This window comes from Amblyomma americanum, chromosome 1, assembly GCF_052857255.1.
Source record: "Amblyomma americanum isolate KBUSLIRL-KWMA chromosome 1, ASM5285725v1, whole genome shotgun sequence".
NCBI lineage: Eukaryota > Metazoa > Arthropoda > Arachnida > Ixodida > Ixodidae > Amblyomma > Amblyomma americanum.
In genome coordinates, this window is record NC_135497.1 from 555,460,822 (window position 1) to 555,532,034 (window position 71,213).

Here is a 71,213-nt window from a genome sequence, read left to right on the forward strand (position 1 = left end):
TTCTTTAAACCAATTTGTTGGCATTAGTAATTAAAAAAAATAGATAACATTCCCCTATGCACCTAGCTTTCGGTGACTGTTGGCTTCCTTAATATGTTAGTCAAACGAGCTCCTCATTTCATTTGCCTTGTCTGCTAATAGCTTAACGGGGGTCTCGGTTCTGGCAGCCTTGATGCCATAGGTAGCATAAGAGGGCTCTCGCACAGTTTCCGCCCTCGCCATTAGATGACGTTCTACGTCACACTTGCGGTATTACAGGACGTGTTACGTCCACCGCTATGGACGAGGGTGGCGCTGGTGAACACTCTAGAGGTTCGCTTACACGCAAAACATAAATACCCACGAAAGCTGTAGATTGGACACCCGTCGCCGTAGCTCAGTTGGTAAGAGCACCGGACGCAACATTCGGAGGTCGTGGGTTCGGATCCCACCGGCGGCATGGTTGTTTTTTCGGCTCGTTTATAAGTGATTTTCTTTAAACCAATTGATTGGCATTAGAAATGAAAAAAAAATTAGAAAAGATTACCCTATGCACTTTGGTTTCGGTGACTGTTCGCTTCCTTAATATGTTTGTCAACCGAGCCATTCATTTCATTTGCCTTGTCTGCTAATAGTTTAACGGGGGTCTCGGTTCTGGCAGTCTTGATGCCATAGGTAGCATAAGAGGGCTCTCGCACAGTTTCCACCCTCACCGTTAGATGAAGTTCTACGTCACACTTGCGGTATTACAGGACGTACTACGTCCACCGCTGTGGACGAAGGTGGCGCTGGTGAAAACTCTCAAGGTTAGCTTACACGCAAAACATAACTACACACGAAAGCAGCACATCGGACAGCCGTCGCCGAAGAACAGTTGGTGAGAGCACCGGACGCGATATATGGAGGGCGTGGGTTCGGATCCCACCGGCGGCATGGTTGTTTTTTCTGCTCGTTTATAAGTAATTTTCTTTAAACCAATTGATCGGCATTAGAAATTTAAAAAAATAGAAAACGTTCCCCTATGCATCTTGGTTTCGATGACTGTTGGCTTCCTTATTATGTTAGTCAAACGAGCCCCTCATTTCATTTGCCTTGTCTGCTTATAGCGTAACGGGGGTCTCGGTTCTGGCAGTCTTGATGCTATATGTAGCATAAGAGGGCTCTCGCACAGTTTCCGCCCTCGCCGTTAGATGAAGTTCCACGTCACACTTGCGGTATTACAGGACGTGCTACGTCCACCGCTCTGGACGAGGGTGGCGCTGGTGAACACTCTCTAGGTTCGCTTACACGCAAACCATAAAACCCACGAAAGCAGCAGATTGGACAGCTGTTGCCGTAGCTCAGTTGGTAAGAGCAGCGGACGCGATATTCGGAGGTCGAGGGTTCGTACGCCACCGGACGCATGGTTATTTTTTCTGCTGGTTTATAAGAAATTTCTTTAAACCAATTGATTGGCTTTAGAAATGAAAAAAAGAAAGCATTCCCCTATGCACTTTGGTTTCGGTGACTGTTGGCTTCCTTAATATGTTTGTCAAACCAGCCCCTCATTTCATTTGCCTTGTCAGCTAATAGCTTAACGGGGGTCTCATTTCTGCCAGTCTTGATGCTATAGGTAGTATAACAGCGCTCTCGCAGTTTCCGCCCTCGCCGTTAGATGACGTTCTAAATCACACTAGCGGCAATACAGGACGTGCTACGTCCACCGCTATGGACGAGCGTTGCGCTGTTGAACACTCTAGAGGTTCGCTTACACGCAAAACATAAATGCCCATGAAAGCAGCAGATTAGACAGCCGTCGCCGTAGCTCAGTTGGTGAGAGCACCGGACGCGATATTCGGAGGTCGTGGGTTCGGATCCCACCGGCGGCATGGTTGCTTTTCTCTGCTCGTTTATAAGTAATTTTCTTTAAACCAATTGATTGGCATTAGAAAATTAGAAAAAATAGAAAACATTCCTCTATGCATCTTGGTTTCGGTGACGGTTGGCTTCCTTAATATGTTTGTCAAACGAGCCCCTCATTTCATTTGCCTTGTCTGCTAATAGTGTAACGGGGGTCTCGGTTCTGGCAGTCTTGATGCCATAGGTAGCACAAGAGGGCTCTCGCACAGTTTCCGCCCTCGCCATTAGATGACGTTCTACTTCACACTTGCAATATTACAGGACGTGCTACGTCCACCGCTAGGACGAGGGTGGCGCTGGTGAACACTCTCAAGGTTCGCTTACACGCAAATCATAACTACACACGAAAGCAGCAGATTGGACAGCCGTCGCCGTAGCTCAGTTGGTAAGAGCACCGGACGCGATATTTGGAGGTCGTAGGTTCGGATCCCACCGGCGGCATGGTTGTTTTTTCTGCTGGTTGATAAGTAATTTTCTTTAAACGAATTGATTGACATTAGTAATTAAAAAAATAGATAACATTCCCCTATGCACCTAGGTTTCGGTGACTGTTGGCTTCCTTAATATGTTAGTCAAACGAGCCCCTCATTTCATTTGCCTTGTCTGCTAATAGCTTAACGGGGGTCTCGGTCTGGCAGCCTTGATGCCATAGGTAGCATAAGAGGGCTCTCGGACAGTTTCCGCCCTCGCCATTAGATGACGTTCTACGTCACACTTGCGGTATTACAGGACGTGTTACGTCCACCGCTATGGACGAGGGTGGCGCTGGTGAACACTCTAGAGGTTCGCTTACACGCAAAACATAAATACCCACGAAAGCAGCAGATTGGACAGCCTTCGCCGTAGCTCAGTTGGTAAGATCACCGGACGCGATATTCGGAGGTCGTGGGTTCGGATCCCACCGGCGGCATGGTTGTTTTTTCTGCTCGTTTATAAGTAATTTTCTTTAAACCAATTGATTGGCTTTAGAAATGAAAAAAAGAAAGCATTCCCCTATGCACTTTGGTTTCGGTGACTGTTGGCTTCCTTAATATGTTTGTCAAACCAGCCCCTCATTTCATTTGCCTTGTCAGCTAATAGCTTAACGGGGGTCTCATTTCTGCCAGTCTTGATGCTATAGGTAGTATAACAGCGCTCTCGCAGTTTCCGCCCTCGCCGTTAGATGACGTTCTAAATCACACTTGCGGCATTACAGGACGTGCTACGTCCACCGCTATGGACGAGCGTTGCGCTGTTGAACACTCTAGAGGTTCGCTTACACGCAAAACATAAATACCCATGAAAGCAGCAGATTAGACAGCCGTCGCCGTAGCTCAGTTGGTGAGAGCACCGGACGCGATATTCGGAGGTCGTGGGTTCGGATCCCACCGGCGGCATGGTTGCTTTTCTCTGCTCGTTTATAAGTAATTTTCTTTAAACCAATTGATTGGCATCAGAAAATTAAAAAAAATAGAAAACATTCCTCTATGCATCTTGGTTTCGGTGACGGTTGGCTTCCTTAATATGTTTGTCAAACGAGCCCCTCATTTCATTTGCCTTGTCTGCTAATAGTGTATCGGGGGTCTCGGTTCTGGCAGTCTTGATGCCGTAGGTAGCATAAGAGGGCTCTCGCACAGTTTCCGCCCTCGCCATTAGATGACGTTCTACTTCACACTTGCGGTATTACAGGGCATGCTACGTCCACCGCTATGGACGAGGGTGGCGCTGTTGAACACTCTAGAGGTTCGCTTACACGCAAAACATAAGTACCCACGAAAGCAGCAGATTCGACAGCCGTCGCCGTAGCTCAGTTGGTGAGAGCATCGGACGCGATTAATGGAGGTCGTGGGTTCGGATCCCACCGGTGGCATGGTTGTTTTTTCTTCTGGTTTATAAGAATTTTCTTCAAACCAATTGATTGGCATTAAAATTAAAAAAAAAGAAAACCTTCCCCTATGCACCTTGGCTTCGGTGACATGGCTTTCTTAATATGTTTGTCAAACCAGCCCGTCATTTCATTTTCCTTGTCTGCTAATAGCTTAACTGGGGTCTCGGTTCTGGCAGTCTTGATGCCATAGGTAGCATAAGAGGGCTCTCGCACAGTTTCCGCCCTCACCGTTAGATGAAGTTCTACGTCACACTTGCGGTATTACAGGACGTACTACGTCCTCCGCTATGGACGAGGGTGGCGCTGGTGAACACTCTCAAGGTTCGCTTACACGCAAATCATAACTACACACGAAAGCAGCAGATTGGACAGCCGTCGCCGTAGCTCAGTTGGTAAGAGCACCGGACGCGATATTTGGAGGTCGTAGGTTCGGATCCCACCGGCGGCATGGTTGTTTTTTCTGCTGGTTGATAAGTAATTTTCTTTAAACGAATTGATTGACATTAGTAATTAAAAAAAAGAAAACATTCCCCTATGCACCTTGGTTTCGGTGACTTGGCTTCCTTAATATGTTTGTCAAACCAGCCCCTCATTTCATTTCCCTTGTCTGCTAATAGCTTAGCTGGGGTCTCATTTCTGGCAGTCTTGATGCTATAGATATCATAAGAGGGCTCTCGCAGTTTCTGCCCTCGCCGTTAGATGACGTTCTACGTCACACTTGCGGTATTACAGGACGTGCTACTTCCACCGCTATGGACGAGGGTGGCGCTGGTGAACACTCTCATGGTTAGCTTACACGCAAAACATAAATACCCACGAAAGCACCAGATTCGACAGCCGTTACCGTAGCTCAGTTGGTAAGAGCAGCGGACGCGATATTCGGAGGTCGAGGGTTCGGATGCCACCGGCGGCATGGTCGTTTTTTCTGCTGGTTTATATGAATTTTCTTTAAACCAATTGATTGGCATTAGAAATTAAAAACAATAGATAACATTCTCATATGCACTTTGGTTTCGGGGACTGTTGGCTTCCTTAATATGTTTGTCAAACGAGCCACTCATTTCATTTTCCTTGTCTGCTAATAGTGTAACGGGGGTCTCGGTTCTGGCAGTCTTGATGCCATAGGTAGCATAAGAGGGCTCTCGCACAGTTTCCGCCCTCACCGTAAGATGAAGTTCTACGTCACACGTGCGGTATTACAGGACGAGCTACGTCCACCGCTATGGACGAGAGTGGCGCTGGTGAACACTCTCAAGGTTCGCTTACACGCAAAACGTAAATACCCACGAAAGCAGCAGATTGGACAGCCGTCGCCGTAGCTCAGTTGGTGAGAGCACCGGACGCGATATATGGAGGTCGTGGGTTCGGATCCCACCGGTGGCATGGTTGTTTTTTCTTCTGGTTTATAAGAATTTTCTTTAAACCAATTGATTGGCATTAAAATTAAAAAAAGAAAACATTCCCCTATGCACCTTGGTTTCGGTGACTTGGCTTCCTTAATATGTTTGTCAAACCAGCCCCTGATTTCATTTTCCTTGTCTGCTAATAGCTTAACTGGGGTCTCGGTTCTGGCAGTCTTGATGCCATAGGTAGCATAAGAGGGCTCTCGCACAGTTTCCGCCCTCACCGTTAGATGAAGTTCTACGTCACACTTGCGGTATTACAGGACGTACTACGTCCTCCGCTATGGACGAAGGTGGCGCTGGTGAAAACTCTCAAGGTTCGCTTACATGCAAAACATAACTACACACGAAAGCAGCAGATCGGACAGCCGTCACCGAAGCTCAGTTGGTGAGAGCACCGGACGCGATATATGGAGGCCGTGGGTTCGGATCCCACCGGCGGCATGGTTGTTTTTTCTGCTCGTTTATAAGTAATTTCCTTTAAACCAATTGTTCGGCATTAGAAATTAAAAAAAAATAGAAAACATTACCCTATGCACCTTGGTTTCGGTGACTGTTGGCTTCCTTAATATGTTTGTCAAACCAGCCCCTCATTTCATTTCCCTTGTCTGCTAATAGCTTAGCTGGGGTCTCATTTCTGGCAGTCTTGATGCTATAGATATCATAAGAGGGCTCTCGCAGTTTCTGCCCTCGCCGTTAGATGACGTTCTACGTCACACTTGCGGTATTACAGGACGTGCTACTTCCACCGCTATGGACGAGGGTGGCGCTGGTGAACACTCTCATGGTTAGCTTACACGCAAAACATAAATACCCACGAAAGCACCAGATTCGACAGCCGTTACCGTAGCTCAGTTGGTAAGAGCAGCGGACGCGATATTCGGAGGTCGAGGGTTCGGATGCCACCGGCGGCATGGTCGTTTTTTCTGCTGGTTTATATGAATTTTCTTTAAACCAATTGATTGGCATTAGAAATTAAAAACAATAGATAACATTCTCATATGCACTTTGGTTTCGGGGACTGTTGGCTTCCTTAATATGTTTGTCAAACGAGCCACTCATTTCATTTTCCTTGTCTGCTAATAGTGTAACGGGGGTCTCGGTTCTGGCAGTCTTGATGCCATAGGTAGCATAAGAGGGCTCTCGCACAGTTTCCGCCCTCACCGTAAGATGAAGTTCTACGTCACACGTGCGGTATTACAGGACGAGCTACGTCCACCGCTATGGACGAGAGTGGCGCTGGTGAACACTCTCAAGGTTCGCTTACACGCAAAACGTAAATACCCACGAAAGCAGCAGATTGGACAGCCGTCGCCGTAGCTCAGTTGGTGAGAGCACCGGACGCGATATATGGAGGTCGTGGGTTCGGATCCCACCGGTGGCATGGTTGTTTTTTCTTCTGGTTTATAAGAATTTTCTTTAAACCAATTGATTGGCATTAAAATTAAAAAAAGAAAACATTCCCCTATGCACCTTGGTTTCGGTGACTTGGCTTCCTTAATATGTTTGTCAAACCAGCCCCTGATTTCATTTTCCTTGTCTGCTAATAGCTTAACTGGGGTCTCGGTTCTGGCAGTCTTGATGCCATAGGTAGCATAAGAGGGCTCTCGCACAGTTTCCGCCCTCACCGTTAGATGAAGTTCTACGTCACACTTGCGGTATTACAGGACGTACTACGTCCTCCGCTATGGACGAAGGTGGCGCTGGTGAAAACTCTCAAGGTTCGCTTACATGCAAAACATAACTACACACGAAAGCAGCAGATCGGACAGCCGTCACCGAAGCTCAGTTGGTGAGAGCACCGGACGCGATATATGGAGGCCGTGGGTTCGGATCCCACCGGCGGCATGGTTGTTTTTTCTGCTCGTTTATAAGTAATTTCCTTTAAACCAATTGTTCGGCATTAGAAATTAAAAAAAATAGAAAACATTACCCTATGCACCTTGGTTTCGGTGACTGTTGGCTTCCTTAATATGTTTGTCAAACCAGCCCCTCATTTCATTTGCCTTGTCTGCTAATAGCTTAACGGGGGTCTCATTTCTGCCAGTCTTGATGCTATAGGTAGTATAACAGCGCTCTCGCAGTTTCCGCCGTCGCCGTTAGATGACGTTCTAAATCACACTTGTGGCATTACAGGACGTGCTACGTCCACCGCTATGGACGAGCGTGTCGCTGTTGAACACTCTAGAGGTTCGCTTACACGCAAAACATAAATACCCATGAAAGCAGCAGATTAGACAGCCGTCGCCGTAGCTCAGTTGGTGAGAGCACCGGACGCGATATTCGGAGGTCGTGGGTTCGGGTACCACCGGCGGCATGGTTGCTTTTCTCTGCTCGTTTATAAGTAATTTTCTTTTACCAATTTATTGGCATTAGTAATTAAAAAAAATAGATAACATTCCCCTATGCACCTAGGTTTCGGTGACTGTTGGCTTCCTTAATATGTTAGTCAAACGAGCCCCTCATTTCATTTGCCTTGTCTGCTAATAGCTTAACGGGGGTCTCGGTTCTGGCAGCCTTGATGCCATAGGTAGCATAAGAGGGCTCTCGCACAGTTTCCGCCCTCGCCATTAGATGACGTTCTACGTCACTCTTGCGGTATTACAGGACGTGTTACGTCCACCGCTATGGACGAGGGTGGCGCTGGTGAACACTCTAGAGGTTCGCTTACACGCAAAACATAAATACCCACGAAAGCAGCAGATTGGACAGCCTTCGCCGTAGCTCAGTTGGTAAGATCACCGGACGCGATATTCGGAGGTCGTGGGTTCGGATCCCACCGGCGGCATGGTTGTTTTTTCTGCTCGTTTATAAGTAATTTTCTTTAAACCAATTGATTGGCTCTAGAAATGAAAAAAAGAAAGCATTCCCCTATGCACTTTGGTTTCGGTGACTGTTGGCTTCCTTAATATGTTTGTCAAACCAGCCCCTCATTTCATTTGCCTTGTCAGCTAATAGCTTAACGGGGGTCTCATTTCTGCCAGTCTTGATGCTATAGGTAGTATAACAGCGCTCTCGCAGTTTCCGCCCTCGCCGTTAGATGACGTTCTAAATCACACTTGCGGCATTACAGGACGTGCTACGTCCACCGCTATGGACGAGCGTTGCGCTGTTGAACACTCTAGAGGTTCGCTTACACGCAAAACATAAATACCCATGAAAGCAGCAGATTAGACAGCCGTCGCCGTAGCTCAGTTGGTGAGAGCACCGGACGCGATATTCGGAGGTCGTGGGTTCGGATCCCACCGGCGGCATGGTTGCTTTTCTCTGCTCGTTTATAAGTAATTTTCTTTAAACCAATTGATTGGCATCAGAAAATTAGAAAAAATAGAAAACATTCCTCTATGCATCTTGGTTTCGGTGACGGTTGGCTTCCTTAATATGTTTGTCAAACGAGCCCCTCATTTCATTTGCCTTGTCTGCTAATAGTGTATCGGGGGTCTCGGTTCTGGCAGTCTTGATGCCGTAGGTAGCATAAGAGGGCTCTCGCACAGTTTCCGCCCTCGCCATTAGGTGACGTTCTACTTCACACTTGCGGTATTACAGGACGTACTACGTCCTCCGCTATGGACGAAGGTGGCGCTGATGAAAACTCTCAAGGTTCGCTTACATGCAAAACATAACTACACACGAAAGCAGCAGATCGGACAGCCGTCACCGAAGCTCAGTTGGTGAGAGCACCGGACGCGATATATGGAGGCCGTGGGTTCGGATCCCACCGGCGGCATGGTTGTTTTTTCTGCTCGTTTATAAGTAATTTTCTTTAAACCAATTGTTCGGCATTAGAAATTAAAAAAAAAATAGAAAACATTTCCCTATGCATCTTGGTTTCGGTGACTGTTCGCTTCCTTAATATGTTTGTCAACCGAGCCACTCATTTCCTTTGCCTTGTCTGCTAATAGTGTAACGGGGGTCTCGGTTCTGGCAGTCTTGATGCCATAGGTAGCATAAGAGGGCTCTCGCACAGTTTCCGCCCTCACCGTTAGATGAAGTTCTACGTCACACTTGCGGTATTACAGGACGTACTACGTCCACCGCTCTGGACGAGGGTGGCGGTGCTGAACACTCTCAAGGTTCGCTTACACGAAAAACATAAAACCCACGAAAGCAGCAGATTGGACAGCTGTTGCCGTAGCTCAGTTGGTAAGAGCAGCGGACGCGATATTCGGAGGTCGAGGGTTCGTACGCCACCGGACGCATGGTTATTTTTTCTGCTGGTTTATAAGAATTTTCTTTAAACCAATTGATTGGCTTTAGAAATGAAAAAAAGAAAGCATTCCCCTATGCACTTTTGTTTCGGTGACTGTTGGCTTCCTTAATATGTTTGTCAAATCAGCCCCTCATTTCATTTGCCTTGTCAGCTAATAGCTTAACGGGGGTCTCATTTCTGCCAGTCTTGATGCTATAGGTAGTATAACAGCGCTCTCGCAGTTTCCGCCCTCGCCGTTAGATGACGTTCTAAATCACACTTGCGGCATTACAGGACGTGCTACGTCCACCGCTATGGACGAGCGTTGCGCTGTTGAACGCTCTAGAGGTTTGCTTACACGCAAAACATAAATGCCCATGAAAGCAGCAGATTAGACAGCCGTCGCCGTAGCTCAGTTGGTGAGAGCACCGGACGCGATATTCGGAGGTCGTGGGTTCGGATCCCACCGGCGGCATGGTTGCTTTTCTCTGCTCGTTTATAAGTAATTTTCTTTAAACCAATTGATTGGCATTAAAAATTAGAAAAAATAGAAAACATTCCTCTATGCATCTTGGTTTCGGTGACGGTTAGCTTCCTTAATATGTTTGTCAAACGAGCCCCTCATTTCTTTTGCCTTGTCTGCTAATAGTGTAACGGGGATCTCGGTTCTGGCAGTCTTGATGCCATAGGTAGCATAAGAGGGCTCTCGCACAGTTTCTGCCCTCGCCGTTAGATGACGTTCTACATCACACTTGCGGTATTACAGGACGTGCTACGTCCACCGCTATGGACGAGGGTGGCGCTGGTGAACACTCTCGAGGATCGCTTACACGCAAATCATAACTACACACGAAAGCAGCAGATTGGACAGCCGTCGCCGTAGCTCAGTTGGTGAGAGCACCGGACGCGATATTTGGAGGTCGTAGGTTCGGATCCCACCGGCGGCATGGTTGTTTTTTCTGCTGGTTGATAAGTAATTTTCTTTAAACGAATTGATTGACATTAGTAATTAAAAAAAAGAAAACATTCCCCTATGCACCTTGGTTTCGGTGACTTGGCTTCCTTAATATGTTTGTCAAACCAGCCCCTCATTTCATTTCCCTTGTCTGCTAATAGCTTAACGGGGGTCTCATTTCTGGCAGTCTTGATGCTATAGATATCATAAGAGGGCTCTCGCAGTTTCTGCCCTCGCCGTTAGATGACGTTCTACGTCACACTTGCGGTATTACAGGACGTGCTACTTCCACCGCTATAGACGAGGGTGGCGCTGGTGAACACTCTCATGGTTAGCTTACACGCAAAACATAAATACCCACGAAACCACCAGATTCGACAGCCGTTACCGTAGCTCAGTTGGTAAGAGCTGCGGACGCGATATTCGGAGGTCGAGGGTTCGGATGCCACCGGCGGCATGGTCGTTTTTTCTGCTGGTTTATATGAATTTTCTTTAAACCAATTGATTGGCATTAGAAATTAAAAACAATAGATAACATTCTCATATGCACTTTGGTTTCGGGGACTGTTGGCTTCCTTAATATGTTTGTCAAACGAGCCACTCATTTCATTTTCCTTGTCTGCTAATAGTGTAACGGGGGTCTCGGTTCTGGCAGTCTTGATGCCATAGGTAGCATAAGAGGGCTCTCGCACAGTTTCCGCCCTCACCGTTAGATGAAGTTTTACGTCACACGTGCGGTATTACAGGACGAGCTACGTCCACCGCTATGGACGAGAGTGGCGCTGGTGAACACTCTCAAGGTTCGCTTACATGCAAAACATAACTACGCACGAAAGCAGCAGATCGGACAGCCGTCGCCGAAGCTCAGTTGGTGAGAGCACCGGACGCGATATATGGAGGCCGTGGGATCGGATCCCACCAGCGGCATGGTTGTTTTTTCTGCTCGTTTATAAGTAATTTTCTTTAAACCATTTGTTCGGCATTAGAAATTAAAAAAAATAGAAAACATTACCCTATGCACCTTGGTTTCGGTGACTGTTCGCTTCCTTAATATGTTTGTCAACCGAGCCACTCATTTCATTTGCCTTGTCTGCTAATAGTGTAACGGGGGTCTCGGTTCTGGCAGTCTTGATGCAATAGGTAGCATAAGAGGGCTCTCGCACAGTTTCCGCCCTCACCGTTAGATGAAGTTCTACGTCACACTTGCGGTATTACAGGACGTACTACGTCCACCGCTCTGGACGAGGGTGGCGGTGCTGAACACTCTCAAGGGTCGCTTACACAAAAAACATAAAACCCACGAAAGCAGCAGATTGGACAGCTGTTACCGTAGCTCAGTTGGTAAGAGCAGCGGACACGATATTCGGAGGTCGAGGGTACGTACGCCACCGGAGGCATGGTTATTTTTTCTGCTGGTTTATAAGAATTTTCTTTAAACCAATTGATTGGCAATATAACTAAAAAAAGAAAACATTCCCCTATGCACCTTGGTTTCGCTGACTGTTGGCTTCCTTAATATGTTTGTCAAACCAGCCCCTCATTTCATTTGCCTTGTCAGCTAATAGCTTAACGGGGGTCTCATTTCTGCCAGTCTTGACACTATAGGTAGAATAACAGCGCTCTCGCAGTTTCCGCCCTCGCCGTTAGATGACGTTCTAAATCACACTTGTGGCATTACAGGACGTGCTACGTCCACCGCTATGGACGAGCGTTGCGCTGTTGAACACTCTCGAGGTTCGCTTACACGCAAAACATAAATACCCATGAAAGCAGCAGATTAGACCCGTCGCCGTAGCTCAGTTGGTGAGAGCACCGGACGCGATATTCGGAGGTCGTGGGTTCGAATCCCACCGGCGGCATGGTTGCTTTTCTCTGCTCGTTTATAAATAATTTTCTTTAAACCAATTTATTGGCATTAGTAATTAAAAAAAATAGATAACATTCCCCTATGCACCTAGGTTTCGGTGACTGTTGGCTTCCTTAATATGTTTGTCAAACGAGCCCCTCATTTCATTTGCCATGTCTGCTAATAGCTTAACAGGGGTCTCATTTCTGCCAGTCTTGATGCTATAGATAGTATAACAGCGCTCTCGCAGTTTCCGCCCTCGCCGTTAGATGACGTTCTAAATCACACTTGTGGCATTACAGGACGTGCTACGTCCACCGCTATGGACGAGCGTTGCGCTGTTGAACACTCTCGAGGTTCGGTTACAGGCAAAACATAAATACCCATGAAAACAGCAGATTAGACAGCAGCCGCCGTAGCTCAGTTGGTGAGAGCACCGGACGCGATATTCGGAGGTCGTGGATTCGGATCCCACCGGCGGCATGGTTGCTTTTCGCTGCTCGTTTATAAGTAATTTTCTTTAAACCAATTTATTGGCATTAGTAATTAAAAAAAATAGATAACATTCCCCTATGCACCTAGGTTTCGGTGACTGTTGGCTTCCTTAATATGTTTGTCAAACGAGCCCCTCATTTCATTTGCCTTGTCTGCTAATAGTGTAACGGAGGTCTCGGTTCTGGCAGTCTTGATGCCATAGGTAGCATAAGAGGGCTCTCGCACAGTTTCCGCCCTCGCCATTAGATGACGTTCTACGTCACACTTGCGGTATTACAGGACGTGTTACGTCCACCGCTATGGAAGAGGGTGGCGCTGGTGAACACTCTCAAGGTTCGCTTACACAGGAAACATAAATACCCAAGAAAGCAGCAGATTGGACAGCCGTCGCCGTAGATCAGTTGGTAAGAGCACCGAACGCGATATTCGGAGGTCGTGGGTTCGGATCCCACCGGCGGCATGGCTGTTTTTTCTGCTCGTTTATAAGTAATTTTCTTTAAACCAATTGATTATTAGAAATTAAAAAAAAAGAAAATATTACCCTATGCACCTTGGTTTCGGTTACTGTTCGCTTCCTTAATATGTTTGTCAACCGAGCCACTCATTTCATTTGCCTTGTCTGCTAATAGTGTAACGGGGGTCTCGGTTCTGGCAGTCTTGATGCCATAGATAGCATAAGAGGGCTCTCGCACAGTTTCCGCCCTCACCGTTAGATGAAGTTCTACGTCACACTTGCGGTATTACAGGACGTACTACGTCCTCCGCTATGGACGAAGGTGGCGCTGGTGAAAACTCTCAAGGTTCGCTTATATGCAAAACATAACTACACACGAAAGCAGCAGATCGGACAGCTGTTGCCGTAGCTCAGTTGGTACGAGCAGCGGACGCGATATTCGGAGGTAGAGGGTTCGTACGCCACCGGTGGCATGGTTATTTTTTTCTGCTGGTTTATAAGAATTTTCTTTAAACACATTGATTGGCTATAGAAATGAAAAAAAGAAAGCATTCCCCTATGCACTTTGGTTTCGGTGACTGTTGGCTTCCTTAATATGTTTGTCAAACCAGCCCCTCATTTCATTTGCCTTGTCTGCTAATAGCTTAACGGGGGTCTCATTTCTGCCAGTCTTGATGCTATAGGTAGTGTAACAGCGCTCTCGCAGTTTCCGCCCTCGCCGTTAGATGACGTTCTAAATCACACTTGTGGCATTACAGGACGTGCTACGTCCACCGCTATGGACGAGCGTTGCGCTGTTGAACACTCTCGAGGTTCGCTTACACGCAAAACATAAATACCCATGAAAGCAGCAGATTAGACCCGTCGCCGTAGCTCAGTTGGTGAGAGCACCGGACGCGATATTCGGAGGTCGTGGGTTCGAATCCCACCGGCGGCATGGTTGCTTTTCTCTGCTCGTTTATAAATAATTTTCTTTAAACCAATTTATTGGCATTAGTAATTAAAAAAAATAGATAACATTCCCCTATGCACCTAGGTTTCGGTGACTGTTGGCTTCCTTAATATGTTTGTCAAACGAGCCCCTCATTTCATTTGCCATGTCTGCTAATAGCTTAACAGGGGTCTCATTTCTGCCAGTCTTGATGCTATAGATAGTATAACAGCGCTCTCGCAGTTTCCGCCCTCGCCGTTAGATGACGTTCTAAATCACACTTGTGGCATTACAGGACGTGCTACGTCCACCGCTATCGACGAGCGTTGCGCTGTTGAACACTCTAGAGTTCGCTTACACGCAAAACATAAATACCCATGAAAGCAGCAGATTAGACAGCCGTCGCCGTAGCTCAGTTGGTGAGAGCACCGGACGCGATATTCGGAGGTCGTGGGTTCGGATCCCACCGGCGGCATGGTTGTTTTTCTGCTCGTTTATAAGTAATTTTCTTTAAACCAATTGATTATTAGAAATTTAAAAAAAAGAAAATATTACCCTATGCACCTTGGTTTCGGTGACTGTTCGCTTCCTTAATATGTTTGTCAACCGAGCCACTCATTTCATTTGCCTTGTCTGCTAATAGTGTAACGGGGGTCTCGGTTCTGGCAGTCTTGATGCCATAGGTAGCATAAGAGGGCTCTCGCACAGTTTCCGCCCTCACCGTTAGATGAAGTTCTACGTCACACTTGCGGTATTACAGGACGTACTACGTCCACCGCTCTGGACGAGGGTGGCGCTGCTGAACGCTCTCAAGGTTCGCTTACACGAAAAACATAAAACCCACGAAAGCAGCAGATTGGACAGCTGTTGCCGTAGCTCAGTTGGTAAGAGCAGCGGACGCGATATTCGGAGGTCGAGGGTTCGTACGTCACCGGAGGCATGGTTATTTTTTCTGTTGGTTTATAAGAATTTTCTTTAAACCAATTGATTGGCTTTAGAAATGAAAAAAAGAAAGCATTCCCCTATGCACTTTGGTTTCGGTGACTGTTGGCTTCCTTAATATGTTTGTCAAACCAGCCCCTCATTTCATTTGCCTTGTCTGCTAATAGCTTAACGGGGGTCACATTTCTGCCAGTCTTGATGCTATAGGTAGTATAACAGCGCTCTCGCAGTTTCCGCCCTCGCCTTTATATGACGTTCTAAATCACACTTGTGGCATTACAGGACGTGCTACGTCCACCGCTATGGACGAGCGTTGCGCTGTTGAACACTCTAGAGGTTCGCTTACACGCAAAACATAAATACCCATGAAAGCAGCAGATTAGACAGCCGTCACCGTAGCTCAGTTGGTGAGAGCACCGGACGCGATATTCGGAGGTCGTGGGTTCAGATCCCACCGGCGGCATGGTTGCTTTTCTCTGCTCGTTTATAAGTAATTTTCTTTAAACCAATTTATTGGCATTAGTAATTAAAAAATAGATAACATTCCCCTATGCACCTAGGTTTCGGTGACTGTTGGCTTCCTTAATATGTTAGTCAAACGGGCCCCTCATTTCATTTGCCTTGTCTGCTAATAGCTTAACGGGGGTCTCGGTTCTGGCAGCCTTGATGCCATAGGTAGCATAAGAGGGCTCTCGCACAGTTTCCGCCCTCGCCATTAGATGACGTTCTACGTCACACTTGCGGTATTACAGGACGTGTTACGTCCACCGCTATGGACGAGGGTGGCGCTGGTGAACACTCTAGAGGTTCGCTTACACGCAAAACATAAATACCCACGAAAGCAGCAGATTGGACAGCCTTCGCCGTAGCTCAGTTGGTAAGATCACCGGACGCGATATTCGGAGGTCGTGGGTTCGGATCCCACCGGCGGCATGGTTGTTTTTTCTGCTCGTTTATAAGTAATTTTCTTTAAACCAATTGATTGGCATTAGAAATTTAAAAAAAATAGAAAAGATTACCCTATGCACTTTGGTTTCGGTGACTGTTCGCTTCCTTAATATGTTTGTCAACCGAGCCATTCATTTCATTTGCCTTGTCTGCTAATAGTTTAACGGGGGTCTCGGTTCTGGCAGTCTTGATGCCATAGGTAGCATAAGAGGGCTCTCGCACAGTTTCCACCCTCACCGTTAGATGAAGTTCTACGTCACACTTGCGGTATTACAGGACGTACTACGTCCACCGCTGTGGACGAAGGTGGCGCTGGTGAAAACTCTCAAGGTTAGCTTACAGGCAAAACATAACTACACACGAAAGCAGCACGTCGGACAGCCGTCGCCGAAGCTCAGTTGGTGAGAGCACCGGACGCGATATATGGAGGCCGTGGGTTCGGATCCCACCGGCGGCATGGTTGTTTTTTCTGCTCGTTTATAAGTAATTTTCTTTAAACCAATTGATCGGCATTAGAAATTTAAAAAAATAGACATGGTAAAAGAATGCAGCGCGAAAAAAACAAGGACGAACAGAAGTGGACAGGACAGGGCGCTGACTACCAACACGTTTATTCAGAAGGATGAGCAGCTTATATAACGCAGTCCAACACCCACGTGACCAAGAAAATAGCAAACGCGTTCAACTATCTAATACAAAAAAAAACAAAACGAAGTACACAATATCAAAGTGATACATATCTGGGTAACGCAAAGTCAGCCAAGAACCGATAAACCGAGAGGACCACGACGAACCGTAAGGTGCACGCATGGAAAATGAACAGTCAGCGACCTTTGCCGCCAATGCAGCACGAGGCAAAAGGAAGACGACAAAAACAAAATAGTCACCGAACACTAAGTAAAAGTCGAAGCTAAAAGCAGGGTCGGGGCCAAACGCATAACAAAACAATACAAAACGCAACGCAAAAGCTGAGTCAACCGTTCACAGTCAAACTGAGTCAAAAAAGTTGAAAGTTCTCTAGAACAAGAATTAAAAGCAGACGTGAATAAAAAAGACGTGTTTATAGTGGGCCTAGAAAACTGGACTCCTTGTCTGTAAGTAAAAGTGAAGGCGTGCTGACGCACTTCAATCCATGAGCAAGCAAAATGCAGCCATAACCTGCGTGAACCTCATCGCTATTTCTACTTGCAAGGCCAGGATCCTCTCGTTCCATATCAAAAAGAAAATTGTGCCGTTCGAAGTGCGAGTGTTGTTCGGCCCTGTGGAGCCGTCTTGGGGGCATGTTTGGCGTATGTGCAAGATTCTGAAGTCAGAACTCTGGAGACAAGTGCGTCTTTTCCAAGACTGGCTAGGTGTGTTCGCGCCCCAGAGGCCACATTCGACGGGGGTGAGCTGCAGATATTATGAGTACAAAAAGCTCGCTGCACAATCGGCTGAATTCCTATGGCACCAGTACCGTCTGCGCCTTCCAGTAAGGAAGAAGGAAGTGAAGTCGTCTACGACCAACGTCACCGTTTTCGGAGGTGCTTGCATCTCGTCTCAGGACTTGAAGGTCCTACAGAAGGGTCCCAAATTCAGCTTTCAACCACCTTCAAACAAGTACCAGCTCCTGGCTATGGTGCGGCAGTTGGCACAACGAGTACCAGAGCAAGACAAGGCACGAGTCATTGGGGATGGCGTCGATGTTCTACGTCGCTGTGGGGCCTCGCTCACGCATGCTAAGCCTCCCATCGTGTCCATTGCTAAACGCCTCAAGGAGGGTAACCTTATGGCTCTGCAAAGCGACAAAGAAGGCGGATTTGTCATCCTCCCTGACCACTTGTACAAGGAGAAGGCTGAGGTAGCGCTCGAAAAGAATTTCAAGAAGGTTCAATTCCGCCCCAGCAGACAGAAAACTTTGGCTTTGAAGCTACTGACAAGTTTTCAGCTCGACAGATTAAGATCATCGGCAGAAAAGGCCCGAGACTGCTTCTTGGAAGTCTTCTTCACAGGCAAAACCCATAAGCCTGACTGCCCTCTGAGGACCATCATCTCGGAAAAAGGTACGTGGCAGGCTGAAGTTGGTGCCTACCTACAACGCCACTTGAATGGCCTACCTTTAGATGACCCTTTTCTTGTAAGGAACTCGTCAGAGGTGTTACAGCGATTCAAAGGCAGTTCAGACGCTACGACTGGCTTTACAATTGACGTTGAAGACTTGTTTTATTCCGTTCCGCACGGTGGTCTATACGCAGCGGTGCGCGACGTGATCCAACAGTCGGGTGAAGTGCGTTTCCAGAACAGCTCGGGTGTGAGCAGCGACAATTTCCTTCGCCTTCTTCAGTTCTACCTTGAATCTACTGTTGTTCAGTACAGCGGTCAGTACTTCGTGCAAAAGAATGGCGTATGCATCGGGTCATCAATCGCGCCAGTCCTGTGTGATATCTACCTGGCGGCAGTCGATAAGCGCATTAGCCAGGTTCTCCCGGGTGAAGTGGTCCATTCGGTCTTCCGGTATGTGGATGATTTTATGATCGTCCTCAGAAGTTGCCCACCTGGTTCGTTGGAGCGTGTCATTCTTTAAATTGTCGCCCTTTTCAAGTCCCATTTTGGGGGTCTGAACTTTACCTGTGAACCGCCGAGAGGCAAGGATGTTCAGTTTTTGGACGTACTTTTTAGTTTTGAACAAACCCACCTCTGTTGGACGTACAACCCTCGCTCTAAGAAAGGTCTTCTTCCGCATGACAGCGCTCACTCGAAATTGATCAAGCGAGGCATTGTTTCTTCTGCCATCCAGGCTGCGCTCACAAAAAGCTGTCCCCATACGATGCAGAGCAGTGTTAACAACCAAGTCCAACGTCTTTACAGTGCTGGCTACTCACCAACACTAGTGAGTAGCGTTTCAGAGACTCTTCTCCAGAAATTGAAAGTGCAAGGCAAAGACGCAGGCAAACTAGAACAGGCCAAACGACCTCCTTTGGCCGTCATCCCGTATCTTCACAAGTTGTCTCACAATTTAAAGAAGGTTGCAAAAAGAAACAACGTAAACCTTGTCTTCTCAGCCCCGTGCAAATTGTCACGAGTGTGTACACTGCTGACAAAGCAAAAGAAAAAGGTTTGCCCTATTAGACATGTAGAACCACTCACACATTGTGCTACTTGTGTCATTTACGAGATTCCCTTGAAGTGTGGACGCGTGTATATTGGGCAAACCGGCAGGTGTCTCAACGAGAGATTGTTTGAACACCGCCGTAGGGTCCGTAACAAAAGCGGCGGGCACCTGGACGACCATTGCAAGTCTTGCAAAGGCTGCGAACCATGTTACACGCGCACGGTTGTCAGAGCACGGGCGCGGACAGAAAATGAAAGGGTCATCATTGAGGCAAGGATGATAGCCAAAGCTGGAGACAAGTGCGTCAGCACGCCTTCAATTTTACTTACAGACAAGGAGTCCAGTTTTCTAGGCCCACTATAAACACGTCTTTTTTATTCACGTCTGCTTTTAATTCTTGTTCTAGAGAACTTTCAACTTTTTTGACTCAGTTTGACTGTGAACGGTTGACTCAGCTTTTGCGTTGCGTTTTGTATTGTTTTGTTATGCGTTTGGCCCCGACCCTGCTTTTAGCTTCGACTTTTACTTAGTGTTCGGTGACTATTTTGTTTTTGTCGTCTTCGTTTTGCCTCGTGCAGCATTGGCGGCAAAGGTCGCTGACTGTTCATTTTCCATGCGTGCACCTTACGGTTCGTCGTGGTCCTCTCGGTTTATCGGTTCTTGGCTGACTTTGCGTTACCCAGATATGTATCACTTTGATTTTGTGTACTTCGTTTTGTTTTTTTTTTGTATTAGATAGTTGAACGCGTTTGCTATTTTCTTGGTCACGTGGGTGTTGGACTGCGTTATATAAGCTGCTCATCCTTCTGAATAAATGTGTTGGTAGTCAGCGCCCTGTCCTGTCCACTTCTGTTCGTCCTTGTTTTTTTCGCGCTGCATTCTTTTACCATGTTCACTGACCAACAAAACCCAAACAGCCGCTTTAGTTAAAAAAATAGAAAAAGTTCCCCTATGCATCTTGGTTTCGGTGACTGTTGGCTTCCTTATTATGTTAGTCAAACGAGCCCCTCATTTCATTTGCCTTGTCTGCTTATAGCGTAACGGTGGTCTCGGTTCTGGCAGTCTTGATGCTATATGTTGCATAAGAGGGCTCTCGCACAGTTTCCGCCCTCGCCGTTAGATAAAGTTCCACGTCACACTTGCGGTATTACGGGACGTGCTACGTCCACCGCTCTGGACGAGGGTGGCGCTGGTGAACACTCTCTAGGTTCGCTTACACGCAAAACATAAAACCCATGAAAGCAGCAGATTAGACAGCCGTCGCCGTAGCTCAGTTGGTGAGAGCACCGGACGCGATATTCGGAGGTCGTGGGTTCGGATCCCACCGGCGGCATGGTTGCTTTTCTCTGCTCGTTTATAAGTAATTTTCTTTAAACCAATTTGTTGGCATTAGTAATTAAAAAAAATAGATAACATTCCCCTATGCACCTAGCTTTCGGTGACTGTTGGCTTCCTTAATATGTTAGTCAAACGAGCTCCTCATTTCATTTGCCTTGTCTGCTAATAGCTTAACGGGGGTCTCGGTTCTGGCAGCCTTGATGCCATAGGTAGCATAAGAGGGCTCTCGCACAGTTTCCGCCCTCGCCGTTAGATGACGTTCTACGTCACACTTGCGGTATTACAGGACGTGCTACGTCCACCGCTCTGGACGAGGGTGGCGCTGGTGAACACTCTCTAGGTTCGCTTACACGCAAACCATAAAACCCACGAAAGCAGCAGATTGGACAGCTGTTGCCGTAGCTCAGTTGGTAAGAGCAGCGGACGCGATATTCGGAGGTCGAGGGTTCGGATCCCACCGGCGGCATGGTTGTTTTTTCGGCTCGTTTATAAGAAATTTCTTTAAACCAATTGATTGGCTTTAGAAATGAAAAAAAGAAAGCATTCCCCTATGCACTTTGGTTTCGGTGACTGTTGGCTTCCTTAATATGTTTGTCAAATCAGCCCCTCATTTCATTTGACTTGTCAGCTAATAGCTTAACGGGGGTCTCATTTCTGCCAGTCTTGATGCTATAGGTAGTATAACAGCGCTCTCGCAGTTTCCGCCCTCGCCGTTAGATGACGTTCTAAATCACACTAGCGGCATGACAGGACGTGCTACGTCCACCGCTATGGACGAGCGTTGCGCTGTTGAACACTCTAGAGGTTCGCTTACACGCAAAACATAAATGCCCATGAAAGCAGCAGATTAGACAGCCGTCGCCGTAGCTCAGTTGGTGAGAGCACCGGACGCGATATTCGGAGGTCGTGGGTTCGGATCCCACCGGCGGCATGGTTGCTTTTCTCTGCTCGTTTATAAGTAATTTTCTTTAAACCAATTGATTGGCATTAGAAAATTAGAAAAAATAGAAAACATTCCTCTATGCATCTTGGTTTCGGTGACGGTTGGCTTCCTTAATATGTTTGTCAAACGAGCCCCTCATTTCATTTGCCTTGTCTGCTAATAGTGTAACGGGGGTCTCGGTTCTGGCAGTCTTGATGCCATAGGTAGCACAAGAGGGCTCTCGCACAGTTTCCGCCCTCGCCATTAGATGACGTTCTACTTCACACTTGCAATATTACAGGACGTGCTACGTCCACCGCTAGGACGAGGGTGGCGCTGGTGAACACTCTCAAGGTTCGCTTACACGCAAATCATAACTACACACGAAAGCAGCAGATTGGACAGCCGTCGCCGTAGCTCAGTTGGTAAGAGCACCGGACGCGATATTTGGAGGTCGTAGGTTCGGATCCCACCGGCGGCATGGTTGTTTTTTCTGCTGGTTGATAAGTAATTTTCTTTAAACGAATTGATTGACATTAGTAATTAAAAAAAATAGATTACATTCCCCTATGCACCTAGGTTTCGGTGACTGTTGGCTTCCTTAATATGTTAGTCAAACGAGCCCCTCATTTCATTTGCCTTGTCTGCTAATAGCTTAACGGGGGTCTCGGTTCTGGCAGCCTTGATGCCATAGGTAGCATAAGAGGGCTCTCGGACAGTTTCCGCCCTCGCCGTTAGATGACGTTCTAAATCACACTTGCGGCATTACAGGACGTGCTACGTCCACCGCTATGGACGAGCGTTGCGCTGTTGAACACTCTAGAGGTTCGCTTACACGCAAAACATAAATACCCATGAAAGCAGCAGATTAGACAGCCGTCGCCGTAGCTCAGTTGGTGAGAGCACCGGACGCGATATTCGGAGGTCGTGGGTTCGGATCCCACCGGCGGCATGGTTGCTTTTCTCTGCTCGTTTATAAGTAATTTTCTTTAAACCAATTGATTGGCATCAGAAAATTAGAAAAAATAGAAAACATTCCTCTATGCATCTTGGTTTCGGTGACGGTTGGCTTCCTTAATATGTTTGTCAAACGAGCCCCTCATTTCATTTGCCTTGTCTGCTAATAGTGTATCGGGGGTCTCGGTTCTGGCAGTCTTGATGCCGTAGGTAGCATAAGAGGGCTCTCGCACAGTTTCCGCCCTCGCCATTAGATGACGTTCTACTTCACACTTGCGGTATTACAGGACATGCTACGTCCACCGCTATGGACGAGGGTGGCGCTGTTGAACACTCTAGAGGTTCGCTTACACGCAAAACATAAGTACCCACGAAAGCAGCAGATTCGACAGCCGTCGCCGTAGCTCAGTTGGTAAGAGCAGCGGACGCGATATTCGGAGGTCGAGGGTTCGGATGCCACCGGCGGCATGGTCGTTTTTTCTGCTGGTTTATATGAATTTTCTTTAAACCAATTGATTGGCATTAGAAATTAAAAACAATAGATAACATTCTCATATGCACTTTGGTTTCGGGGACTGTTGGCTTCCTTAATATGTTTGTCAAACGAGCCACTCATTTCATTTTCCTTGTCTGCTAATAGTGTAACGGGGGTCTCGGTTCTGGCAGTCTTGATGCCATAGGTAGCATAAGAGGGCTCTCGCACAGTTTCCGCCCTCACCGTTAGATGAAGTTCTACGTCACACGTGCGGTATTACAGGACGAGCTACGTCCACCGCTATGGACGAGAGTGGCGCTGGTGAACACTCTCAAGGTTCGCTTACACGCAAAACGTAAATACCCACGAAAGCAGCAGATTGGACAGCCGTCGCCGTAGCTCAGTTGGTGAGAGCACCGGACGCGATATATGGAGGCCGTGGGTTCGGATCCCACCGGCGGCATGGTTGTTTTTTCTGCTCGTTTATAAGTAATTTCCTTTAAACCAATTGTTCGGCATTAGAAATTAAAAAAAATAGAAAACATTACCCTATGCACCTTGGTTTCGGTGACTGTTGGCTTCCTTAATATGTTTGTCAAACCAGCCCCTCATTTCATTTGCCTTGTCTGCTAATAGCTTAACGGGGGTCTCATTTCTGCCAGTCTTGATGCTATAGGTAGTATAACAGCGCTCTCGCAGTTTCCGCCGTCGCCGTTAGATGACGTTCTAAATCACACTTGTGGCATTACAGGACGTGCTACGTCCACCGCTATGGACGAGCGTGTCGCTGTTGAACACTCTAGAGGTTCGCTTACACGCAAAACATAAATACCCATGAAAGCAGCAGATTAGACAGCCGTCGCCGTAGCTCAGTTGGTGAGAGCACCGGACGCGATATTCGGAGGTCGTGGGTTCGGGTCCCACCGGCGGCATGGTTGCTTTTCTCTGCTCGTTTATAAGTAATTTTCTTTAAACCAATTTATTGGCATTAGTAATTAAAAAAATACATAACATTCCCCTATGCACCTAGGTTTCGGTGACTGTTGGCTTCCTTAATATGTTAGTCAAACGAGCCCCTCATTTCATTTGCCTTGTCTGCTAATAGCTTAACGGGGGTCTCGGTTCTGGCAGCCTTGATGCCATAGGTAGCATAAGAGGGCTCTCGCACAGTTTCCGCCCTCGCCATTAGATGACGTTCTACGTCACACTTGCGGTAATACAGGACGTGTTACGTGCACCGCTATGGACGAGGGTGGCGCTGGTGAACACTCTAGAGGTTCGCTTACACGCAAAACATAAATACCCACGAAAGCAGCAGATTGGACAGCCTTCGCCGTAGCTCAGTTGGTAAGATCACCGGACGCGATATTCGGAGGTCGTGGGTTCGGATCCCACCGGCGGCATGGTTGTTTTTTCTGCTCGTTTATAAGTAATTTTCTTTAAACCAATTGATTGGCTCTAGAAATGAAAAAAAGAAAGCATTCCCCTATGCACTTTGGTTTCGGTGACTGTTGGCTTCCTTAATATGTTTGTCAAACCAGCCCCTCATTTCATTTGCCTTGTCAGCTAATAGCTTAACGGGGGTCTCATTTCTGCCAGTCTTGATGCTATAGGTAGTATAACAGCGCTCTCGCAGTTTCCGCCCTCGCCGTTAGATGACGTTCTAAATCACACTTGCGGCATTACAGGACGTGCTACGTCCACCGCTATGGACGAGCGTTGCGCTGTTGAACACTCTAGAGGTTCGCTTACACGCAAAACATAAATACCCATGAAAGCAGCAGATTAGACAGCCGTCGCCGTAGCTCAGTTGGTGAGAGCATCGGACGCGATTAATGGAGGTCGTGGGTTCGGATCCCACCGGTGGCATGGTTGTTTTTTCTTCTGGTTTATAAGAATTTTCTTCAAACTAATTGATTGGCATTAAAATTAAAAAAAAGAAAACCTTCCCCTATGCACCTTGGTTTCGGTGACATGGCTTTCTTAATATGTTTGTCAAACCAGCCCGTCATTTCATTTTCCTTGTCTGCTAATAGCTTAACTGGGGTCTCGGTTCTGGCAGTCTTGATGCCATAGGTAGCATAAGAGGGCTCTCGCACAGTTTCCGCCCTCACCGTTAGATGAAGTTCTACGTCACACTTGCGGTATTACAGGACGTACTACGTCCTCCGCTATGGACGAGGGTGGCGCTGGTGAACACTCTCAAGGTTCGCTTACACGCAAATCATAACTACACACGAAAGCAGCAGATTGGACAGCCGTCGCCGTAGCTCAGTTGGTAAGAGCACCGGACGCGATATTTGGAGGTCGTAGGTTCGGATCCCACCGGCGGCATGGTTGTTTTTTCTGCTGGTTGATAAGTAATTTTCTTTAAACGAATTGATTGACATTAGTAATTAAAAAAAAGAAAACATTCCCCTATGCACCTTGGTTTCGGTGACTTGGCTTCCTTAATATGTTTGTCAAACCAGCCCCTCATTTCATTTCCCTTGTCTGCTAATAGCTTAGCTGGGGTCTCATTTCTGGCAGTCTTGATGCTATAGATATCATAAGAGGGCTCTCGCAGTTTCTGCCCTCGCCGTTAGATGACGTTCTACGTCACACTTGCGGTATTACAGGACGTGCTACTTCCACCGCTATGGACGAGGGTGGCGCTGGTGAACACTCTCATGGTTAGCTTACACGCAAAACATAAATACCCACGAAAGCACCAGATTCGACAGCCGTTACCGTAGCTCAGTTGGTAAGAGCAGCGGACGCGATATTCGGAGGTCGAGGGTTCGGATGCCACCGGCGGCATGGTCGTTTTTTCTGCTGGTTTATATGAATTTTCTTTAAACCAATTGATTGGCATTAGAAATTAAAAACAATAGATAACATTCTCATATGCACTTTGGTTTCGGGGACTGTTGGCTTCCTTAATATGTTTGTCAAACGAGCCACTCATTTCATTTTCCTTGTCTGCTAATAGTGTAACGGGGGTCTCGGTTCTGGCAGTCTTGATGCCATAGGTAGCATAAGAGGGCTCTCGCACAGTTTCCGCCCTCACCGTTAGATGAAGTTCTACGTCACACGTGCGGTATTACAGGACGAGCTACGTCCACCGCTATGGACGAGAGTGGCGCTGGTGAACACTCTCAAGGTTCGCTTACACGCAAAACGTAAATACCCACGAAAGCAGCAGATTGGACAGCCGTCGCCGTAGCTCAGTTGGTGAGAGCACCGGACGCGATATATGGAGGTCGTGGGTTCGGATCCCACCGGTGGCATGGTTGTTTTTTCTTCTGGTTTATAAGAATTTTCTTTAAACCAATTGATTGGCATTAAAATTAAAAAAAGAAAACATTCCCCTATGCACCTTGGTTTCGGTGACTTGGCTTCCTTAATATGTTTGTCAAACCAGCCCCTGATTTCATTTTCCTTGTCTGCTAATAGCTTAACTGGGGTCTCGGTTCTGGCAGTCTTGATGCCATAGGTAGCATAAGAGGGCTCTCGCACAGTTTCCGCCCTCACCGTTAGATGAAGTTCTACGTCACACTTGCGGTATTACAGGACGTACTACGTCCTCCGCTATGGACGAAGGTGGCGCTGGTGAAAACTCTCAAGGTTCGCTTACATGCAAAACATAACTACACACGAAAGCAGCAGATCGGACAGCCGTCACCGAAGCTCAGTTGGTGAGAGCACCGGACGCGATATATGGAGGCCGTGGGTTCGGATCCCACCGGCGGCATGGTTGTTTTTTCTGCTCGTTTATAAGTAATTTCCTTTAAACCAATTGTTCGGCATTAGAAATTAAAAAAAATAGAAAACATTACCCTATGCACCTTGGTTTCGGTGACTGTTGGCTTCCTTAATATGTTTGTCAAACCAGCCCCTCATTTCATTTGCCTTGTCTGCTAATAGCTTAACGGGGGTCTCATTTCTGCCAGTCTTGATGCTATAGGTAGTATAACAGCGCTCTCGCAGTTTCCGCCGTCGCCGTTAGATGACGTTCTAAATCACACTTGTGGCATTACAGGACGTGCTACGCCCACCGCTATGGACGAGCGTGTCGCTGTTGAACACTCTAGAGGTTCGCTTACACGCAAAACATAAATACCCATGAAAGCAGCAGATTAGACAGCCGTCGCCGTAGCTCAGTTGGTGAGAGCACCGGACGCGATATTCGGAGGTCGTGGGTTCGGGTCCCACCGGCGGCATGGTTGCTTTTCTCTGCTCGTTTATAAGTAATTTTCTTTAAACCAATTTATTGGCATTAGTAATTAAAAAAATAGATAACATTCCCCTATGCACCTAGGTTTCGGTGACTGTTGGCTTCCTTAATATGTTAGTCAAACGAGCCCCTCATTTCATTTGCCTTGTCTGCTAATAGCTTAACGGGGGTCTCGGTTCTGGCAGCCTTGATGCCATAGGTAGCATAAGAGGGCTCTCGCACAGTTTCCGCCCTCGCCATTAGATGACGTTCTACGTCACACTTGCGGTATTACAGGACGTGTTACGTCCACCGCTATGGACGAGGGTGGCGCTGGTGAACACTCTAGAGGTTCGCTTACACGCAAAACATAAATACCCACGAAAGCAGCAGATTGGACAGCCTTCGCCGTAGCTCAGTTGGTAAGATCACCGGACGCGATATTCGGAGGTCGTGGGTTCGGATCCCACCGGCGGCATGGTTGTTTTTTCTGCTCGTTTATAAGTAATTTTCTTTAAACCAATTGATTGGCTCTAGAAATGAAAAAAAGAAAGCATTCCCCTATGCACTTTGGTTTCGGTGACTGTTGGCTTCCTTAATATGTTTGTCAAACCAGCCCCTCATTTCATTTGCCTTGTCAGCTAATAGCTTAACGGGGGTCTCATTTCTGCCAGTCTTGATGCTATAGGTAGTATAACAGCGCTCTCGCAGTTTCCGCCCTCGCCGTTAGATGACGTTCTAAATCACACTTGCGGCATTACATGACGTGCTACGTCCACCGCTATGGACGAGCGTTGCGCTGTTGAACACTCTAGAGGTTCGCTTACACGCAAAACATAAATACCCATGAAAGCAGCAGATTAGACAGCCGTCGCCGTAGCTCAGTTGGTGAGAGCACCGGACGCGATATTCGGAGGTCGTGGGTTCGGATCCCACCAGCGGCATGGTTGCTTTTCTCTGCTCGTTTATAAGTAATTTTCTTTAAACCAATTGATTGGCATCAGAAAATTAGAAAAAATAGAAAACATTCCTCTATGCATCTTGGTTTCGGTGACGGTTGGCTTCCTTAATATGTTTGTCAAACGAGCCCCTCATTTCATTTGCCTTGTCTGCTAATAGTGTATCGGGGGTCTCGGTTCTGGCAGTCTTGATGCCGTAGGTAGCATAAGAGGGCTCTCGCACAGTTTCCGCCCTCGCCATTAGATGACGTTCTACTTCACACTTGCGGTATTACAGGACATGGTACGTCCACCGCTATGGACGAGGGTGGCGCTGTTGAACACTCTAGAGGTTCGCTTACACGCAAAACATAAGTACCCACGAAAGCAGCAGATTCGACAGCCGTCGCCGTAGCTCAGTTGGTGAGAGCATCGGACGCGATATATGGAGGTCGTGGGTTCGGATCCCACCGGTGGCATGGTTGTTTTTTCTTCTGGTTTATAGGAATTTTCTTTAAACCAATTGATTGGCATTAAAATTAAAAAAAAAGAAAACCTTCCCCTATGCACCTTGGTTTCGGTGACATGGCTTTCTTAATATGTTTGTCAAACCAGCCCGTCATTTCATTTTCCTTGTCTGCTAATAGCTTAACTGGGGTCTCGGTTCTGGCAGTCTTGATGCCATAGGTAGCATAAGAGGGCTCTCGCACAGTTTCCGCCCTCACCGTTAGATGAAGTTCTACGTCACACTTGCGGTATTACAGGGCGTACTACGTCCTCCGCTATGGACGAAGGTGGCGCTGGTGAAAACTCTCAAGGTTCGCTTACATGCAAAACATAACTACACACGAAAGCAGCAGATCGGACAGCCGTCACCGAAGCTCAGTTGGTGAGAGCACCGGACGCGATATATGGAGGCCGTGGGTTCGGATCCCACCGGCGGCATGGTTGTTTTTTCTGCTCGTTTATAAGTAATTTTCTTTAAACCAATTGTTCGGCATTAGAAATTTAAAAAAAAATAGAAAACATTTCCCTATGCATCTTGGTTTCGGTGACTGTTCGCTTCCTTAATATGTTTGTCAACCGAGCCACTCATTTCCTTTGCCTTGTCTGCTAATAGTGTAACGGGGGTCTCGGTTCTGGCAGTCTTGATGCCATAGGTAGCATAAGAGGGCTCTCGCACAGTTTCCGCCCTCACCGTTAGATGAAGTTCTACGTCACACTTGCGGTATTACAGGACGTACTACGTCCACCGCTCTGGACGAGGGTGGCGGTGCTGAACACTCTCAAGGTTCGCTTACACGAAAAACATAAAACCCACGAAAGCAGCAGATTGGACAGCTGTTGCCGTAGCTCAGTTGGTAAGAGCAGCGGACGCGATATTCGGAGGTCGAGGGTTCGTACGCCACCGGACGCATGGTTATTTTTTCTGCTGGTTTATAAGAATTTTCTTTAAACTAATTGATTGGCTTTAGAAATGAAAAAAAGAAAGCATTCCCCTATGCACTTTTGTTTCGGTGACTGTTGGCTTCCTTAATATGTTTGTCAAATCAGCCCCTCATTTCATTTGCCTTGTCAGCTAATAGCTTAACGGGGGTCTCATTTCTGCCAGTCTTGATGCTATAGGTAGTATAACAGCGCTCTCGCAGTTTCCGCCCTCGCCGTTAGATGACGTTCTAAATCACACTTGCGGCATTACAGGACGTGCTACGTCCACCGCTATGGACGAGCGTTGCGCTGTTGAACGCTCTAGAGGTTTGCTTACACGCAAAACATAAATGCCCATGAAAGCAGCAGATTAGACAGCCGTCGCCGTAGCTCAGTTGGTGAGAGCACCGGACGCGATATTCGGAGGTCGTGGGTTCGGATCCCACCGGCGGCATGGTTGCTTTTCTCTGCTCGTTTATAAGTAATTTTCTTTAAACCAATTGATTGGCATTAAAAATTAGAAAAAATAGAAAACATTCCTCTATGCATCTTGGTTTCGGTGACGGTTAGCTTCCTTAATATGTTTGTCAAACGAGCCCCTCATTTCTTTTGCCTTGTCTGCTAATAGTGTAACGGGGATCTCGGTTCTGGCAGTCTTGATGCCATAGGTAGCATAAGAGGGCTCTCGCACAGTTTCTGCCCTCGCCGTTAGATGACGTTCTACATCACACTTGCGGTATTACAGGACGTGCTACGTCCACCGCTATGGACGAGGGTGGCGCTGGTGAACACTCTCGAGGATCGCTTACACGCAAATCATAACTACACACGAAAGCAGCAGATTGGACAGCCGTCGCCGTAGCTCAGTTGGTGAGAGCACCGGACGCGATAAATGGAGGTCGTAGGTTCGGATCCCACCGGCGGCATGGTTGTTTTTTCTGCTGGTTGATAAGTAATTTTCTTTAAACGAATTGATTGACATTAGTAATTAAAAAAAAGAAAACATTCCCCTATGCACCTTGGTTTCGGTGACTTGGCTTCCTTAATATGTTTGTCAAACCAGCCCCTCATTTCATTTCCCTTGTCTGCTAATAGCTTAACGGGGGTCTCATTTCTGGCAGTCTTGATGCTATAGATATCATAAGAGGGCTCTCGCAGTTTCTGCCCTCGCCGTTAGATGACGTTCTACGTCACACTTGCGGTATTACAGGACGTGCTTCTTCCACCGCTATGGACGAGGGTGGCGCTGGTGAACACTCTCATGGTTAGCTTACACGCAAAACATAAATACCCACGAAAGCACCAGATTCGACAGCCGTTACCGTAGCTCAGTTGGTAAGAGCAGCGGACGCGATATTCGGAGGTCGAGGGTTCGGATGCCACCGGCGGCATGGTCGTTTTTTCTGCTGGTTTATATGAATTTTCTTTAAACCAATTGATTGGCATTAGAAATTAAAAACAATAGATAACATTCTCATATGCACTTTGGTTTCGGGGACTGTTGGCTTCCTTAATATGTTTGTCAAACGAGCCACTCATTTCATTTTCCTTGTCTGCTAATAGTGTAACGGGGGTCTAGGTTCTGGCAGTCTTGATGCCATAGGTAGCATAAGAGGGCTCTCGCACAGTTTCCGCCCTCACCGTTAGATGAAGTTCTACGTCACACGTGCGGTATTACAGGACGAGCTACGTCCACCGCTATGGACGAGAGTGGCGCTGGTGAACACTCTCAAGGTTCGCTTACACGCAAAACGTAAATACCCACGAAAGCAGCAGATTAGACAGCCGTCGCCGTAGCTCAGTTGCTGAGAGCACCGGACGCGATATTCGGAGGTCGTGGATTCGGATCCCACCGGCGGCATGGTTGCTTTTCGCTGCTCGTTTATAAGTAATGTTCTTTAAACCAATTTATTGGCATTAGTAATTAAAAAAACTAGATAACATTCCCCTACGCACCTAGGTTTCGGTGACTGTTGGCTTCCTTAATATGTTTGTCAAACGAGCCCCTCATTTCATTTGCCTTGTCTGCTAATAGTGTAACGGAGGTCTCGGTTCTGGCAGTCTTGATGCCATAGGTAGCATAAGAGGGCTCTCGCTCAGTTTCCGCCCTCGCCATTAGATGACGTTCTACGTCACACTTGCGGTATTACAGGACGTGTTACGTCCACCGCTATGGACGAGGGTGGCGCTGGTGAACACTCTCAAGGTTCGCTTACACGCGAAACATAAATACCCACGAAAGCAGCAGATTGGACAGCCGTCGCCGTAGCTCAGTTGGTAAGAGCACCGGACGCGATATTCGGAGGTCGTGGGTTCGGATCCCACCGGCGGCATGGTTGTTTTTTCTGCTCGTTTATAAGTAATTTTCTTTAAACCAATTGAGTGGCATTAGAAATTAAAAAAAAATAGAAAATATTACCCTATGCACCTTGGTTTCGGTGACTGTTCGCTTTCTTAATATGTTTGTCAACCGAGCCCCTCATTTCATTTGCCTTGTCTGCTAATAGTGTAACGGGGGTCTCGGTTCTGGCAGTCTTGATGCCATAGGTAGCATAAGAGGGCTCTCGCACAGTTTCCGCCCTCACCGTTAGATGAAGTTCTACGTCACACTTGCGGTATTACAGGACGTACTACGTCCACCGCTATGGACGAAGGTGGCGCTGGTGAAAACTCTCAAGGTTCGCTTACATGCAAAACATAATTACCCATGAAAGCAGCAGATCGGACAGCCGTCACCGAAACTCAGTTGGTGAGAGCACCGGACGCGATATATGGAGGCCGTGGGTTCGGATCCCACCGGCGGCATTGTTGTTTTTTCTGCTCGTTTATAAGTAATTTTCTTTAAACCAATTGATCGGCATTAGAAATTTAAAAAAATAGAAAACGTTCCCCTATGCATCTTGGTTTCGGTGTCTGTTGGCTTCCTTATTATGTTAGTCAAACGAGCCCCTCATTTCATTTGCCTTGTCTGCTTATAGCGTAACGGGGGTCTCGGTTCTGGCAGTCTTGATGCTATATGTAGCATAAGAGGGCTCTCGCACAGTTTCCGCCCTCGCCGTTAGATGAAGTTCCACGTCACACTTGCGTTATTACAGGACGTGCTACGTCCACCGCTCTGGACGAGGGTGGCGCTGCTGAACACTCTCAAGGTTCGCTTACAAGAAAAACATAAAACCCACGAAAGCAGCAGGTTGGACAGCTGTTGCCGTAGCTCAGTTGGTAAGAGCAGCGGACGCGATATTCGGAGGTCGAGGGTTCGTACGCCACCTGAGGCATGGTTATTTTTTCTGCTGGTTTATAAGAATTTTCTTTAAACCAATTGATTGGCTTTAGAAATGAAAAAAAGAAAGCATTCCCGTATGCACTTTGGTTTCGGTGACTGTTGGCTTCCTTAATATGTTTGTCAAACCAGCCCCTCATTTCATTTGCCTTGTCTGCTAATAGCTTAACGGGGGTCTCATTTCTGCCAGTCTTGATGCTATAGGTAGTATAACAGCGCTCTCGCAGTTCCCGCCGTCGCCGTTAGATGACGTTCTAAATCACACTTGTGGCATTACAGCACGTGCTACGTCCACCGCTATGGACGAGCGTTGCGCTGTTGAACACTCTAGAGGTTCGCTTACACGCCAAAACATAAATACCCACGAAAGCTGTAGATTGGACACCCGTCGCCGTTGCTCAGTTGGTAAGAGCACCGGACGCAACATTCGGAGGTCGTGGGTTCGGATCCCACCGGCGGCATTGTTGTTTTTTCTGCTCGTTTATAAGTAATTTTCTTTAAACCAATTGATCGGCATTAGAAATTTAAAAAAATAGAAAACGTTCCCCTATGCATCTTGGTTTCGGTGTGTGTTGGCTTCCTTATTATGTTAGTCAAACGAGCCCCTCATTTCATTTGCCTTGTCTGCTTATAGCGTAACGGGGGTCTCGGTTCTGGCAGTCTTGATGCTATATGTAGCATAAGAGGGCTCTCGCACAGTTTCCGCCCTCGCCGTTAGATGAAGTTCCACGTCACACTTGCGGTATTACAGGACGTGCTACGTCCACCGCTCTGGACGAGGGTGGCGCTGCTGAACACTCTCAAGGTTCGCTTACACGCAAAACATAAATACCCACGAAAGCAGCAGATTGGACAGCCTTCGCCGTAGCTCAGTTGGTAAGATCACCGGACGCGATATTCGGAGGTCGTGGGTTCGGATCCCACCGGCGGCATGGTTGTTTTTTCTGCTCGTTTATAAGTAATTTTCTTTAAACCAATTGATTGGCTTTAGAAATGAAAAAAAGAAAGCATTCCCCTATGCACTTTGGTTTCGGTGACTGTTGGCTTCCTTAATATGTTTGTCAAACCAGCCCCTCATTTCATTTGCCTTGTCAGCTAATAGCTTAACGGGGGTCTCATTTCTGCCAGTCTTGATGCTATAGGTAGTATAACAGCGCTCTCGCAGTTTCCGCCCTCGCCGTTAGATGACGTTCTAAATCACACTTGCGGCATTACAGGACGTGCTACGTCCACCGCTATGGACGAGCGTTGCGCTGTTGAACACTCTAGAGGTTCGCTTACACGCAAAACATAAATACCCATGAAAGCAGCAGATTAGACAGCCGTCGCCGTAGCTCAGTTGGTGAGAGCACCGGACGCGATATTCGGAGGTCGTGGGTTCGGATCCCACCGGCGGCATGGTTGCTTTTCTCTGCTCGTTTATAAGTAATTTTCTTTAAACCAATTGATTGGCATTAGAAAATTAGAAAAAATAGAAAACATTCCTCTATGCATCTTGGTTTCGTTGACGGTTGGCTTCCTTAATATGTTTGTCAAACGAGCCCCTCATTTCATTTGCCTTGTCTGCTAATAGTGTAACGGGGGTCTCGGTTCTGGCAGTCTTGATGCCATAGGTAGCATAAGAGGGCTCTCGCACAGTTTCCGCCCTCACCGTTAGATGAAGTTCTACGTCAGACTTGCGGTATTACAGGACGTGCTACGTCCACCGCTATGGACGAGAGTGGCGCTGGTGAACACTCTCAAGGTTCGCTTACACGCAAATCATAACTACACACGAAAGCAGCAGAATGGACAGCCGTCGCCGTAGCTCAGTTGGTAAGAGCACCGGACGCGATATTTGGAGGTCGTAGGTTCGGATCCCACCGGCGGCATGGTTGTTTTTTCTGCTGGTTGATAAGTAATTTTCTTTAAACCAATTGATTGGCATTAGAAATTTTAAAAAAATAGAAAATATTACCCCATGCACCTTGGTTTCGGTGACTGTTCGCTTCCTTAATATGTTTGTCAACCGAGCCACTCATTTCATTTGCCTTGTCTGCTAATAGTGTAACGGGGGTCTCGGTTCTGGCAGTCTTGATGCCATAGGTAGCATAAGAGGGCTCTCGCACAGTTTCCGCCCTCACCGTTAGATGAAGTTCTACGTCAGACTTGCGGTATTACAGGACGTACTACGTCCACCGCTATGGACGAAGGTGGCGCTGGTGAAAACTATCAAGGTTCGCTTACATGCAAAACATAACTACACACGAAAGCAGCAGATCGGACAGCCGTCACCGAAGCTCAGTTGGTGAGAGCACCGGACGCGATATATGGAGGCCGTGGGTTCGGATCCCACCGGCGGCATGGTTGTTTTTTCTGCTCGTTTATAAGTAATTTTCTTTAAACCAATTGATTGGCTTTAGAAATGAAAAAAAGAAAGCATTCCCCTATGCACTTTGGTTTCGGTGACTGTTGGCTTACTTAATATGTTTGTCAAACCAGCCCCTCATTTCATTTGCCTTGTCTGCTAATAGCTTAACGGGGGTCTCATTTCTGCCAGTTTTGGTGCTATAGGTAGTATAACAGCGCTCTCGCAGTTTCCGCCCTCGCCGTTAGATGACGTTCTAAATCACACTTGCGGCATTACAGGACGTGCTACGTCCACCACTATGGACGAGCGTTGCGCTGTTGAACACTCTAGAGGTTCGCTTACACGCAAAACATAAATACCCATGAAAGCAGCAGATTAGACAGCCGTCGCCATAGCTCAGTTGGTGAGAGCACCGGACGCGATATTCGGAGGTCGTGGGTTCGGATCCCACCGGCGGCTTGGTTGCTTTTCTCTGCTCGTTTATAAGTAATTTTCTTTAAACCAATTGATTGGCATTAGTAATTAAAAAAAATAGATAAGATTCCCCTATGCACCTTGGTTTCGGTGACTGTTGGCTTGCTTAAAATGTTTGTCAAACGAGCCCCTCATTTCATTTGCCTTGTATGCTAATAACATAACGAGGGTCTCGGTTCTGGCAGTCTTGATGCCATAGGTAGCATAAGAGGGCTCTCGCACAGTTTCCGCCCTCGCCATTAGATGACGTTCTACGTCACACTTGCGGTATTACAGGACGTGCTACGTCCACCGCTGAGGACGAGGGTGGCGCTGGTGAACACTCTCAAGGTTCGCTTACACGCCAAAACATAAATACCCACGAAAGCTGTAGATTGGACACCCGTCGCCGTTGCTCAGTTGGTAAGAGCACCGGACGCAACATTCGGAGGTCGTGGGTTCGGATCCCACCGGCGGCATTGTTGTTTTTTCTGCTCGTTTATAAGTAATTTTCTTTAAACCAATTGATCGGCATTAGAAATTTAAAAAAATAGAAAACGTTCCCCTATGCATCTTGGTTTCGGTGTGTGTTGGCTTCCTTATTATGTTAGTCAAACGAGCCCCTCATTTCATTTGCCTTGTCTGCTTATAGCGTAACGGGGGTCTCGGTTCTGGCAGTCTTGATGCTATATGTAGCATAAGAGGGCTCTCGCACAGTTTCCGCCCTCGCCGTTAGATGAAGTTCCACGTCACACTTGCGGTATTACAGGACGTGCTACGTCCACCGCTCTGGACGAGGGTGGCGCTGCTGAACACTCTCAAGGTTCGCTTACAAGAAAAACATAAAACCCACGAAAGCAGCAGATTGGACAGCTGTTGCCGTAGCTCAGTTGGTAAGAGCAGCGGACGCGATATTCGGAGGTCGAGGGTTCGTACGCCACCGGAGGCATGGTTATTTTTTCTGCTGGTTTATAAGAATTTTCTTTAAACCAATTGATTGGCTTTAGAAATGAAAAAAAGAAAGCATTCCCGTATGCACTTTGGTTTCGGTGACTGTTGGCTTCCTTAATATGTTTGTCAAACCAGCCCCTCATTTCATTTGCCTTGTCTGCTAATAGCTTAACGGGGGTCTCATTTCTGCCAGTCTTGATGCTATAGGTAGTATAACAGCGCTCTCGCAGTTTCCGCCGTCGCCGTTAGATGACGTTCTAAATCACACTTGCGGCATTACAGCACGTGCTACGTCCACCGCTATGGACGAGCGTTGCGCTGTTGAACACTCTAGAGGTTCGCTTACACGCAAAACATAAATACCCACGAAAGCTGTAGATTGGACACCCGTCGCCGTTGCTCAGTTGGTAAGAGCACCGGACGCAACATTCGGAGGTCGTGGGTTCGGATCCCACCGGCGGCATGGTTGCTTTTCTCTGCTCGTTTATAAGTAATTTTCTTTAAACCAATTTATTGGCATTAGTAATTAAAAAAAATAGATAACATTCCCCTATGCACCTAGGTTTCGGTGACTGTTGGCTTCCTTAATATGTTAGTCAAACGAGCCCCTCATTTCATTTGCCTTGTCTGCTAATAGTGTATCGGGGGTCTCGGTTCTGGCAGTCTTGATGCCGTAGGTAGCATAAGAGGGCTCTCGCACAGTTTCCGCCCTCGCCATTAGATGACGTTCTACTTCACACTTGCGGTATTACAGGACGTGCTACGTCCACCGCTATGGACGAGGGTGGCGCTGTTGAACACTCTAGAGGTTCGCTTACACGCAAAACATAAGTACCCACGAAAGCAGCAGATTCGACATCCGTCGCCGTAGCTCAGTTGGTGAGAGCACCGGACGCGATATATGGAGGTCGTGGGTTCGGATCCCACCGGTGGCATGGTTGTTTTTTCTTCTGGTTTATAAGAATTTTCTTTAAACCAATTGATTGGCATTAAAATTAAAAAAAAAGAAAACCTTCCCCTATGCACCTTGGTTTCGGTGACTTGGCTTCCTTAATATGTTTCTCAAACCAGCCCCTCATTTCATTTCCCTTGTCTGCTAATAGCTTAACTGGGGACTCATTTCTGGCAGTCTTGATGCTTTAGCTAGTATAAGAGGGCTCTCGCAGTTTCTGCCCTCGCCGTTAGATGACGTTCTACATCACACTTGCGGTATTACAGGACGTGCTACGTCCACCGCTATGGACGAGGGTGGCGCTGGTGAAAACTCTCAAGGTTCGCTTACACGCAAATCATAACTACACACGAAAGCAGCAGAATGGACAGCCGTCGCCGTAGCTCAGTTGGTAAGAGCACCGGACGCGATATTTGGAGGTCGTAGGTTCGGATCCCACCGGCGGCACGGTTGTTTTTTCTGCTGGTTGATAAGTAATTTTCTTTAAACGCATTGATTGACATTAGTAATTAAAAAAAAGAAAACATTCCCCTATGCACCTTGGTTTCGGTGACTTGGCTTCCTTAATATGTTTGTCAAACCAGCCCCTGATTTCATTTTCCTTGTCTGCTAATAGCTTAACTGGGGTCTCGGTTCTGGCAGTCTTGATGCCATAGATATCATAAGAGGGCTCTCGCAGTTTCTGCCCTCGCCGTTAGATGACGTTCTACGTCACACTTGCGGTATTACAGGACGTACTACGTCCACCGCTATGGACGAAGGTGGCGCTGGTGAAAACTCTCAAGGTTCGCTTACATGCAAAACATAACTACACACGAAAGTAGCAGATCGGACAGCCGTCACCGAAGCTCAGTTGGTGAGAGCACCGGACGCGATATATGGAGGCCGTGGGTTCGGATCCCACCGGCGGCATGGTTGTTTTTTCTGCTCGTTTATAAGTAATTTTCTTCAAACCAATTGATTGGCTTTAGAAATGAAAAAAAGAAAGCATTCCCCTATGCACTTTGGTTTCGGTGACTGTTGGCTTCCTTAATATGTTTGTCAAACCAGCCCCTCATTTCATTTGCCTTGTCTGCTAATAGCTTAACGGGGGTCTCATTTCTGCCAGTTTTGATGCTATAGGTAGTATAACAGCGCTCTCGCAGTTTCCGCCCTCGCCGTTAGATGACGTTCTAAATCACACTTGCGGCATTACAGGGCGTGCTACGTCCACCGCTATGGACGAGCGTTGCGCTGTTGAACACTCTAGAGGTTCGCTTACACGCAAAACATAAATACCCATGAAAGCAGCAGATTAGACAGCAGCCGCCGTAGCTCAGTTGGTGAGAGCACCGGACGCGATATTCGGAGGTCGTGGATTCGGATCCCACCGGCGGCATGGTTGCTTTTCGCTGCTCGTTTATAAGTAATGTTCTTTAAACCAATTTATTGGCATTAGTAATTAAAAAAACTAGATAACATTCCCCTACGCACCTAGGTTTCGGTGACTGTTGGCTTCCTTAATATGTTTGTCAAACGAGCCCCTCATTTCATTTGCCTTGTCTGCTAATAGTGTAACGGAGGTCTCGGTTCTGGCAGTCTTGATGCCATAGGTAGCATAAGAGGGCTCTCGCTCAGTTTCCGCCCTCGCCATTAGATGACGTTCTACGTCACACTTGCGGTATTACAGGACGTGTTACGTCCACCGCTATGGACGAGGGTGGCGCTGGTGAACACTCTCAAGGTTCGCTTACACGCGAAACATAAATACCCACGAAAGCAGCAGATTGGACAGCCGTCGCCGTAGCTCAGTTGGTAAGAGCACCGGACGCGATATTCGGAGGTCGTGGGTTCGGATCCCACCGGCGGCATGGTTGTTTTTTCTGCTCGTTTATAAGTAATTTTCTTTAAACCAATTGAGTGGCATAAGAAATTTAAAAAAAATAGAAAATATTACCCTATGCACCTTGGTTTCGGTGACTGTTCGCTTTCTTAATATGTTTGTCAACCGAGCCCCTCATTTCATTTGCCTTGTCTGCTAATAGTGTAACGGGGGTCTCGGTTCTGGCAGTCTTGATGCCATAGGTAGCATAAGAGGGCTCTCGCACAGTTTCTGCCCTCGCCGTTAGATGACGTTCTACATCACACTTGCGGTATTACAGGACGTGCTACGTCCACCGCTATGGACGAGGGTGGCGCTGGTGAACACTCTCGAGGATCGCTTACACGCAAATCATAACTACACACGAAAGCAGCAGATTGGACAGCCGTCGCCGTAGCTCAGTTGGTGAGAGCACCGGACGCGATAAATGGAGGTCGTAGGTTCGGATCCCACCGGCGGCATGGTTGTTTTTTCTGCTGGTTGATAAGTAATTTTCTTTAAACGAATTGATTGACATTAGTAATTAAAAAAAAGAAAACATTCCCCTATGCACCTTGGTTTCGGTGACTTGGCTTCCTTAATATGTTTGTCAAACCAGCCCCTCATTTCATTTCCCTTGTCTGCTAATAGCTTAACGGGGGTCTCATTTCTGGCAGTCTTGATGCTATAGATATCATAAGAGGGCTCTCGCAGTTTCTGCCCTCGCCGTTAGATGACGTTCTACGTCACACTTGCGGTATTACAGGACGTGCTACTTCCACCGCTATGGACGAGGGTGGCGCTGGTGAACACTCTCATGGTTAGCTTACACGCAAAACATAAATACCCACGAAAGCACCAGATTCGACAGCCGTTACCGTAGCTCAGTTGGTAAGAGCAGCGGACGCGATATTCGGAGGTCGAGGGTTCGGATGCCACCGGCGGCATGGTCGTTTTTTCTGCTGGTTTATATGAATTTTCTTTAAACCAATTGATTGGCATTAGAAATTAAAAACAATAGATAACATTCTCATATGCACTTTGGTTTCGGGGACTGTTGGCTTCCTTAATATGTTTGTCAAACGAGCCACTCATTTCATTTTCCTTGTCTGCTAATAGTGTAACGGGGGTCTAGGTTCTGGGAGTCTTGATGCCATAGGTAGCATAAGAGGGCTCTCGCACAGTTTCCGCCCTCACCGTTAGATGAAGTTCTACGTCACACGTGCGGTATTACAGGACGAGCTACGTCCACCGCTATGGACGAGAGTGGCGCTGGTGAACACTCTCAAGGTTCGCTTACACGCAAAACGTAAATACCCACGAAAGCAGCAGATTAGACAGCCGTCGCCGTAGCTCAGTTGCTGAGAGCACCGGACGCGATATATAGAGGTCGTGGGTTCGGATCCCACAGGTGGCATGGTTGTTTTTTCTTCTGGTTTATAAGAATTTTCTTTAAACCAATTGATTGGCATTAAAATTAAAAAAAGAAAACATTCCCCTATGCACCTTGGTTTCGGTGACTTGGCTTCCTTAATATGTTTGTGAAACCAGCCCCTGATATCATTTTCCTTGTCTGCTAATAGCTTAACTGGGGTCTCGGTTCTGGCAGTCTTGATGCCCTAGGTAGCATAAGAGGGCTCTCGCACAGTTTCCGCCCTCACCGTTAGATGAAGTTCTACGTCACACTTGCGGTATTACAGGACGTACTACGTCCTCCGCTATGAACGAAGGTGGCGCTGGTGAAAACTCTCAAGGTTCGCTTACATGCAAAACATAACTACACACGAAAGCAGCAGATCGGACAGCCGTCTACGAAGCTCAGTTGGTGAGAGCACCGGACGCGATATATGGAGGCCGTGGGTTCGGATCCCACCAGCGGCATGGTTGTTTTTTCTGCTCGTTTATAAGTAATTTTCTTTAAACCATTTGTTCGGCATTAGAAATTAAAAAAAATAGAAAACATTACCCTATGCACCTTGGTTTCGGTGACTGTTCGCTTCCTTAATATGTTTGTCAACCGAGCCACTCATTTCATTTGCCTTGTCTGCTAATAGTGTAACGGGGGTCTCGGTTCTGGCAGTCTTGATGCCATAGGTAGCATAAGAGGGCTCTCGCACAGTTTCCGCCCTCACCGTTAGATGAAGTTCTACGTCACACTTGCGGTATTACAGGACGTACTACGTCCACCGCTCTGGACGAGGGTGGCGGTGCTGAACACTCTCAAGGGTCGCTTACACAAAAAACATAAAACCCACGAAAGCAGCAGATTGGACAGCTGTTACCGTAGCTCAGTTGGTAAGAGCAGCGGACACGATATTCGGAGGTCGAGGGTACGTACGCCACCGGAGGCATGGTTATTTTTTCTGCTGGTTTATAAGAATTTTCTTTAGACCAATTGATTGGCAATATAACTAAAAAAAAGAAAACATTCCCCTATGCACCTTGGTTTCGCTGACTGTTGGCTTCCTTAATATGTTTGTCAAACCAGCCCCTCATTTCATTTGCCTTGTCAGCTAATAGCTTAACGGGGGTCTCATTTCTGCCAGTCTTGACACTATAGGTAGAATAACAGCGCTCTCGCAGTTTCCGCCCTCGCCGTTAGATGACGTTCTAAATCACACTTGTGGCATTACAGGACGTGCTACGTCCACCGCTATGGACGAGCGTTGCGCTGTTGAACACTCTCGAGGTTCGGTTACACGCAAAACATAAATACCCATGAAAACAGCAGATTAGACAGCAGCCGCCGTAGCTCAGTTGGTGAGAGCACCGGACGCGATATTCGGAGGTCGTGGATTCGGATCCCACCGGCGGCATGGTTGCTTTTCGCTGCTCGTTTATAAGTAATGTTCTTTAAACCAATTTATTGGCATTAGTAATTAAAAAAACTAGATAACATTCCCCTACGCACCTAGGTTTCGGTGACTGTTGGCTTCCTTAATATGTTTGTCAAACGAGCCCCTCATTTCATTTGCCTTGTCTGCTAATAGTGTAACGGAGGTCTCGGTTCTGGCAGTCTTGATGCCATAGGTAGCATAAGAGGGCTCTCGCTCAGTTTCCGCCCTCGCCATTAGATGACGTTCTACGTCACACTTGCGGTATTACAGGACGTGTTACGTCCACCGCTATGGACGAGGGTGGCGCTGGTGAACACTCTCAAGGTTCGCTTACACGCGAAACATAAATACCCACGAAAGCAGCAGATTGGACAGCCGTCGCCGTAGCTCAGTTGGTAAGAGCACCGGACGCGATATTCGGAGGTCGTGGGTTCGGATCCCACCGGCGGCATGGTTGTTTTTTCTGCTCGTTTATAAGTAATTTTCTTTAAACCAATTGAGTGGCATTAGAAATTAAAAAAAAATAGAAAATATTACCCTATGCACCTTGGTTTCGGTGACTGTTCGCTTTCTTAATATGTTTGTCAACCGAGCCCCTCATTTCATTTGCCTTGTCTGCTAATAGTGTAACGGGGGTCTCGGTTCTGGCAGTCTTGATGCCATAGGTAGCATAAGAGGGCTCTCGCACAGTTTCCGCCCTCACCGTTAGATGAAGTTCTACGTCACACTTGCGGTATTACAGGACGTACTACGTCCACCGCTATGGACGAAGGTGGCGCTGGTGAAAACTCTCAAGGTTCGCTTACATGCAAAACATAATTACCCATGAAAGCAGCAGATCGGACAGCCGTCACCGAAACTCAGTTGGTGAGAGCACCGGACGCGATATATGGAGGCCGTGGGTTCGGATCCCACCGGCGGCATTGTTGTTTTTTCTGCTCGTTTATAAGTAATTTTCTTTAAACCAATTGATCGGCATTAGAAATTTAAAAAAATAGAAAACGTTCCCCTATGCATCTTGGTTTCGGTGTCTGTTGGCTTCCTTATTATGTTAGTCAAACGAGCCCCTCATTTCATTTGCCTTGTCTGCTTATAGCGTAACGGGGGTCTCGGTTCTGGCAGTCTTGATGCTATATGTAGCATAAGAGGGCTCTCGCACAGTTTCCGCCCTCGCCGTTAGATGAAGTTCCACGTCACACTTGCGTTATTACAGGACGTGCTACGTCCACCGCTCTGGACGAGGGTGGCGCTGCTGAACACTCTCAAGGTTCGCTTACAAGAAAAACATAAAACCCACGAAAGCAGCAGGTTGGACAGCTGTTGCCGTAGCTCAGTTGGTAAGAGCAGCGGACGCGATATTCGGAGGTCGAGGGTTCGTACGCCACCTGAGGCATGGTTATTTTTTCTGCTGGTTTATAAGAATTTTCTTTAAACCAATTGATTGGCTTTAGAAATGAAAAAAAGAAAGCATTCCCGTATGCACTTTGGTTTCGGTGACTGTTGGCTTCCTTAATATGTTTGTCAAACCAGCCCCTCATTTCATTTGCCTTGTCTGCTAATAGCTTAACGGGGGTCTCATTTCTGCCAGTCTTGATGCTATAGGTAGTATAACAGCGCTCTCGCAGTTCCCGCCGTCGCCGTTAGATGACGTTCTAAATCACACTTGTGGCATTACAGCACGTGCTACGTCCACCGCTATGGACGAGCGTTGCGCTGTTGAACACTCTAGAGGTTCGCTTACACGCAAAACATAAATACCCATGAAAGCAGCAGATTAGACAGCCGTCGCCGTAGCTCAGTTGGTGAGAGCACCGGACGCGATATTCGGAGGTCGTGGGTTCGGATCCCACCGGCGGCATGGTTGCTTTTCTCTGCTCGTTTATAAGTAATTTTCTTTAAACCAATTTATTGGCATTAGTAATTAAAAAAAATAGATAACATTCCCCTATGCACCTAGGTTTCGGTGACTGTTGGCTTCCTTAATATGTTAGTCAAACGAGCCCCTCATTTCATTTGCCTTGTCTGCTAATAGCTTAACGGGGGTCTCGGTTCTGGCAGCCTTGATGCCATAGGTAGCATAAGAGGGCTCTCGCACAGTTTCCGCCCTCGCCATTAGATGACGTTCTACGTCACACTTGCGGTATTACAGGACGTGTTACGTCCACCGCTATGGACGAGGGTGGCGCTGGTGAGCACTCTAGAGGTTCGCTTACACGCAAAACATAAATACCCACGAAAGCAGCAGATTGGACAGCCTTCGCCGTAGCTCAGTTGGTAAGATCACCGGACGCGATATTCGGAGGTCGTGGGTTCGGATCCCACCGGCGGCATGGTTGTTTTTTCTGCTCGTTTATAAGTAATTTTCTTTAAACCAATTGATTGGCTTTAGAAATGAAAAAAAGAAAGCATTCCCCTATGCACTTTGGTTTCGGTGACTGTTGGCTTCCTTAATATGTTTGTCAAACCAGCCCCTCATTTCATTTGCCTTGTCAGCTAATAGCTTAACGGGGGTCTCATTTCTGCCAGTCTTGATGCTATAGGTAGTATAACAGCGCTCTCGCAGTTTCCGCCCTCGCCGTTAGATGACGTTCTAAATCACACTTGCGGCATTACAGGACGTGCTACGTCCACCGCTATGGACGAGCGTTGCGCTGTTGAACACTCTAGAGGTTCGCTTACACGCAAAACATAAATACCCATGAAAGCAGCAGATTAGACAGCCGTCGCCGTAGCTCAGTTGGTGAGAGCACCGGACGCGATATTCGGAGGTCGTGGGTTCGGATCCCACCGGCGGCATGGTTGCTTTTCTCTGCTCGTTTATAAGTAATTTTCTTTAAACCAATTGATTGGCATTAGAAAATTAGAAAAAATAGAAAACATTCCTCTATGCATCTTGGTTTCGTTGACGGTTGGCTTCCTTAATATGTTTGTCAAACGAGCCCCTCATTTCATTTGCCTTGTCTGCTAATAGTGTAACGGGGGTCTCGGTTCTGGCAGTCTTGATGCCATAGGTAGCATAAGAGGGCTCTCGCACAGTTTCCGCCCTCACCGTTAGATGAAGTTCTACGTCAGACTTGCGGTATTACAGGACGTGCTACGTCCACCGCTATGGACGAGAGTGGCGCTGGTGAACACTCTCAAGGTTCGCTTACACGCAAATCATAACTACACACGAAAGCAGCAGAATGGACAGCCGTCGCCGTAGCTCAGTTGGTAAGAGCACCGGACGCGATATTTGGAGGTCGTAGGTTCGGATCCCACCGGCGGCATGGTTGTTTTTTCTGCTGGTTGATAAGTAATTTTCTTTAAACCAATTGATTGGCATTAGAAATTTTAAAAAAATAGAAAATATTACCCCATGCACCTTGGTTTCGGTGACTGTTCGCTTCCTTAATATGTTTGTCAACCGAGCCACTCATTTCATTTGCCTTGTCTGCTAATAGTGTAACGGGGGTCTCGGTTCTGGCAGTCTTGATGCCATAGGTAGCATAAGAGGGCTCTCGCACAGTTTCCGCCCTCACCGTTAGATGAAGTTCTACGTCAGACTTGCGGTATTACAGGACGTACTACGTCCACCGCTATGGACGAAGGTGGCGCTGGTGAAAACTATCAAGGTTCGCTTACATGCAAAACATAACTACACACGAAAGCAGCAGATCGGACAGCCGTCACCGAAGCTCAGTTGGTGAGAGCACCGGACGCGATATATGGAGGCCGTGGGTTCGGATCCCACCGGCGGCATGGTTGTTTTTTCTGCTCGTTTATAAGTAATTTTCTTTAAACCAATTGATTGGCTTTAGAAATGAAAAAAAGAAAGCATTCCCCTATGCACTTTGGTTTCGGTGACTGTTGGCTTCCTTAATATGTTTGTCAAACCAGCCCCTCATTTCATTTGCCTTGTCTGCTAATAGCTTAACGGGGGTCTCATTTCTGCCAGTTTTGGTGCTATAGGTAGTATAACAGCGCTCTCGCAGTTTCCGCCCTCGCCGTTAGATGACGTTCTAAATCACACTTGCGGCATTACAGGACGTGCTACGTCCACCGCTATGAACGAGCGTTGCGCTGTTGAACACTCTAGAGGTTCGCTTACACGCAAAACATAAATACCCATGAAAGCAGCAGATTAGACAGCCGTCGCCATAGCTCAGTTGGTGAGAGCACCGGACGCGATATTCGGAGGTCGTGGGTTCGGATCCCACCGGCGGCTTGGTTGCTTTTCTCTGCTCGTTTATAAGTAATTTTCTTTAAACCAATTGATTGGCATTAGTAATTAAAAAAAATAGATAAGATTCCCCTATGCACCTTGGTTTCGGTGACTGTTGGCTTGCTTAAAATGTTTGTCAAACGAGCCCTTCATTTCATTTGCCTTGTATGCTAATAACATAACGAGGGTCTCGGTTCTGGCAGTCTTGATGCCATAGGTAGCATAAGAGGGCTCTCGCACAGTTTCCGCCCTCGCCATTAGATGACGTTCTACGTCACACTTGCGGTATTACAGGACGTGCTACGTCCACCGCTGAGGACGAGGGTGGCGCTGGTGAACACTCTCAAGGTTCGCTTACACGCCAAAACATAAATACCCACGAAAGCTGTAGATTGGACACCCGTCGCCGTTGCTCAGTTGGTAAGAGCACCGGACGCAACATTCGGAGGTCGTGGGTTCGGATCCCACCGGCGGCATTGTTGTTTTTTCTGCTCGTTTATAAGTAATTTTCTTTAAACCAATTGATCGGCATTAGAAATTTAAAAAAATAGAAAACGTTCCCCTATGCATCTTGGTTTCGGTGTGTGTTGGCTTCCTTATTATGTTAGTCAAACGAGCCCCTCATTTCATTTGCCTTGTCTGCTTATAGCGTAACGGGGGTCTCGGTTCTGGCAGTCTTGATGCTATATGTAGCATAAGAGGGCTCTCGCACAGTTTCCGCCCTCGCCGTTAGATGAAGTTCCACGTCACACTTGCGGTATTACAGGACGTGCTACGTCCACCGCTCTGGACGAGGGTGGCGCTGCTGAACACTCTCAAGGTTCGCTTACACGCAAAACATAAATACCCACGAAAGCAGCAGATTGGACAGCCTTCGCCGTAGCTCAGTTGGTAAGATCACCGGACGCGATATTCGGAGGTCGTGGGTTCGGATCCCACCGGCGGCATGGTTGTTTTTTCTGCTCGTTTATAAGTAATTTTCTTTAAACCAATTGATTGGCTTTAGAAATGAAAAAAAGAAAGCATTCCCCTATGCACTTTGGTTTCGGTGACTGTTGGCTTCCTTAATATGTTTGTCAAACCAGCCCCTCATTTCATTTGCCTTGTCAGCTAATAGCTTAACGGGGGTCTCATTTCTGCCAGTCTTGATGCTATAGGTAGTATAACAGCGCTCTCGCAGTTTCCGCCCTCGCCGTTAGATGACGTTCTAAATCACACTTGCGGCATTACAGGACGTGCTACGTCCACCGCTATGGACGAGCGTTGCGCTGTTGAACACTCTAGAGGTTCGCTTACACGCAAAACATAAATACCCATGAAAGCAGCAGATTAGACAGCCGTCGCAGTAGCTCAGTTGGTGAGAGCACCGGACGCGATATTCGGAGGTCGTGGGTTCGGATCCCACCGGCGGCATGGTTGCTTTTCTCTGCTCGTTTATAAGTAATTTTCTTTAAACCAATTGATTGGCATTAGAAAATTAGAAAAAATAGAAAACATTCCTCTATGCATCTTGGTTTCGTTGACGGTTGGCTTCCTTAATATGTTTGTCAAACGAGCCCCTCATTTCATTTGCCTTGTCTGCTAATAGTGTAACGGGGGTCTCGGTTCTGGCAGTCTTGATGCCATAGGTAGCATAAGAGGGCTCTCGCACAGTTTCCGCCCTCACCGTTAGATGAAGTTCTACGTCAGACTTGCGGTATTACAGGACGTGCTACGTCCACCGCTATGGACGAGAGTGGCGCTGGTGAACACTCTCAAGGTTCGCTTACACGCAAATCATAACTACACACGAAAGCAGCAGAATGGACAGCCGTCGCCGTAGCTCAGTTGGTAAGAGCACCGGACGCGATATTTGGAGGTCGTAGGTTCGGATCCCACCGGCGGCATGGTTGTTTTTTCTGCTGGTTGATAAGTAATTTTCTTTAAACCAATTGATTGGCATTAGAAATTTTAAAAAAATAGAAAATATTACCCCATGCACCTTGGTTTCGGTGACTGTTCGCTTCCTTAATATGTTTGTCAACCGAGCCACTCATTTCATTTGCCTTGTCTGCTAATAGTGTAACGGGGGTCTCGGTTCTGGCAGTCTTGATGCCATAGGTAGCATAAGAGGGCTCTCGCACAGTTTCCGCCCTCACCGTTAGATGAAGTTCTACGTCAGACTTGCGGTATTACAGGACGTACTACGTCCACCGCTATGGACGAAGGTGGCGCTGGTGAAAACTATCAAGGTTCGCTTACATGCAAAACATAACTACACACGAAAGCAGCAGATCGGACAGCCGTCACCGAAGCTCAGTTGGTGAGAGCACCGGACGCGATATATGGAGGCCGTGGGTTCGGATCCCACCGGCGGCATGGTTGTTTTTTCTGCTCGTTTATAAGTAATTTTCTTTAAACCAATTGATTGGCTTTAGAAATGAAAAAAAGAAAGCATTCCCCTATGCACTTTGGTTTCGGTGACTGTTGGCTTCCTTAATATGTTTGTCAAACCAGCCCCTCATTTCATTTGCCTTGTCTGCTAATAGCTTAACGGGGGTCTCATTTCTGCCAGTTTTGGTGCTATAGGTAGTATAACAGCGCTCTCGCAGTTTCCGCCCTCGCCGTTAGATGACGTTCTAAATCACACTTGCGGCATTACAGGACGTGCTACGTCCACCGCTATGGACGAGCGTTGCGCTGTTGAACACTCTAGAGGTTCGCTTACACGCAAAACATAAATACCCATGAAAGCAGCAGATTAGACAGCCGTCGCCATAGCTCAGTTGGTGAGAGCACCGGACGCGATATTCGGAGGTCGTGGGTTCGGATCCCACCGGCGGCTTGGTTGCTTTTCTCTGCTCGTTTATAAGTAATTTTCTTTAAACCAATTGATTGGCATTAGTAATTAAAAAAAATAGATAAGATTCCCCTATGCACCTTGGTTTCGGTGACTGTTGGCTTGCTTAAAATGTTTGTCAAACGAGCCCCTCATTACATTTGCCTTGTATGCTAATAACATAACGAGGGTCTCGGTTCTGGCAGTCTTGATGCCATAGGTAGCATAAGAGGGCTCTCGCACAGTTTCCGCCCTCGCCATTAGATGACGTTCTACGTCACACTTGCGGTATTACAGGACGTGCTACGTCCACCGCTGAGGACGAGGGTGGCGCTGGTGAACACTCTCAAGGTTCGCTTACACGCCAAAACATAAATACCCACGAAAGCTGTAGATTGGACACCCGTCGCCGTTGCTCAGTTGGTAAGAGCACCGGACGCAACATTCGGAGGTCGTGGGTTCGGATCCCACCGGCGGCATTGTTGTTTTTTCTGCTCGTTTATAAGTAATTTTCTTTAAACCAATTGATCGGCATTAGAAATTTAAAAAAATAGAAAACGTTCCCCTATGCATCTTGGTTTCGGTGTGTGTTGGCTTCCTTATTATGTTAGTCAAACGAGCCCCTCATTTCATTTGCCTTGTCTGCTTATAGCGTAACGGAGGTCTCGGTTCTGGCAGTCTTGATGCTATATGTAGCATAAGAGGGCTCTCGCACAGTTTCCGCCCTCGCCGTTAGATGAAGTTCCACGTCACACTTGCGGTATTACAGGACGTGCTACGTCCACCGCTCTGGACGAGGGTGGCGCTGCTGAACACTCTCAAGGTTCGCTTACAAGAAAAACATAAAACCCACGAAAGCAGCAGATTGGACAGCTGTTGCCGTAGCTCAGTTGGTAAGAGCAGCGGACGCGATATTCGGAGGTCGAGGGTTCGTACGCCACCGGAGGCATGGTTATTTTTTCTGCTGGTTTATAAGAATTTTCTTTAAACCAATTGATTGGCTTTAGAAATGAAAAAAAGAAAGCATTCCCGTATGCACTTTGGTTTCGGTGACTGTTGGCTTCCTTAATATGTTTGTCAAACCAGCCCCTCATTTCATTTGCCTTGTCTGCTAATAGCTTAACGGGGGTCTCATTTCTGCCAGTCTTGATGCTATAGGTAGTATAACAGCGCTCTCGCAGTTTCCGCCGTCGCCGTTAGATGACGTTCTAAATCACACTTGCGGCATTACAGCACGTGCTACGTCCACCGCTATGGACGAGCGTTGCGCTGTTGAACACTCTAGAGGTTCGCTTACACGCAAAACATAAATACCCATGAAAGCAGCAGATTAGACAGCCGTCGCCGTAGCTCAGTTGGTGAGAGCACCGGACGCGATATTCGGAGGTCGTGGGTTCGGATCCCACCGGCGGCATGGTTGCTTTTCTCTGCTCGTTTATAAGTAATTTTCTTTAAACCAATTTATTGGCATTAGTAATTAAAAAAAATAGATAACATTCCCCTATGCACCTAGGTTTCGGTGACTGTTGGCTTCCTTAATATGTTAGTCAAACGAGCCCCTCATTTCATTTGCCTTGTCTGCTAATAGTGTATCGGGGGTCTCGGTTCTGGCAGTCTTGATGCCGTAGGTAGCATAAGAGGGCTCTCGCACAGTTTCCGCCCTCGCCATTAGATGACGTTCTACTTCACACTTGCGGTATTACAGGACGTGCTACGTCCACCGCTATGGACGAGGGTGGCGCTGTTGAACACTCTAGAGGTTCGCTTACACGCAAAACATAAGTACCCACGAAAGCAGCAGATTCGACATCCGTCGCCGTAGCTCAGTTGGTGAGAGCACCGGACGCGATATATGGAGGTCGTGGGTTCGGATCCCACCGGTGGCATGGTTGTTTTTTCTTCTGGTTTATAAGAATTTTCTTTAAACCAATTGATTGGCATTAAAATTAAAAAAAAAGAAAACCTTCCCCTATGCACCTTGGTTTCGGTGACTTGGCTTCCTTAATATGTTTCTCAAACCAGCCCCTCATTTCATTTCCCTTGTCTGCTAATAGCTTAACTGGGGACTCATTTCTGGCAGTCTTGATGCTTTAGCTAGTATAAGAGGGCTCTCGCAGTTTCTGCCCTCGCCGTTAGATGACGTTCTACATCACACTTGCGGTATTACAGGACGTGCTACGTCCGCCGCTATGGACGAGGGTGGCGCTGGTGAAAACTCTCAAGGTTCGCTTACACGCAAATCATAACTACACACGAAAGCAGCAGAATGGACAGCCGTCGCCGTAGCTCAGTTGGTAAGAGCACCGGACGCGATATTTGGAGGTCGTAGGTTCGGATCCCACCGGCGGCATGGTTGTTTTTTCTGCTGGTTGATAAGTAATTTTCTTTAAACGCATTGATTGACATTAGTAATTAAAAAAAAAGAAAACATTCCCCTATGCACCTTGGTTTCGGTGACTTGGCTTCCTTAATATGTTTGTCAAACCAGCCCCTGATTTCATTTTCCTTGTCTGCTAATAGCTTAACTGGGGTCTCGGTTCTGGCAGTCTTGATGCCATAGATATCATAAGAGGGCTCTCGCAGTTTCTGCCCTCGCCGTTAGATGACGTTCTACGTCACACTTGCGGTATTACAGGACGTACTACGTCCACCGCTATGGACGAAGGTGGCGCTGGTGAAAACTCTCAAGGTTCGCTTACATGCAAAACATAACTACACACGAAAGTAGCAGATCGGACAGCCGTCACCGAAGCTCAGTTGGTGAGAGCACCGGACGCGATATATGGAGGCCGTGGGTTCGGATCCCACCGGCGGCATGGTTGTTTTTTCTGCTCGTTTATAAGTAATTTTCTTCAAACCAATTGATTGGCTTTAGAAATGAAAAAAAGAAAGCATTCCCCTACGCACTTTGGTTTCGGTGACTGCTGGCTTCCTTAATATGTTTGTCAAACCAGCCCCTCATTTCATTTGCCTTGTCTGCTAATAGCTTAACGGGGGTCTCATTTCTGCCAGTTTTGATGCTATAGGTAGTATAACAGCGCTCTCGCAGTTTCCGCCCTCGCCGTTAGATGACGTTCTAAATCACACTTGCGGCATTACAGGGCGTGCTACGTCCACCGCTATGGACGAGCGTTGCGCTGTTGAACACTCTAGAGGTTCGCTTACACGCAAAACATAAATACCCATGAAAGCAGCAGATTAGACAGCAGCCGCCGTAGCTCAGTTGGTGAGAGCACCGGACGCGATATTCGGAGGTCGTGGATTCGGATCCCACCGGCGGCATGGTTGCTTTTCGCTGCTCGTTTATAAGTAATGTTCTTTAAACCAATTTATTGGCATTAGTAATTAAAAAAACTAGATAACATTCCCCTACGCACCTAGGTTTCGGTGACTGTTGGCTTCCTTAATATGTTTGTCAAACGAGCCCCTCATTTCATTTGCCTTGTCTGCTAATAGTGTAACGGAGGTCTCGGTTCTGGCAGTCTTGATGCCATAGGTAGCATAAGAGGGCTCTCGCTCAGTTTCCGCCCTCACCATTAGATGACGTTCTACGTCACACTTGCGGTATTACAGGACGTGTTACGTCCACCGCTATGGACGAGGGTGGCGCTGGTGAACACTCTCAAGGTTCGCTTACACGCGAAACATAAATACCCACGAAAGCAGCAGATTGGACAGCCGTCGCCGTAGCTCAGTTGGTAAGAGCACCGGACGCGATATTCGGAGGTCGTGGGTTCGGATCCCACCGGCGGCATGGTTGTTTTTTCTGCTCGTTTATAAGTAATTTTCTTTAAACCAATTGAGTGGCATAAGAAATTTAAAAAAAATAGAAAATATTACCCTATGCACCTTGGTTTCGGTGACTGTTCGCTTTCTTAATATGTTTGTCAACCGAGCCCCTCATTTCATTTGCCTTGTCTGCTAATAGTGTAACGGGGGTCTCGGTTCTGGCAGTCTTGATGCCATAGGTAGCATAAGAGGGCTCTCGCACAGTTTCCGCCCTCACCGTTAGATGAAGTTCTATGTCACACTTGCGGTATTACAGGACGTACTACGTCCACCGCTATGGACGAAGGTGGCGCTGGTGAAAACTCTCAAGGTTCGCTTACATGCAAAACATAACTACACACGAAAGCAGCAGATCGGACAGCCGTCACCGAAACTCAGTTGGTGAGAGCACCGGACGCGATATATGGAGGCCGTGGGTTCGGATCCCACCGGCGGCATTGTTGTTTTTTCTGCTCGTTTATAAGTAATTTTCTTTAAACCAATTGATCGGCATTAGAAATTTAAAAAAATAGAAAACGTTCCCCTATGCATCTTGGTTTCGGTGTCTGTTGGCTTCCTTATTATGTTAGTCAAACGAGCCCCTCATTTCATTTGCCTTGCCTGCTTATAGCGTAACGGGGGTCTCGGTTCTGGCAGTCTTGATGCTATATGTAGCATAAGAGGGCTCTCGCACAGTTTCCGCCCTCGCCGTTAGATGAAGTTCCACGTCACACTTGCGTTATTACAGGACGTGCTACGTCCACCGCTCTGGACGAGGGTGGCGCTGCTGAACACTCTCAAGGTTCGCTTACAAGAAAAACATAAAACCCACGAAAGCAGCAGGTTGGACAGCTGTTGCCGTAGCTCAGTTTGTAAGAGCAGCGGACGCGATATTCGGAGGTCGAGGGTTCGTACGCCACCTGAGGCATGGTTATTTTTTCTGCTGGTTTATAAGAATTTTCTTTAAACCAATTGATTGGCTTTAGAAATGAAAAAAAGAAAGCATTCCCGTATGCACTTTGGTTTCGGTGACTGTTGGCTTCCTTAATATGTTTGTCAAACCAGCCCCTCATTTCATTTGCCTTGCCTGCTTATAGCGTAACGGGGGTCTCGGTTCTGGCAGCCTTGATGCCATAGGTAGCATAAGAGGGCTCTCGCACAGTTTCCGCCCTCGCCATTAGATGACGTTCTACGTCACACTTGCGGTATTACAGGACGTGTTACGTCCACCGCTATGGACGAGGGTGGCGCTGGTGAACACTCTAGAGGTTCGCTTACACGCAAAACATAAATACCCACGAAAGCAGCAGATTGGACAGCCTTCGCCGTAGCTCAGTTGGTAAGATCACCGGACGCGATATTCGGAGGTCGTGGGTTCGGATCCCACCGGCGGCATGGTTGTTTTTTCTGCTCGTTTATAAGTAATTTTCTTTAAACCAATTGATTGGCTTTAGAAATGAAAAAAAGAAAGCATTCCCCTATGCACTTTGGTTTCGGTGACTGTTGGCTTCCTTAATATGTTTGTCAAACCAGCCCCTCATTTCATTTGCCTTGTCAGCTAATAGCTTAACGGGGGTCTCATTTCTGCCAGTCTTGATGCTATAGGTAGTATAACAGCGCTCTCGCAGTTTCCGCCCTCGCCGTTAGATGACGTTCTAAATCACACTTGCGGCATTACAGGACGTGCTACGTCCACCGCTATGGACGAGCGTTGCGCTGTTGAACACTCTAGAGGTTCGCTTACACGCAAAACATAAATACCCATGAAAGCAGCAGATTAGACAGCCGTCGCCGTAGCTCAGTTGGTGAGAGCACCGGACGCGATATTCGGAGGTCGTGGGTTCGGATCCCACCGGCGGCATGGTTGTTTTTTCTGCTGGTTGATAAGTAATTTTCTTTAAACCAATTGATTGGCATTAGAAATTAAAAAAAAATAGAAAATATTACCCCATGCACCTTGGTTTCGGTGACTGTTCGCTTCCTTAATATGTTTGTCAACCGAGCCACTCATTTCATTTGCCTTGTCTGCTAATAGTGTAACGGGGGTCTCGGTTCTGGCAGTCTTGATGCCATAGGTAGCATAAGAGGGCTCTCGCACAGTTTCCGCCCTCACCGTTAGATGAAGTTCTACGTCACACTTGCGGTATTACAGGACGTACTACGTCCACCGCTATGGACGAAGGTGGCGCTGGTGAAAACTATCAAGGTTCGCTTACATGCAAAACATAACTACACACGAAAGCAGCAGATCGGACAGCCGTCACCGAAGCTCAGTTGGTGAGAGCACCGGACGCGATATATGGAGGCCGTGGGTTCGGATCCCACCGGCGGCATGGTTGTTTTTTCTGCTCGTTTATAAGTAATTTTCTTTAAACCAATTGATTGGCTTTAGAAATGAAAAAAAGAAAGCATTCCCCTATGCACTTTGGTTTCGGTGACTGTTGGCTTCCTTAATATGTTTGTCAAACCAGCCCCACATTTCATTTGCCTTGTCTGCTAATAGCTTAACGGGGGTCTCATTTCTGCCAGTTTTGGTGCTATAGGTAGTATAACAGCGCTCTCGCAGTTTCCGCCCTCGCCGTTAGATGACGTTCTAAATCACACTTGCGGCATTACAGGACGTGCTACGTCCACCGCTATGGTCGAGCGTTGCGCTGTTGAACACTCTAGAGGTTCGCTTACACGCAAAACATAAATACCCATGAAAGCAGCAGATTAGACAGCCGTCGCCATAGCTCAGTTGGTGAGAGCACCGGACGCGATATTCGGAGGTCGTGGGTTCGGATCCCACCGGCGGCTTGGTTGCTTTTCTCTGCTCGTTTATAAGTAATTTTCTTTAAACCAATTGATTGGCATTAGTAATTAAAAAAAAATAGATAAGATTCCCCTATGCACCTTGGTTTCGGTGACTGTTGGCTTGCTTAAAATGTTTGTCAAACGAGCCCCTCATTTCATTTGCCTTGTATGCTAATAACATAACGAGGGTCTCGGTTCTGGCAGTCTTGATGCCATAGGTAGCATAAGAGGGCTCTCGCACAGTTTCCGCCCTCGCCATTAGATGACGTTCTACGTCACACTTGCGGTATTACAGGACGTGCTACGTCCACCGCTGAGGACGAGGGTGGCGCTGGTGAACACTCTCAAGGTTCGCTTACACGCCAAAACATAAATACCCACGAAAGCTGTAGATTGGACACCCGTCGCCGTTGCTCAGTTGGTAAGAGCACCGGACGCAACATTCGGAGGTCGTGGGTTCGGATCCCACCGGCGGCATTGTTGTTTTTTCTGCTCGTTTATAAGTAATTTTCTTTAAACCAATTGATCGGCATTAGAAATTTAAAAAAATAGAAAACGTTCCCCTATGCATCTTGGTTTCGGTGTGTGTTGGCTTCCTTATTATGTTAGTCAAACGAGCCCCTCATTTCATTTGCCTTGTCTGCTTATAGCGTAACGGGGGTCTCGGTTCTGGCAGTCTTGATGCTATATGTAGCATAAGAGGGCTCTCGCACAGTTTCCACCCTCGCCGTTAGATGAAGTTCCACGTCACACTTGCGGTATTACAGGACGTGCTACGTCCACCGCTCTGGACGAGGGTGGCGCTGCTGAACACTCTCAAGGTTCGCTTACAAGAAAAACATAAAACCCACGAAAGCAGCAGATTGGACAGCTGTTGCCGTAGCTCAGTTGGTAAGAGCAGCGGACGCGATATTCGGAGGTCGAGGGTTCGTACGCCACCGGAGGCATGGTTATTTTTTCTGCTGGTTTATAAGAATTTTCTTTAAACCAATTGATTGGCTTTAGAAATGAAAAAAAGAAAGCATTCCCGTATGCACTTTGGTTTCGGTGACTGTTGGCTTCCTTAATATGTTTGTCAAACCAGCCCCTCATTTCATTTGCCTTGTCTGCTAATAGCTTAACGGGGGTCTCATTTCTGCCAGTCTTGATGCTATAGGTAGTATAACAGCGCTCTCGCAGTTTCCGCCGTCGCCGTTAGATGACGTTCTAAATCACACTTGCGGCATTACAGCACGTGCTACGTCCACCGCTATGGACGAGCGTTGCGCTGTTGAACACTCTAGAGGTTCGCTTACACGCAAAACATAAATACCCATGAAAGCAGCAGATTAGACAGCCGTCGCCGTAGCTCAGTTGGTGAGAGCACCGGACGCGATATTCGGAGGTCGTGGGTTCGGATCCCACCGGCGGCATGGTTGCTTTTCTCTGCTCGTTTATAAGTAATTTTCTTTAAACCAATTTATTGGCATTAGTAATTAAAAAAATAGATAACATTCCCCTATGCACCTAGGTTTCGGTGACTGTTGGCTTCCTTAATATGTTAGTCAAACGAGCCCCTCATTTCATTTGCCTTGTCTGCTAATAGTGTATCGGGGGTCTCGGTTCTGGCAGTCTTGATGCCGTAGGTAGCATAAGAGGGCTCTCGCACAGTTTCCGCCCTCGCCATTAGATGACGTTCTACTTCACACTTGCGGTATTACAGGACGTGCTACGTCCACCGCTATGGACGATGGTGGCGCTGTTGAACACTCTAGAGGTTCGCTTACACGCAAAACATAAGTACCCACGAAAGCAGCAGATTCGACATCCGTCGCCGTAGCTCAGTTGGTGAGAGCACCGGACGCGATATATGGAGGTCGTGGGTTCGGATCCCACCGGTGGCATGGTTGTTTTTTCTTCTGGTTTATAAGAATTTTCTTTAAACCAATTGATTGGCATTAAAATTAAAAAAAAAGAAAACCTTCCCCTATGCACCTTGGTTTCGGTGACTTGGCTTCCTTAATATGTTTCTCAAACCAGCCCCTCATTTCATTTCCCTTGTCTGCTAATAGCTTAACTGGGGACTCATTTCTGGCAGTCTTGATGCTTTAGCTAGTATAAGAGGGCTCTCGCAGTTTCTGCCCTCGCCGTTAGATGACGTTCTACATCACACTTGCGGTATTACAGGACGTGCTACGTCCACCGCTATGGACGAGGGTGGCGCTGGTGAACACTCTCAAGGTTCGCTTACACGCAAATCATAACTACACACGAAAGCAGCAGAATGGACAGCCGTCGCCGTAGCTCAGTTGGTAAGAGCACCGGACGCGATATTTGGAGGTCGTAGGTTCGGATCCCACCGGCGGCATGGTTGTTTTTTCTGCTGGTTGATAAGTAATTTTCTTTAAACGCATTGATTGACATTAGTAATTAAAAAAAAAGAAAACATTCCCCTATGCACCTTGGTTTCGGTGACTTGGCTTCCTTAATATGTTTCTCAAACCAGCCCCTCATTTCATTTCCCTTGTCTGCTAATAGCTTAACTGGGGACTCATTTCTGGCAGTCTTGATGCTTTAGCTAGTATAAGAGGGCTCTCGCAGTTTCTGCCCTCGCCGTTAGATGACGTTCTACGTCACACTTGCGGTATTACAGGACGTACTACGTCCACCGCTATGGACGAAGGTGGCGCTGGTGAAAACTCTCAAGGTTCGCTTACATGCAAAACATAACTACACACGAAAGTAGCAGATCGGACAGCCGTCACCGAAGCTCAGTTGGTGAGAGCACCGGACGCGATATATGGAGGCCGTGGGTTCGGATCCCACCGGCGGCATGGTTGTTTTTTCTGCTCGTTTATAAGTAATTTTCTTCAAACCAATTGATTGGCTTTAGAAATGAAAAAAAGAAAGCATTCCCCTATGCACTTTGGTTTCGGTGACTGTTGGCTTCCTTAATATGTTTGTCAAACCAGCCCCTCATTTCATTTGCCTTGTCTGCTAATAGCTTAACGGGGGTCTCATTTCTGCCAGTTTTGATGCTATAGGTAGTATAACAGCGCTCTCGCAGTTTCCGCCCTCGCCGTTAGATGACGTTCTAAATCACACTTGCGGCATTACAGGGCGTGCTACGTCCACCGCTATGGACGAGCGTTGCGCTGTTGAACACTCTAGAGGTTCGCTTACACGCAAAACATAAATACCCATGAAAGCAGCAGATTAGACAGCCGTCGCCATAGCTCAGTTGGTGAGAGCACCGGACGCGATATTCGGAGGTCGTGGGTTCGGATCCCACCGGCGGCTTGGTTGCTTTTCTCTGCTCGTTTATAAGTAATTTTCTTTAAACCAATTGATTGGCATTAGTAATTAAAAAAAATAGATAAGATTCCCCTATGCACCTTGGTTTCGGTGACTGTTGGCTTGCTTAAAATGTTTGTCAAACGAGCCCCTCATTTCATTTGCCTTGTATGCTAATAACATAACGAGGGTCTCGGTTCTGGCAGTCTTGATGCCATAGGTAGCATAAGAGGGCTCTCGCACAGTTTCCGCCCTCGCCATTAGATGACGTTCTACGTCACACTTGCGGTATTACAGGACGTGCTACGTCCACCGCTGAGGACGAGGGTGGCGCTGGTGAACACTCTCAAGGTTCGCTTACACGCAAAACATAAATACCCACGAAAGCTGTAGATTGGACACCCGTCGCCGTAGCTCAGTTGGTAAGAGCACCGGATGCAACATTCGGAGGTCGTGGGTTCGGATCCCACCGGCGGCATGGTTGTTTTTTCTGCTCGTTTATAAGCAATTTTCTTTAAACCAATTGATTTGGCATTAGAAATTAAAAAAAATAGATAACATTCCCCTATGCACTTTGGTTTCGGTGACTGTTGGCTTCCTTAATATGTTTGTCAAACCAGCCCCTCATTTCATTTGCCTTGTCTGCTAATAGCTTAACGGGGGTCTCATTTCTGCCAGTCTTGATGCTATAGGTAGTATAACAGCGCTCTCGCAGTTTCCGACGTCGCCGTTAGATGACGTTCTAAATCACACTTGTGGCATTACAGCACGTGCTACGTCCACCGCTATGGACGAGCGTTGCGCTGTTGAACACTCTAGAGGTTCGCTTACGCGCAAAACATAAATACCCGTGAAAGCAGCAGATTAGACAGCCGTCGCCGTAGCTCAGTTGGTGAGAGCACCGGACGCGATATTCGGAGGTCGTGGGTTCGGATCCCACCGGCGGCATGGTTGCTTTTGTCTGCTCGTTTATAAGTAATTTTCTTTAAACCAATTTATTGGCATTAGTAATAAAAAAAAATAGATAACATTCCCCTATGCACCTAGGTTTCGGTGACTGTTGGCTTCCTTAATATGTTAGTCAAACGAGCCCCTCATGTCATTTGCCTTGTCTGCTAATAGCTTAACGGGGGTCTCGGTTCTGGCAGCCTTGATGCCATAGGTAGCATAAGAGGGCTCTCACACAGTTTCCGCCCTCGCCATTAGATGACGTTCTACGTCACACTTGCGGTATTACAGGACGTGTTACGTCCACCGCTATGGACGAGGGTGGCGCTGGTGAACATTCTAGAGGTTCGCTTACACGCAAAACATAAATACCCACGAAAGCAGCAGATTGGACAGCCTTCGCCGTAGCTCAGTTGGTAAGATCACCGGACGCGATATATGGAGGCCGTGGGTTCGGATCCCACCGGCGGCATGGTTGTTTTTTTCTGCTCGTTTATAAGTAATTTTCTTTAAACCAATTGATCGGCATTAGAAATTTAATAAAATAGAAAACGTTCCCCTATGCATCTTGGTTTCGGTGACTGTTGGCTTCCTTAATATGTTTATCAAACGAGCACCTCACTTCATTTGCCTTGTCTGCTAATAGCCTAACGGGGGTCTCGGTTCTGGCAGTCTTGTTGCTATATGTAGCATAAGAGGGCTCTCGCACAGTTTCCGCCCTCGCCTTTAGATGAAGTTCCACTTCACACTTGCGGTATTACAGGACGTGCTACGTCCACCGCTCTGGACGAGCGTGGCGCTGGAGAACACTCTCAAGGTTCGCTTACAAGAAAAACATAAAACCCACGAAAGCAGCAGGTTGGACAGCTGTTGCCGTAGCTCAGTTGGTAAGAGCAGCGGACGCGATATTCAGAGGTCGAGGGTTCGTACGCCACCGGACGCATGGTTATTTTTTCTGCTGGTTTATAAGAATTTTCTTTAAACCAATTGATTGGCTTTAGAAATGAAAAAAAGAAAGCATTCCCCTATGCACTTTGGTTTCGGTGACTGTTGGCTTCCTTAATATGTTTGTCAAACCAGCCCCTCATTTCATTTGCCTTGTCTGCTAATAGCTTAACGGGGGTCTCATTTCTGCCAGTTTTGATGCTATAGGTAGTATAACAGCGCTCTCGCAGTTTCCGCCCTCGCCGTTAGATGACGTTCTAAATCACACTTGCGGCATTACAGGACGTGCTACGTCCACCGCTATGGACGAGCGTTGCGCTGTTGAACACTCTAGAGGTTCGCTTACACGCAAAACATAAATACCCATGAAAGCAGCAGATTAGACAGCCGTCGCCATAGCTCAGTTGGTGAGAGCACCGGACGCGATATTCGGAGGTCGTGGGTTCGGATCCCACCGGCGGCATGGTTGCTTTTCTCTGCTCGTTTATAAGTAATTTTCTTTAAACCAATTGATTGGCATTAGTAATTAAAAAAAATAGATAAGATTCCCCTATGCACCTTGGTTTCGGTGACTGTTGGCTTGCTTAAAATGTTTGTCAAACGAGCCCCTCATTTCATTTGCCTTGTATGCTAATAACATAACGAGGGTCTCGGTTCTGGCAGTCTTGATGCCATAGGTAGCATAAGAGGGCTCTCGCACAGTTTCCGCCCTCGCCATTAGATGACGTTCTACTTCACACTTGCGGTATTACAGGACATGCTACGTCCACCGCTGAGGACGAGGGTGGCGCTGGTGAACACTCTCAAGGTTCGCTTACACGCAAAACATAAATACCCACGAAAGCTGTAGATTGGACACCCGTCGCCGTAGCTCAGTTGGTAAGAGCACCGGACGCAACATTCGGAGGTCGTGGGTTCGGATCCCACCGGCGGCATGGTTGTTTTTTCTGCTCGTTTATAAGTAATTTTCTTTAAACCAATTGTTCGGCATTAGAAATTTAAAAAAATAGAAAACATTCCCCTATGCATATTGGTTTCGGTGACTGTTGGCTTCCTTAATATGTTAGTCAAACGAGCCCCTCATTTCATTTGCCTTGTCTGCTAATAGCTTAACGGGGGTCTCGGTTCTGGCAGCCTTGATGCCATAGGTAGCATAAGAGGGCTCTCGCACAGTTTCCGCCCTCGCCATTAGATGACGTTCTACGTCACACTTGCGGTATTACAGGACGTGTTACGTCCATCGCTATGGACGAGGGTGGCGCTGGTGAACACTCTCAAGGTTCGCTTACACGCGAAACATAAATACCCACGAAAGCAGCAGATTGGAAAGCCGTCGCCGTAGCTCAGTTGGTAAGAGCACCGGACGCGATATTCGGAGGTCGTGGGTTCGGATCCCACCGGCGGCATAGCTGTTTTTTCTGCTCGTTTATAAGCAATTTTCTTTAAACCAATTGATTTGGCATTAGAAATTAAAAAAAAAATAGAAAAGATTACGCTATGCACCTTGGTTTCGGTGACTGCTCGCCTCCTTATATGTTTGTCAACCGAGCCACTCATTTCATTTGCCTTGTCTGCTAATAGTTTAACGGGGGTCTCGGTTCTGGCAGCCTTGATGCCATAGGTAGCATGAGAGGGCTCTCGCACAGTTTCCACCCTCACCGTTAGATGAAGTTCTACGTCACACTTGCGGTATTACAGGACGTACTACGTCCACCGCTGTGGACGAAGGTGGCGCTGGTGAAAACTCTCAAGGTTCGCTTACACGCAAAACATAACTACACACGAAGGCAGCACATCGGACAGCCGTCGCCGAAGCTCAGTTGGTGAGAGCACCGGACGCGATATATGGAGGCCGTGGGTTCGGATCCCACCGGCGGCACGGTTGTTTTTTCTGCTCGTTTATAAGTAATTTTTTTTAAACCAATTGATCGGGATTAGAAATTTATAAAAATAGAAAACGTTCCCCTATGCACCTTGGTTTCGGTGACTGTTGGCTTCCTTAATATGTTTATCAAACGAGCCCTCATTTCATTTGCCTTGTCTGCTTATAGCGTAACGGGGGTCTCGGTTCTGGCAGTCTTGATGCTATATGTAGCATAAGAAGGCTCTCGCACAGTTTCCGCCCTCGCCGTTAGATGAAGTTCCACGTCACACTTGCGGTATTACAGGACGTGCTACGTCCACCGCTCTGGACGAGGGTGGCGCTGGTGAACACTCTCAAGGTTCGCTTACACGCAAAACATTAAACCCACGAAAGCAGCACATTGGACAGCTGTTGCCATAGCTCAGTTGGTGAGAGCAGCGGACGCGATATTCGGAGGCCGAGGGTTCGTACGCCACCGGACGCATGGTTATTTTTTCTGCTGGTTTATAAGAATTTTCTTTAAACCAATTGATTGGCTTTAGAAATGAAAAAAAGAAAGCATTCCCCTATGCACTTTGGTTTCGGTGACTGTTGGCTTCCTTAATATGTTTGTCAAACCAGCCCCTCATTTCATTTGCCTTGTCAGCTAATAGCTTAACGGGGGTCTCATTTCTGCCAGTCTTGATGCTATAGATATCATAAGAGGGCTCTCGCAGTTTCTGCCCTCGCCGTTAGATGACGTTCTACGTCACACTTACGGTATTACAGGACGTGCTACGTCCACCGCTATGGACGAGGGTGGCGCTGGTGAACACTCTCATGGTTAGCTTACACGCAAAACATAAATACCCACGAAAGCAGCAGATTCGACAGCCGTTACCATAGCTCAGTTGGTGAGAGCAGCGGACGCGATATTCGGAGGTCGAGGGTTCGGATGCCACCGGCGGCATGGTCGTTTTTTCTGCTGGTTTATATGAATTTTCTTTAAACCAATTGATTGGCATTAGAAATTAAAAACAATAGATAACATTCTCATATGCACTTTGGTTTCGGGGACTGTTGTCTTCCTTAATATGTTTGTCAAACGAGCCACTCATTTCATTTTCCTTGTCTGCTAATAGTGTAACGGGGGTCTCGGTTCTGGCAGTGTTGATGCCATAGGTAGCATAAGAGGGCTCTCGCACAGTTTCCGGCCGCGCCGTTAGATGACGTTCTACGTCACACTTGCGGTATTACAGGACGAGCTACGTCCACCGCTATGGACGAGAGTGGCGCTGGTGAACACTCTCAAGGTTCGCTTACACGCAAAACGTAAATACCCACGAAAGCAGCAGATTGGACAGCCGTCGCCGTAGCTCAGTTGGTAAGAGCGCCGGACGCGATATTCGGAGGTCGTGGGCTCGGATTCCACCGGCGGCATGGTTGTTTTTCTGCTGGTAGATAAGTAATTTTCTGTAAACCAATTGATTGGCATTAGTAATTAAAAAAAATAGATAACATTCCCCTATGCAAATTGGTTTCGGTGACTGTTGGTTTCCTTAATACGTTTGTCAAACGAGCCCCTCATTTCATTTGCCTTGTCTGCTAATAGCTTTACGAGGGTCTCGGTTCTGGCAGCCTTGATGCCATAGGTAGCATAAGAGGGCTCTCGCACAGTTTGCGCCCTCGCCGTTAGATGACGTTTCACGTCAAACTTGCGGCATTACAGGACGTGCTACGTCCACCGCTATGGATGAGCGTTGCGCTGTTGAACACTCTAGACGTTCGCTTACACGAAAAACATAAATACCCACGAAAGCAGCAGATTAGACAGCCGTCGCCGTAGCTCAGTAGGTGAGAGCAGCGGACGCGATATTCAGAGGTCGAGGGTTCGGATGCCACCGGCGGCATGGTCGTTTTTTCTGCTGGTTTATAAGTAATTTTCTTTAAACCAATTGATTGGCATTAGAAATAAAAACAATAGAAAACATTCTTCTATGCATCTAGGTTTCGGTGACTGTTGGCTTCCTTATTACGTTTGTCAAACGAGCCCCTCATTTCATTTGCCTTGTCTGCTAATAGTGTAACGGGGCTCTCGGTTCTGGCAGTCTTGATGCCATAGGTAGCATAAGAGGGCTCTCGCACAGTTTCCGCCTTCACCGTTAGATGAAGTTCTACGTCACACTTGCAGTATTACAGGACGTACTACGTCCACCGCTATGGACGAAGGTGGCGCTGGTGAAAACTCTCAAGGTTCGCTTACACGCAAACCATAACTACACACGAAAGCAGCAGATTGGACAGCCGTCGCCGAAGCTCAGTAGGTGAGAGCACCGGACGCGATATATGGAGGCCGTGGGTTCGGATCCCACCGGCGGCATGGTTGTTTTTTCTGCTCGTTTACAAGTAATTTTCTTTAAACCAATTGATTGGCATTAGAAATTAAAAACAATAGAAAACATTCTTCTATGCATCTAGGTTTCGGTGACTGTTGGCTTCCTTATTACGTTTGTCAAACGAGCCCCTCATTTCATTTGCCTTGTCTGCTAATAGTGTAACGGGGCTCTCGGTTCTGGCAGTCTTGATGCCATAGGTAGCATAAGAGGGCTCTCGCAGAGTTTCGGCCCTCGCCTTTAGATGAAATTCCACGTCACACTTGCGGTATTACAGGACGTGCTACGTCCACCGCTCTGGACGAGGGTGGCGCTGGTGAACTCTCTCAAGGTTCGCTTACACGCAAAACATAAAACCCACGAAAGCAGCACATTGGACAGCTGTTGCCGTAGCTCAGTTGGTAAGAGCAGTGGACGCGATATTCGGAGGTCGAGGGTTCGTACGCCACCGGAGGCATGGTTATTTTTTCTGCTGGTTTATAAGATTTTTCTTTAAACCAATTGATTGGCTTTAGAAATGGAAAAAAGAAAGCATTCCCCTATGCACTTTGGTTTCGGTGACTGTTGGCTTCCTTAATATGTTAGTCAAACGAGCCCCTCATTTGATTTTCCTTGTCTGCTAATAGCGTAACGTGGGTCACGGTTCTGGTAGTCTTGATGCTATGGGTAGCATAAGAGAGCTCTCGCATAGTTTCCGCCCTCGCCGTTAGATGACATTCTACGTCACACTTGCGGTATTACAGGACGTACTACGTCCACCGCTATGGACGAGGGTGGCGCTGGTGAATACTCTCAAGGTTCGCTTACTCGCAAAGCATAAATACCCACAAAAGCAGCAGATTCGACAGCCGTTACCATAGCTCAGTTGGTAAGCGGACGCGATATTCGGAGGTCGTGGGTTCGGATCCCACCGGCGGCATGGTTGTTTTTTACTGCTCGTTTATAAGTAATTTTCTTTAAACCAATTGATTGGCATTAGAAATTTAAAAAAAATACAAAACATTACCCTATGCACCTTGGTTTCCGTGACTGTTCGGTTCCTTATTATGTTTTCAACCGAGCCACTCATTTCATTTTCCTTGTCTGCTAATAGTGTAACGGGGGTCTCGGTTCTGGCAGTCTTGATGCCATAGGTAGCATAAGAGGGCTCTCGCACTGTTTCCGCCCTCGCCGTTAGATGACGTTCTACGTCACACTTGCGGTATTACAGGACGTGCTACGTCAACCGCTATGGACGAGAGTGGCGCTGGTGAACACTCTCAAGGTTCGCTTACACGCAAAACGTAAATAAAAACGAAAGCAGCAGATTGGACAGCCGTCGCCGTAGCTCAGTTGGTAAAAGCGCCGTACGCGATATTCGCAGGTCGTGCGTTCGGATCCCACTGGAGGCATGGTTATTTTTTCTGCTGGTTTATAAGAATTTTCTTTAAACCAATTGATTGGCTTTAGAAATGAGAAAAAGAAAGCATTCCCCTAAGCACTTTGGTTTCGGTGACTGTTGGCTTCCTTAATATGTTTGTCAAACCAGCCCCTCATTTCATTTGCCTTGTCTGCTAATAGCTTAACGGGGGGCTCATTTCTGCCAGTCTTGATGCTATAGGTAGTATAACAGGGCTCTCGCAGTTTCCGCCCTCGCCGTTAGATGAGGTTCTACGTCACACTTGCGGTATTACAGGACGTGCTACGTCCACCGCTATGGACGAGGGTGGCGCTGGTGAATACTCTCAAGGTTCGCTTACATGCAAATCATAACTACACACGAAAGCAGCAGATTGGACCGCCGTCGCCGTAGCTCAGTTGGTTAGAGCACCGGACGCGATATTCGGAGGTCGTGGGTTCGGATCCCACCGGCGGCATGGTTGCTTTTTCTGCTCGTTTACAAGTAAATTTCTTTAAACCAAATGATTGGCATTAGAAATTAAAAAAAATAGAAAACAGTACCCTATGCACCTTGGTTTCGGTGACTGTTGGCTTCCTTAATATGTTTGTCAAAAGAGCCACTCATTTCATTTGCCTTGTCTGCTAACAGTGTAACGGGGGTCTCGGTTCTGGCAGTCTTGATGCCATACGTAGCATAAGAGGGCTCTCGCACAGTTTCCGCCCTCGCCGTTAGATGACGTTCTACGTCACACTTGCGGTATTACAATACGTGCTACGTCCACCGCTATGGACGAGAGTGGCGCTGGTGAACACTCTCAAGGTTCGCTTACACGCAAAACGTAAATACCCACGAAAGCAGCAGATTGGACAGCCGTTACCGTAGCTCAATTGGTAAGAGCAGCGGACGTGATATTCGGAGGTTGAGGGTTCGGACGCCACCGGCGGCATGGTTATTTTTTCTGCTGGTTCATAAGAATTTTCTTTAAACCAATTGATTGGCTTTAGAAATTAAAAAAGAAAACATTCCCCTATGCACCTTGGTTTCGGTGACTGTTGGCTTCCTTAATATGTTTGTAAAACCAGCCCCTCATTTCATTTGCCTTGTCTGCTAATAGCGTAACGGGGGTCTCGGTTCTGGCAGTCTTGATGCCATAGGTAGCATAAGAGGGCTCTAGAACAGTTTCCGCCCTCGCCATTAGATGACGTTCTACGTCACACTTTCGGTATTACAGGACGTGCTAGGTCCACCGCTATGGACGAGGTTGGCGCTGGTGAACACTCTCAAGGTTAGCTTACACGCAAAACATAAATACTCACGAAAGCAGCAGATTCGACAGCCGTTACCGTAGCTCAGTTGGTAAGAGCAGCGGACGTGATATTCGGAGGTTGAGGGTTCGGACGCCACCGGCGGCATGGTTATTTTTTCTGCTGGTTCATAAGAATTTTCTTTAAACCAATTGATTGGCTTTAGAAATTAAAAAAGAAAACATTCCCCTATGCACCTTGGTTTCGGTGACTGTTGGCTTCCTTAATATGTTTGTAAAACCAGCCCCTCATTTCATTTGCCTTGTCTGCTAATAGCGTAACGGGGGTCTTGGTTCTGCCAGTCTTGATGCCATAGGTAGCATAAGAGGGCTCTCGCACAGTTTCCGCCCTCGCCGTTAGATGAAGTTCCACGTCACACTTGCATTATTAAAGGACGTGCAACGTCCACCGCTATGGACGAGGGTGGCGCTGGTGAACACTCTCAAGGTTCGCTTACACGCAAAACATAAATACCCATGAAAGCAGCAGATTAGACAGCCGTCGCCATAGCTCAGTTGGTGAGAGCACCGGACGCGATATTCGGAGGTCGTGGGTTCGGATCCCACCGGCGGCATGGTTGCTTTTCTCTGCTCGTTTATAAGTAATTTTCTTTAAGCCAATTGATTGGCATTAGTAATTAAAAAAAATAGATAAGATTCCCCTATGCACCTTGGTTTCGGTGACTGTTGGCTTGCTTAAAATGTTTGTCAAACGAGCCCCTCATTTCATTTGCCTTGTATGCTAATAACATAACGAGGGTCTCGGTTCTGGCAGTCTTGATGCCATAGGTAGCATAAGAGGGCTCTCGCACAGTTTCCGCTCTCGCCATTAGATGACGTTCTGCGTCACACTTGCGGTATTACAGGACGTGCTACGTCCACCGGTGAGGACGAGGGTGGCGCTGGTGAACGCTCTCAAGGTTCGCTTACACGCAAAACATAAGTACCCACGAAAGCTGTAGATTGGACACCCGTCGCCGTAGCTCAGTTGGTAAGAGCACCGGACGCAACATTCGGAGGTCGTGGGTTCGGATCCCACCGGCGGCATGGTTGTTTTTTCTGCTCGTTTATAAGTAATTTTCATTAAACCAATTGTTCGGCATTAGAAATTTAAAAAAATAGAAAACATTCCCCTATGCATATTGGTTTCGGTGACTGTTGGCTTCCTTAATATGTTAGTCAAACGAGCCCCTCATTTCATTTGCCTTGTCTGCTAATAGCTTAACGGGGGTCTCGGTTCTGGCAGCCTTGATGCCATAGGTAGCATAAGAGGGCTCTCGCACAGTTTCCGCCCTCGCCATTAGATGACGTTCTACGTCACACTTGCGGTATTACAGGACGTGTTACGTCCACCGCTATGGACGAGGGTGGCGCTGGTGAACACTCTCAAGGTTCGCTTACACGCGAAACATAAATACCCACGAAAGCAGCAGATTGGAAAGCCGTCGCCGTAGCTCAGTTGGTAAGAGCACCGGACGCGATATTCGGAGGTCGTGGGTTCGGATCCCACCGGCGGCATGGCTGTTTTTTCTGCTCGTTTATAAGCAATTTTCTTTAAACCAATTGATTTGGCATTAGAAATTAAAAAAAAATAGAAAAGATTACGCTATGCACCTTGGTTTCGGTGACTGCTCGCCTCCTTATATGTTTGTCAACCAAGCCACTCATTTCATTTGCCTTGTCTGCTAATAGTTTAACGGGGGTCTCGGTTCTGGCAGCCTTGATGCCATAGGTAGCATAAGAGGGCTCTCGCACAGTTTCCACCCTCACCGTTAGATGAAGTTCTACGTCACACTTGCGGTATTACAGGACGTACTACGTCCACCGGTGTGGACGAAGGTGGCGCTGGTGAAAACTCTCAAGGTTCGCTTACACGCAAAACATAACTACACACGAAAGCAGCACATCGGACAGCCGTCGCCGAAGCTCAGTTGGTGACAGCACCGGACGCGATATATGGAGGCCGTGGGTTCGGATCCCACCGGCGGCACGGTTGTTTTTTCTGCTCGTTTATAAGTAATTTTTTTTAAACCAATTGATCGGGATTAGAAATTTATAAAAATAGAAAACGTTCCCCTATGCACCTTGGTTTCGGTGACTGTTGGCTTCCTTAATATGTTTATCAAACGAGCCCTCATTTCATTTGCCTTGTCTGCTTATAGCGAAACGGGGGTCTCGGTTCTGGCAGTCTTGATGCTATATGTAGCATAAGAAGGCTCTCGCACAGTTTCCGCCCTCGCCGTTAGATGAAGTTCCACGTCCCACTTGCGGTATTACAGGACGTGCTACGTCCACCGCTCTGGACGAGGGTGGTGCTGGTGAACACTCTCAAGGTTCGCTTACACGCAAAACATAAAACCCACGAAAGCAGCAGATTCGACATCCGTCGCCGTAGCTCAGTTGGTGAGAGCACCGGACGCGATATATGGAGGTCGTGGGTTCGGATCCCACCGGTGGCATGGTTGTTTTTTCTTCTGGTTTATAAGAATTTTCTTTAAACCAATTGATTGGCATTAAAATTAAAAAAAAAGAAAACCTTCCCCTATGCACCTTGGTTTCGGTGACTTGGCTTCCTTAATATGTTTCTCAAACCAGCCCCTCATTTCATTTTCCTTGTCTGCTAATAGCTTAACTGGGGACTCATTTCTGGCAGTCTTGATGCATTAGCTAGTATAAGAGGGCTCTCGCAGTTTCTGCCCTCGCCGTTAGATGACGTTCTACATCACACTTGCGGTATTACAGGACGTGCTACGTCCACCGCTATGGACGAGGGTGGCGCTGGTGAAAACTCTCAAGGTTCGCTTACACGCAAATCATAACTACACACGAAAGCAGCAGATTGGACAGCCGTCGCCATAGCTCAGTTGGTGAGAGCAGCGGACGCGATATTCGGAGGCCGAGGGTTCGTACGCCACCGGACGCATGGTTATTTTTTCTGCTGGTTTATAAGAATTTTCTTTAAACCAATTGATTGGCTTTAGAAATGAAAAAAAGAAAGCATTCCCCTATGCACTTTGGTTTCGGTGACTGTTGGCTTCCTTAATATGTTTGTCAAACCAGCCCCTCATTTCATTTGCCTTGTCAGCTAATAGCTTAACGGGGGTCTCATTTCTGCCAGTCTTGATGCTATAGATATCATAAGAGGGCTCTCGCAGTTTCTGCCCTCGCCGTTAGATGACGTTCTACGTCACACTTGCGGTATTACAGGACGTGCTACGTCCACCGCTATGGACGAGGGTGGCGCTGGTGAACACTCTCATGGTTAGCTTACACGCAAAACATAAATACCCACGAAAGCAGCAGATTCGACAGCCGTTACCATAGCTCAGTTGGTGAGAGCAGCGGACGCGATATTCGGAGGTCGAGGGTTCGAATGCCACCGGCGGCATGGTCGTTTTTTCTGCTGGTTTATATGAATTTTCTTTAAACCAATTGATTGGCATTAGAAATTAAAAACAATAGATAACATTCTCATATGCACTTTGGTTTCGGGGACTGTTGTCTTCCTTAATATGTTTGTCAAACGAGCCACTCATTTCATTTTCCTTGTCTGCTAATAGTGTAACGGGGGTCTCGGTTCTGGCAGTGTTGATGCCATAGGTAGCATAAGAGGGCTCTCGCACAGT

General features: G+C 47.3%; 12 non-coding genes across 12 annotated transcripts; all 12 read left to right on the top strand.

Moving 5' to 3' along the window:
- The first annotated feature begins 365 nt into the window (after positions 1 to 365).
- Positions 366 to 439, top strand: TRNAL-CAA (transfer RNA leucine (anticodon CAA)). The gene has a single exon. It is a non-coding gene; the product is annotated as a tRNA-Leu (tRNA).
- An 11,638-nt stretch (positions 440 to 12,077) lies between these two features.
- Positions 12,078 to 12,151, top strand: TRNAS-CGA (transfer RNA serine (anticodon CGA)). Its single transcript has one exon. It is a non-coding gene; the product is annotated as a tRNA-Ser (tRNA).
- Positions 12,152 to 13,950: 1,799 nt separating this feature from the next.
- On the top strand, positions 13,951 to 14,024 carry TRNAS-CGA (transfer RNA serine (anticodon CGA)). The gene has a single exon. It is a non-coding gene; the product is annotated as a tRNA-Ser (tRNA).
- An 18,895-nt stretch (positions 14,025 to 32,919) lies between these two features.
- TRNAL-CAA (transfer RNA leucine (anticodon CAA)) lies at positions 32,920 to 32,993 on the top strand. Its single transcript has one exon. It is a non-coding gene; the product is annotated as a tRNA-Leu (tRNA).
- Positions 32,994 to 35,740: 2,747 nt separating this feature from the next.
- TRNAL-CAA (transfer RNA leucine (anticodon CAA)) lies at positions 35,741 to 35,814 on the top strand. Its single transcript has one exon. It is a non-coding gene; the product is annotated as a tRNA-Leu (tRNA).
- An 861-nt stretch (positions 35,815 to 36,675) lies between these two features.
- Positions 36,676 to 36,749, top strand: TRNAL-CAA (transfer RNA leucine (anticodon CAA)). Its single transcript has one exon. It is a non-coding gene; the product is annotated as a tRNA-Leu (tRNA).
- A 9,772-nt stretch (positions 36,750 to 46,521) lies between these two features.
- TRNAL-CAA (transfer RNA leucine (anticodon CAA)) lies at positions 46,522 to 46,595 on the top strand. Its single transcript has one exon. It is a non-coding gene; the product is annotated as a tRNA-Leu (tRNA).
- A 2,747-nt stretch (positions 46,596 to 49,342) lies between these two features.
- On the top strand, positions 49,343 to 49,416 carry TRNAL-CAA (transfer RNA leucine (anticodon CAA)). Its single transcript has one exon. It is a non-coding gene; the product is annotated as a tRNA-Leu (tRNA).
- Positions 49,417 to 55,904: 6,488 nt separating this feature from the next.
- TRNAL-CAA (transfer RNA leucine (anticodon CAA)) lies at positions 55,905 to 55,978 on the top strand. The gene has a single exon. It is a non-coding gene; the product is annotated as a tRNA-Leu (tRNA).
- Positions 55,979 to 59,178: 3,200 nt separating this feature from the next.
- Positions 59,179 to 59,252, top strand: TRNAL-CAA (transfer RNA leucine (anticodon CAA)). Its single transcript has one exon. It is a non-coding gene; the product is annotated as a tRNA-Leu (tRNA).
- Positions 59,253 to 61,528: 2,276 nt separating this feature from the next.
- TRNAL-CAA (transfer RNA leucine (anticodon CAA)) lies at positions 61,529 to 61,602 on the top strand. Its single transcript has one exon. It is a non-coding gene; the product is annotated as a tRNA-Leu (tRNA).
- Positions 61,603 to 68,560: 6,958 nt separating this feature from the next.
- On the top strand, positions 68,561 to 68,634 carry TRNAL-CAA (transfer RNA leucine (anticodon CAA)). Its single transcript has one exon. It is a non-coding gene; the product is annotated as a tRNA-Leu (tRNA).
- Positions 68,635 to 71,213: the final 2,579 nt, after the last annotated feature.